Source organism: Pinus tabuliformis, chromosome 1_2, assembly GCF_031772625.1.
Source record: "Pinus tabuliformis cultivar Carrire ecotype Pingquan chromosome 1_2, CPIR1, whole genome shotgun sequence".
Classification (NCBI taxonomy): Eukaryota; Viridiplantae; Streptophyta; class Pinopsida; order Pinales; family Pinaceae; genus Pinus; species Pinus tabuliformis.
Genome location: NC_142298.1, coordinates 771,578,783 through 771,650,871, shown reverse-complemented (window position 1 = coordinate 771,650,871; position 72,089 = coordinate 771,578,783). Strand labels below are relative to the sequence as shown.

At 34.3% G+C, this 72,089-nt stretch overlaps 1 protein-coding gene and 1 pseudogene across 1 annotated transcript; one reads left to right on the top strand and one right to left on the bottom strand.

Annotated features, from left to right (window-relative positions):
* Nucleotides 1-31,754: 31,754 nt before the first annotated feature.
* Nucleotides 31,755-32,110, top strand: LOC149208127 (histone H4-like; annotated as a pseudogene).
* A 123-nt stretch (nucleotides 32,111-32,233) lies between these two features.
* On the bottom strand, nucleotides 32,234-32,788 carry LOC149208126 (uncharacterized). The gene is made up of 2 exons (XM_089398245.1): nucleotides 32,507-32,788; nucleotides 32,234-32,395 (listed from the first exon to the last, which is right to left on the bottom strand). The coding sequence occupies exons 1-2, from the start codon at nucleotides 32,786-32,788 to the stop codon at nucleotides 32,234-32,236; spliced, it is 444 nt and encodes a 147-aa protein (XP_089254371.1).
* Between the last annotated feature and the right edge of the window lie 39,301 nt (nucleotides 32,789-72,089).

Here is a 72,089-nt window from a genome sequence, read left to right as displayed (position 1 = left end):
CTGATCCATGACTGCTCTGTTCCCTGGTTTCCTGTGCGGCGGCGGCATATTGCTTGCCCACTGTAACCCTAGCCATCGTATCATCTTCCAAAGATCAGAACATAATATATTATGATTATTATTATTATACTATTATAACAATAATATAAAACAATAATAGTAATAATCACAATTATATTGAATTATTATAATAATAATAATATTAGCTCATAATAACAACCCTTATCCAATAATAATTAGAATTGTGATAAGTGAATTATTATGTGTAATTTTTTAAAGCCCAATTATTTATGATAATTAATAATTATATAAATAATAACAACGATATTCTTATATATTTATATATTTATGATTATTATATTAATATTATTATAATAATATAAACTCATAATAATAATAATTATTATTATTATTAGGCTTTATTAATTCATCTATGTTTATTTTAGTATTTTTAATATTTGTCTTAGGGTTTGTATACAATTGGTTTATAATATTACTCCTTTTTGTTTATTATTACCCAAGGGATTAATACTAAAATCCCAAGGAATTATGAACCAACGGGAATAATATTAAACAAAAGGGACCACTATTATAAACCCAAGGAACTAATAAACCCCACTATTTAATATCATAAACCCAAGGAATTAATGAACCCAACAGATAAATATTAAAAACCTAAGGGATCAAGAAGCCCAAGGAATTGATATTACAAACACAAGAGATTAATAACGATGACCATGATCGATATTATAAACCCAAAGGATTAATACTAAAACCCCAAGGAATTATGAACCCAAGGAAATAATATTAAACCCAAGGGACTAACATTATAAACCCAACATTGGTAAACCCTTATATAAATATTATAAAGACTAAAATGAACATGGTTTATTTTCATGGTGAGACAATCCTTCTCACAATGTGACATTCAACCATCGTTGACCATGGTTGTTTATGATTGACAATGGTTAACCATGATCGATATTATAAACCAAAGAGAATAATAAACCCAAGGAATAATAAAACTAAGGGATTAATACTAAAACCCTAAGGGAATAATGTTAAACCCATGGGACTAATATTATAATCCCGAGATTGTTAAACCCAAATATAAACACTACAAACACTAAAATAAACATGGTTTATTTTGATAATGAGACAATCGTTGTCACAATGCAACATTCAAACGGTTGACCATGGTTTGCTATGATTGACAATGGTTGACCATGATTGATATTTTAAACCCAAAGGACTAATAAAACGAAGGGATTAATACTAAAACCCCAAGGGATTATGAACCGACGGGAATAATATTAAACCCATGGGACTAATATTATAAACCCAACATTGGTAAACCCAAATATAAATACTACAAACACTAAAATAAACATAGTTTATTTTGATGGTGAGACAATCCTTGTCACAATGCGACATTCAAACATGGTTGACCATGTTTGGCTATGATTTATATTATAAACCTAAGGGAATAAAAAACCCAAAGGATTGATATTATAAACCCAAATGAATAATAAACCCAAGGGATTAATACTAAAACCCCAAGGGAATAATATTAAGCCCAAGGGACTAATATTATAAACCCAACATTAGTAAACCCTAATATAAATATTTGAAAGACTAAAATAAATATGGTTTAGTTTCATGGTGAGACAATCCTTGTCACAATGTGACATTCAACCATAGTTGACCATGGTTGTCTATGATTGACAATGGTTGACCATGATCGATATTATAAACCTAAGGGAATAATAAACCCAAGGGATTGATATTATAAACCTAAAGGAATAATAAAACTAAGGGATTAATACTAAAACCCCAAGGGATTATGAACCCAAGGGAATAATATTAAACCCATGGGACTAATATTATAAACCCAACATTGTTAAACCTAAATATAAACACTACAAACACTAAAATAAACATGGTTTATTTTGATGGTGAGACAATCGTTGTCACAATGCGACATTCAAACATGGTTGACCATGGTTTGCTATGATTGACAATGGTTGACCATGATTGATATTCTAAACCCAAAGGAATAATAAAACGAAGGGATTAATACTAAAACCCCAAGGGATTATGAACCGACGGGAATAATATTAAACCCATGAGACTAATATTATAAACCCAACATTGGTAAACCCAAATATAAATATTACAAGCACTAAAATAAACATAGTTTATTTTGATGGTGAGACAATCCTTGTCACAATGCGACATTCAAACATGGTTGACCATGTTTGGCTACAATTTATATTATAAACCTAAGGGAATAAAAAACCCAAAGGATTGATATTATAAACCCAAATGAATAATAAACCCAAGGGATTAATACTAAAACCCCAAGGGATTATGAACCCAAGGGAATAATATTAAACCCATGGGACTAATATTATAAACCCAACATTGTTAAACCCAAATATAAACACTACAAACACTAAAATAAACATGGTTTATTTTGATGGTGAGACAATCGTTGTCACAATGCGACATTCAAACATGGTTGACCATGGTTTGCTATGATTGACAATGGTTGACCATGATTGATATTCTAAACCCAAAGGAATAATAAAACGAAGGGATTAATACTAAAACCCCAAGGGATTATGAACCGATGAGAATAATATTAAACCCATGGGACTAATATTATAAACCCAACATTGGTAAACCAAAATATAAATACTACAAACACTAAAATAAACATAGTTTATTTTGATGGTGAGACAATTCTTGTCACGTGATTGATATTCTAAACCCAAAGGAATAATAAAACGAAGGGATTAATACTAAAACCCCAAGGATTATGAACCGAAGGGAATAATATTAAACCCATGGGACTAATATTATAAACCCAACATTGGTAAACCCAAATATAAATACTACAAACACTAAAATAAACATAGTTTATTTTGATGGTGAGACAATCCTTGTCACAATGCGACATTCAAACATGGTTGACCATGTTTGGCTACGATTTATATTATAAACCTAAGGGAATAAAAAACCCAAAGGATTGATATTATAAACCCAAATGAATAATAAACCCAAGAGATTAATACTAAAACCCCAAGGGAATAATATTAAGCCCGAGGGACTAATATTATAAACCCAACATTTGTAAACCCAAATATAAATATTACAAACACTAAAATAAATATGGTTTATTTTCATGGTGAGACAATCTTTGTCAAAATGAGACATTCAACCATGGGACTAATATTATAAACCCAACATTGGTAAACCCAAATGTAAATACTACAAACACTAAAATAAACATGGTTTATTTTGATGGTGAGACAATCCTTGTCACAATGCGACATTCAACCATGGTTGACCATGTTTGGCTATGATTGACAATGGTTTACCATGATTGATATTATAAACCTAAGGGGATAATAAACCCAAAGGATTGATATTATAAACCCAAGGGATTAATACTAAAACCCAAGGGATTATGAACCCAAGGGAATACTATTAAACCGAAGGGACTAATATTATAAACCCAACATTCGTAAACCCAAATATAAATATTACAAAGACTAAAATAAACATGATATATTTTCATGGTGAGACAATCCTTGTCACAATATGACATTCACCACGGTTGACCATGATTGATATTATAAACCTAAGGGAATAATAAACCAAAGGGATTGATATTAAAACCCAAATGAATAATAAACCCAAGGGATTAATACTAAAACTCCAAGGGAATAATATTAAACCCAAGGGACTAATATTATAGACTCAACATTCGTAAACCCAAATTTAAATATTAACAAAGACCAAAATAAACATTATTTATTTTCATGGTGAGACAATATTTGTCAAAATGGGACATTCAACCATGGGACTAATATGGTAAACTCAAATATAAATATTACAAACACTACAAAAACATGGTTTATTTTAATGGTGAGACAATCTTTGTCAAAATGTGACATTCAACCATGGGACTAATATTATAAACCCAACATTGGTAAACCCAAATATAAATACTACAAACACTAAAATAAACATGATTTATTTTTATGGTGAGACAATCCTTGTCAGAATGCGAAATTCAACGATGGTTGGCCATGATTGATATTATAAACCTAGGGGAATAATAAACCCAAGGGATTGATATTATAAACTCAAATGAATAATAAACCCAAGGGATTAATACTAAAACCCAAAAGGATTGTGAACCTAAGGGAATAATATCAAACCCAAGCGACTAATAGTATAAACCCAACATTCATAAACCCAAATATAAATATTACAAAGACTAAAGTAAACATGATTTATTTTCATGGTGAGACAATCATTGTCACAGTGTGACATTCAACCATGGTTGACCATGGTTGGCTATGATTGACAATGGTTGACCGTGATTGATATTATAAACCTAAGGGAATAGCAAACCCAAGGGATTGATATTATAAACCCAAAGGAATAATAAAACTAAAGGATTAATACTAAAACCCCAAGGGATTATGAACTGAAGGGAATAATATTAAACCCATGGGACTAATATTATAAACCCAACAATGATAAACCCAATATAAATACTACAAACACTAAAATAAACATGGCTTATTTTGATGCTGAGACAATCCTTGTCACAATGCGACATTCAAACATGGTTGACCATGGTTGGCTATGATTGACAATGGTTTACCATGATTGATATTATAAACCTAAGGGAATAATAAACCCAAGTTATTTACATTATAAACCCAAATGAATAATAAAACCAAGGGATTAATACTAAAACCCCAAGGGATTATGGACCCAAGGGAATAATATTAAGCCCATGGGACTAATATTATAAACCCAAAAATTGTAAACCCAAATATAAATATTACAAAGGCTAAAATAAACATGATTTATTCATGGTGAGACAATCCTTGTGACAATGTGACATTCAACCATGGTTGACCATGATTGATATTATAAACCTAAGGGAATAATAAACCCAAGGGGTTGATATTATAAACCCAAATGAATAATAAACCCAAGGGGTTGATATTATAAACCCAAATGAATAATAACCCCAAGGGAATAATATTAAACCCAAGGGACTAAAATTATAAACCCAAATATAAATATTACAAACACTAAAATAAACATGATTTATTTTCATGGTGAGACAATCCTTGTTACAATGTCACATTCAAGCATGGTTAACCATGGTTGGCTATGATTGACAATGGTTTACCATGATTGATATTATAAACCTAAGGGAATAATAAACCCAAGGGATTAATATGAGAAACCCAAAGGAATATTAAAACCAAGGGATTAATAATAAAACCCCAAGGGATTATGAACCCAAGGGAATAATATTAAACCCAAATGACTAATATTATAAACCCAATGTATATAAACCCTAAGACAAATATTATAAACATCAAAATAAACATCATCAACCATCATAGATTTTCATATTTGAGACAATCATTATCACAATTCCATGTTGGACCGTGGTTGACATCATAATAAACCATGTTTGACTCAGGAATAATAAACCCAAGCGATTGATATTATAAACCCAAGGGATTAATACTAAAATCCCAAGGGATTATGAACCAAAGGGAATACTATTATTTTTTTTTGGTAGATAAGCACCCACAGGGGATTTGAACCAGTGGCCTATCTCAAGGAGTGCCTTAACAGTGCACCCATTCACCGTCAATCCAAAGCCCCTTGGGCAACCAAAGGGAATACTATTAAACAAAAGGGACTAATAATATAAACCCAAGGAAATAATAAACCCAAGGGATTGATATAACAAACCCAAAGGAATAATAAACCCAAGGGATTATTATTTATTTGCATGGTGAGACAATCCTTGTCACAATGTGACATTCAAGCATGGTTGACCATGGTTGACTATTATTGACAATGGTTTACCATGATCGATATTGTAAGCCTAAGGGAATAATAAACCCAAGGGATTAATATGAGAAACCCAAAGGAATAATAAAACAAATAGATTAATACTAAAACCCCAAGGGAATAATATTAAATCGAAGGGACTAATATTGTAAACCCAACATATATAAACCCTAAGACAAATATTATAAACATTAAAATAAACATGATCGATCATCATTGATTTTCATATTGAGACAATCCTTATCATAATTCCATGTTGGACCATGGTTGACATCATAATAAACCATGTTTGACTCGGGAATAATAAACCCAAGCGATTGATATTATAAATCCAAGGTATTAATACTAAAACCCCAAGGGATTATGGACCCAAGGGAATACTATTAAACAAAAGGGAGGAATAATATAAACCCAAGGGATTGAAATAATAACCATAAGGGATTAACACTAAAACCTCAAGGGATTATGAACCCAAGGAATTATTAATATTAAAAATTTGAAGAACGAAGAAACCCAAGAATTTGATATTATAAACCTAAGGAATTAATAAACCTAATGGAAAAATATAAAAAACCCAAGGGATAAAAAAATGGCAAGGGATCAATATTAAATACAGAAGGGATTAATAGGAATTAATTTTTTAAACCCAATGGATTGATCAACCCATGTGACTATGAATATTATAAACCTAAGGGATCAATAAACCCTAGGGATTGTTAATATTATGAAAGCAACACGTTAATAAATTGAAGGGATAAACATTGTAAATGTAAGGGATTAATATTAAACCTTAGGACTATTATTTAAACCTTAATATTGGGGATTAATAAACGAAAGGGAATAAATGATAAACTGAAGGAATTATTAATATTACAAACTTAAAGAACAAATAAACCTAATCATTTAATATTATAAACCCAAGGAAATAGTAAACTGAACCTAAGCAAAATCAATAAAGACATGCACAAATAGATAAGCACACACATACACACACATACATAAAACATAACACCCCATTTGTATTTATGTTAAAAAACTTGATGTTATAGTGTTACATGAAAAAAATAATCTATTGTTACATGAACCAAATGATATAAAAATTTCTACAAATATAAGCCTCATTTCAAAATAGAATAGAAAAAACCGTGGAAATAGAATAAAACTGTGGCTAATATTCAAAAAATGAATATTGGCCATGGTGATGGCCAATATTCAAAACCTCCATTTTTGCATTTCATAATGTAATATGAATCCACAATATTAATATCAATATGAGCCAGTTATAAAAATGAGTTTGAATGATTGTTCATATAATTCATTATTTATGTTTGAATACTTTGTTGCAAAGAAAAAAGAAATAGGCACTTAAAAAAAAAAAGTAAATTGAACAACATGAAAAATGATGTAAATAACTTTCTCAAATATTACTATGAATATGATGAATTTATTAATCTAATAAATATATGAGAATGATTATTATATTAAAAGTAAATCAAGAGGACAATAAAATCAACTCAAAAAACATACTATAAAGAAGGTCACAATGTTATTAGTTGTATTTCATAGCGATATGGACTTCAATCGCTCCACTTCCTTCTTCCTAATTGTAACATATGTGCTATCTTTCATCTTGGGATAATGTTGAAAAGAAAAAGGCGGTGCAATAAGTAAACCATCTATTGATTTCACTCTTGATATGGTAGTGAAGGTAAGGCCTTGTTGCTCTTTATTCCCGATATCAACTGACGCTCATTCTAAAGTCAAAACCTGTGACTCGTGGATTGTAAGAGCCCATGCCATCTTCAAAGGAATTTGTTTTTGATTTCCTCTTTTCACTGGTGTGATAGGGACAATGTTTGGATTGCTTGTATCAAATGGAACACCAACATACTTATCAAAAACAACAGTTGTGAACGTTGGAAGTTGATGTGGCTTAGAGGTAGGCGGATAAAATATATCCTTAACATAACCAAGTGCACCATTCACCAAGCTAGCTTCAACCCATAAATTACATGTCAACATAACACATTGACCACAACACAAAAAAAATTCACAATCCAATTGATCATCATCAACACCACTGATTTCTAAACACCTTGAATGCTCAACAACACATTGTGCAATTGGAGAATTTAATGATTTTAACATATGCCTATTATGGAAGGAGACCAAATTATTTGTTGGAAACATGTGATCTGCTGCATTAAATAAGTCTCTTTCTCTAGGATGCAACCTCATATCAGCTTGCGACATAAGAAACTCCCAATCTTCAAGAACATGTTCTACATTTCTTATGTTATTGAGGACTCTATGAAAACAAGATTTTTTCTCATTATTCCCTTGTTGGCGAAAGATTGTGTCAAGAGTGACAACAATGTTGAATGTGTTCCACAAGACTTTCCCTATTGTATTACCTGCAGACAAAGGCTTATCTCTCACAGGAGGCAGTTGGCCAAGGTCATCCACAAGGATGATGGATCTTCCACCAAAAGGACAATTCTTTTTCTCTGGAAATGCTTCTTGTAATCGAGCATCTAATTTCATAAATAACCTTGATCCTAGAAAGCTCATTTCATCAATCAATATATATCTAACATGTCGCATTTCTTCTTGGAATGCTGCAAGTGACTGCCCCTGTAGTGGCTGCATACCTTTAATTGGAATTTTAGAGCTGAGTGTATTGTTTTGCATGTATATTAAAAGCAGCTAGTCCTATTTGGGGCAAGAAGAGACCATATATCTATATATATATATATATATATATATATATATATATATATATATATATATTCTTATTTTGAGATGCCATAACCAGGGTAGTTTTTGTTTAAAAAATAATGGAAATTTCACCATAATTTTGATAAACTTTGGTTAAAGTTTTTGGAAATCCAGGTTATTTTTGTCCATTTTGGATGCCCTATAAATTTTTATGGTACTCAATCCATTTTCACCATAAAAAAACACTCCTATTCTCATATTTTTTATTAAAAAAAAAAGAATTCAGCCCTATTTTTTCACTTTTGACAATCCTAGAATTGGTACACAACACCCTTCATGATATTGCATTGTGCTAATATTGATACTTATGGTCAAGAATATGTTCACTATACAATCAGTCTTCATCTTGAAAAGAATAAAAATTGAACTTCATAATTTCTCAATAATATTCATGATCTCACAATAAATACATAGAATAAATAAAATTTAAACTTCATGATCTCTCAATAAATATTCATAATATCACAATAAATATAGAGAAATTAATATTATGATCTCCCATACATTCATAGAATAAATAAAAATTAAAGTTCATCATCTCTCAATAAATATTCATAACCTTACAATATCATGATCTTCCAATAAATACAGAGAAAATAATTTGACTAGTTGAAATGCCAACTAAGAAAATGTTTTACTTGTATCTTATTTTTAAGTCTTTTTACTTTGAGACATGGTTACCAATTTCGAATATGAAAAAAATTCGATTACCTAAAATACAATACAAAAATAAATAAATAATCTATTACCTAAAATACAATACAAAAAAAAATGGATCACCTAAAATACAATACAAATTTTTTTTGAAAGTATTGATCTTCAGAAATAAAATTATTTTTAAATTAAAAATAAAAATCTATATTTACAATATATGTAAAAAAAAATCACATCCTCAAATCCTAAATTTTAATATAACCCTTAAAATTAAAAAATAACAACATTATTAATTAATAACTAAACCAACATAAATCTCTCATTGTAGATTTAGCCTTTGAGTAAAGCACACTTTCAAAGAGTTGTTTACAGTGTAGATTTTATTAGTCCAGTTGAAGGGTACACATTCTACTGAATTCAAAACAATGCTGAATTCAAAACACACAGGAAGGAAAAAACACACACAAACATTAATTCATGGTTTAGATTTCGTTACTAGTGAGAAAGAGGAGAATTATGAAATTGAAATAGAAAAAAATGGAGATTATATATTTTATAAATATTTATAAATAAGAATTTATTTTGCTTTGTTATAAGAATTTATTATTTTTAACAACTATAAACTTACTATTTTCTACTATATTTTAATATAAAATTTATTGTTTTTTACAACTGTAAATTTTTTAATATGCAATGTATTATTTATTATACTTTTTAATATAGAAATTTTTGTTTTTAATGTTTTAAAAAATATAGAAATATTTATTTTTAAATATTAAATTTTATACTAATAAAAAAACTTTACTAAATTTCATGATAATTATAATATTTTTAATCATATTTTATATTTTAATATAAAAAAATCTATTTCCCATTTTTTTATTGAAATAAAAAAACCGTGTCGAATTCCAGTTTCCAAATTTGCAGCCGAACCGTAATACGGCCGAACTTGGTAGCTATGCTTTGAGATGATGTGTGGGCAAAACCATACATTGATGATATCGCACTTGTGCTAATACATAAGGTCAAGAGTATGTTCACTGACACAATCAGTCTTATCTCGAGAAAAATAAAATTTAAACTTCATGATCTCTCAATAACATGCATGATCACACAATAACTACGGAAAAAAGAAATAATATGCATGATCACACAATAACTACAGAAAAAATAAATAAAATTTAAACTTCATGATCTCCCAATAAATACAGAGAAATCTCCCAATAAATGCGGAGAAATGCCAACTAACCAAATGTTTTATTTATATGTTATTTTTTTTAGTTGTTTACTGGGCAAAACCATACGTTAATGATATCTCATTGTGCTATTACGAATAGCGTATGGTTAAGTGTATGTTCAATGTATATGAGTGTTAAACCAAATATTCGACTAGCGGCTATCCTACCCGGAACCAAAAGTAGGCAACAGAAACATGTGGATGTGGATGTGTATGTGCAGGATATCCATACCCTTCAATTCCTGTCAGGGTAGAGCAAGTTCTACCCACCAGCCAAGCCTATAACCGAGAGGTCCAAAGATAGAAAGCTCAATGAGATGTAATATGCTAATAGTGAAGTAATTGGAGTAGATACACTCGGAATTTGATGAACCAATAAATCTAATCAAATAGAATATTTTTTAATTGTGATTTTTTTTAGTTTATGATGGATTTTTGTTTGGAATTAGGTAAAATATTTTTTGATTAAATCTTGATTTTTGTTGTTTAAGCTGATTTTTTGATTGTTAATATGGATTCAGCATTTTCAAAAATCCTTGAGGCACTTAGATTGTAAAAAATTCACCTGTCAAAATTGTAATTTTAATAAATCATTGCAGAATTCTAAAGAAATTAGATCAGAAAATAAACCAGAAAACCTTCTTAAAAATCCCACTTAAAAACGACTCTAATCAAACGTAATAACTTTTGGACAAATCAGTTTTCAAATTCATGTTGAGATTTGTTATTACATTAAAACCTTTATCGTTATTGTGAATGGATGGTTAGTCTATTTTTCTAGGGTACACATAGTTGATTTCCAGAAATGTTGGGTCTTGAGAATCAAACCTCGTCCAAAACTTAAATACTATGTATTTATTTATTTCAAACTTAACTAACTCAACACACTAAACCTGACCCTCAGACAAAAAAACCAAAAAACAACAAACGGCTTGAACCCATGCATCATGATAAAAGACCCAAAATCTTAGTGAGAGCTTCAATCAACTGGGGCAACCATCAAGGTTGATACCATGTGCTGTTAATTCAATTAAGGTAAAATCAACTATCAGTCAGAAAGTCAACTCTTCCCTGTCGCCAGATTTAAAAAATTATTGCAGGCTTGTCTCTCTCAAAGTATAAGGTGTTATCTAGTGGTGAAGTAAAAGAGAAGCGAACAAGGCACTGTAAATGAAGGAGATAGTGCATAGGAGAGCAACATTGGTACATGATTTAGATCCGTGATCGAAGCTTTGGAAGGAGTTCGATCTTTCCAAGAAAATTAAAATACAGATCTATCAGTCCTTCATCCATAGCTGTTGAGGTCTACTGTTGTGATAGATTTGTTGTCGGTAGGTTGCACTTTCATTTTCAAATGAGTATTCCAGTAGTTCTTCACCTCGTTATCTGTTCTTCTCGGAATGTAGCCAACTATCAGCCACCATTGATTTTGAAGCAGCTTATGGAGTCTCACAATCATCTTTTTCTTTTTTTCACTGGGTGAAATTGGTATCTGTATGGAGTGGGCACTGTTAGCCTCGCAACATTAACTATAATCAGTATAGATTCATCTTAAACAAGGATCTAACATGAGTCTAAGGGATCCAATTTATTCATGTGCAAATTTTTTTAAGAGTTTATATTATTTGAATGTTTATTTATTTTTACTTTTGATTTTAAAATTTTTTTTTGGTCTATAGGTTAAATTTTGATTATAGACAGACATCCTTACACATCATACTAAACTGTAAAATGAACTTCTCCACTCAATCAGATTACAGCTTGAATATAAAATCTTTTATATATTAGTGTATCTCAATACTACTATACCGAATCTTCTCCTGCATTTGCCTAGAATTATCAGAGGCTGTTGTGACCGAACATTGGGCTTGTGCATTTGCTCTATTCAAAGGATATTAGCTGCGGGGAGCGTTTTGGAGTCATTGGATATCAGTTGTAGGGAATAACTGACATTTGACTGTGGTATTGTTTCTTCTTTCCCGTCTAGATGTGAAATGGAACTTTTATGTGGTGGACACTAGCAATTGGCGTGGTGCACCTCTTTGTCAATGTAAGGAGATTTTAAGGATGTTTTTGAAAAGGATATTGACCAATTATAGGTTTGCAAATTTCACTCATCAAGTACCAAGTATCTACACATACTTTGACTAAGCCTTTAGTTTACATTCCATATAGAGACTCTGCAGATTTTTCAAGGTTACTTCTGTTCTTGTTATCACATATTTCAGGGATTCTCTTGCAGGAACGCCAAATGACTGTGCGCCTCTTATGTAAATGAAAAATATCATATTATAAACTACCTCTTATGACTTAGAAAGCTTGAGAGTCTCGGCTGTTGTTTTTGGGCATGTGGTTTTGACCCTTGGGGTTGCCATCGTGCACTATTTGATGTATAAACTACCTCTTATGACTTAGAAAATTTGAGAGTCTAGGCTGTTCTTTTTGGGCATGTGTTTTTGACCCTTGGGGTTGCCATCGTGCACTATTTGATGTATAAACTACCTCTTATGACTTAGAAAGTTTGAGAGTCTCGGCTGTTGTTTTTGGGCATGTGGTTTTGACCCTTGGGCTTGCCATCGTTCACTATTTGACGAAGAAAAGTGACAGATGAACCCAAAAAGAAACTCCAACCAGAATATTGTGCTATCAAAATAAAAATAAAATCTTCAGAACTGAGTGGACAACAATATATGTATTATATTTAATTTCATGAGAACGAATACATTTACAAGAAGAGACAAAGGTTGCTTCTTTACCCACAATAAAACCAACCAATATTAACAGAGTTGTACTATGACTCTATTTTACACAGTAAAAGTAATATTTTATGCTTATATTAAAACATGCATTGACCCTTTTTATATCGTGACAAGACCATACATTAAGATATTTCATAAATAGTTGCGCATTTCACATATTTACTTGGCAGTACCCTGATCGAGGGCAGAGTTCAATCATGTATTTAGTAATTATTCAAAGATCACATTAATATTTTTATGATTTTAATGATTTTAGTTTAAGAATGTTAATGGCCTATTATTGATATAAATTCAATTTTAAGGAAAAATCTATGAATCGATTTGTTTGTACTCCAGAAATGATTTGCTTATGAACATTAAATGGGGTAGTTGCGATTATTTTCAACACTTTTTTAATTAAAACTATTTATATTCATGATGCCAAAGTGTCTTTTAAATGAACAAAATTTTCTTTTGATAATGGTTTGGTGAAGATGTTAGTATATTGATAGTGAGACCTACAATGTAGACATGCAATGTTCAAAAACAATTTCTCCATTGTTGGTCAATTGCATGACGAAATGATACCTTGTGTCAATATGTTTACTTCTTTTGTGAAAGACTAAGTTTTTGGAAAAGGAAATCACAGATTTGTTGTCACAATAAATCTTTCTTGTTTCTTCTTGTTCATGCCTTAAACCTTTTAACATTCTTCTCATCCAAATTGTTTGACAAGCTACCCATGTTGCTACGACATATTCAGCTTTAGTTGTAGAAAGTGAAACAATTGGTTGCTTCTTGGAAACCAACAATGAAATGGCTCCTGAACCGAAATGAAAAACACAACCCGATGTGCTCTTTCTATCATCTACACTTCATGCCCAGTGATTGTCTGTATATCCAACTAGCCTAAATCCATTTGTTGTCTAGTATAAAAATATGCCATATTCAATTGGTTCCATTAAGATACTTATAATTTGTTTAGTTGCTAAACAATGTGTCTCCTTTGGTGTCTCCATGAATCTAGAGACCAAATGCGCTGCATACATTAAATTGGGTATAGTTGCAGTCAAATACATCAAACTACCAACCATGCTTTTGTATAGTGTTGGATTTACATTGTTGCTACAATCTTCTTTGTTCAATTTCAAACCCATGGTTGTTGGTGTTGACACTTGTTTTGCATTTTGAACCTCTTTAAGATGTTTGATGCATACTTTATTTGAGAAATAAAAATACCATCCTCATTTGCTTCACTTCTACGCCTAGAAAATACCTTTACAACCCAAAATATGACATTTCAACCTCATTTTTCATAACTACTTTCAAATCAACAATGAGAATATCATCAATCCTTATGATAATTAGATCACCTACATATAAAAGTACAACTAGAATCTTACCATCACTTTCTTTTATGTAGAGGGTAGGCTCACCATCACCTTTAGTAAAGGTGTTATTCAACAAATATGCGCCTGTTATGCTATACCATGTGTGTGATGCTTGTTTCAACCCATCAAAAACTTTCTTTATTCTATACACATTGTCATCTTGGCCTTGAACATCATAACCAGGTGGTTTCTCCACATAGACTTCCTCTTTTAATACTCCATTCAAAAAAATCGATTTCATGTTCATTTGATATATCTTCCATTTATGTAGTGTTCCTAATGCTAAAATTGTCCTCATGGTTTCCATTCTTGTGATTGGTGTAAATGTTTTAGCATGATCTCTTATGGGTTGCTATTTGTATCCCTTAACAACCAACCTTGCTTTATGTCTTTCTATCCTTCCTTCTACATTACTTTTGGTCTTATAGACCCACTTCACACCTATGACTTCTTTTCCTTGTGGAAGATTCACTGATTCCCATGTATGATTGAATCTTTTCTACAACATCTATTTTCACATTCGTTGTTGCTACTCATTTTTCTTCCTTAAATGTGTCTTCAAAATTAAGTGGATCACCTACATGTGAAAATAAAGCAAAAAGAGAATTAAGACCTATGCTACTTTCACCTTCATTTTGCTCATAAGCATCACTTGAACTCCTAATTTTTTGTCTTCTCAACCTTTCTAAAGTTGTATTTGATGTGTCACTTGAAGTTGAACTTGAAGAATGTGGTGTTGTTGTCCCTACATAAAACTTTCTTGTTGTTGATGATCTTTTCTATCCACTTGGAGGAGTATTTGCTTGAATGTGTGAGGTTGTCATATTTCTTGTTGAAGGTGTAATTTGAGGACTAGTTATTTTATCTCGAATAGGTGTAGGAGTTGTCAACATTGAAGGAGTATTTGTTGTCACTAATTCCTATTTGTCTTCTTGTGGTAGACTTGCTACTACATTAATTGTTTTCTCCAACCTTCCATCACATGCTTCCTCTTCTATGAATTGTACATGTTTGCTAATTATGACCTTTTGGTTATTGGATTGTATATCTTATATGCGATAGATTCATCACTATAACCCAAAAATATGCATTTCTCCCCCTTGTTATCTAATTTATTTCTTAATTCATCTGGGACATGCACATATGACACACATCCAAACACTGTCATTTGATTAACACAATGTTTTCCTCCACTCAATGCCGAATCTTTTGGAAACATGTTCCTTACACTTTGGGTTGGACATCTATTTATAATATAAGTCACACATGCTATAGCTCCGACCTAATATTCATTTGGAAAATACTTGGGTTCTAACATACTCCTTGTCATTTCCATAATTGTTCTATTTTTCCTTTCAATGACACCATTTTTTTCTAGTGTATACCTTGTGAATTGTTTGTGAATTCCATTCTCCTTGCACAAACATAGGATGCAGGGACCTTGGCCCAAGGTGCATGCATCATTAATCTAGAGTCAACACACATCCAAATATTAAAGCACTGGTCACACAATATCCCATTTCCTATATAAATAGACATGCCTAGCATGGTGAGTTTGGCTTCAATGTGAAGGGTATCTACAACTTTCATGAAACTCACATTTCTGGCTGAAATTGGAATAAAAAAATCAAATCTAAATGCAGAAACTTATAGAAAGCACTTTGATGTCATTGGTCTCACATTCCCATGATAAGATTCACGATCCAAATGTTCATTAATTAAAATAGTATTTTAAAAATTGAGTTGGTTAATCTCATAATAAATCATCATGCATGCTCTTATCAGTGCTCCAAGTTTTCTAAATTCTCTAATATGTATCTATAAGTAGAAATCCATTTTAGAATACCACAACCAAGTATACTTTAGTAGACACATATTCCATGGAAAGATTTAACCTGTGGCTAAATTGATGGGTCTAATTCCTCTTATCGGTATTATAATATTTTTCTCCCTGCAGATTAAGTTTGGGAGGATAGAACCTAGATTGGGAAAATTAAGGGTGTCATGTAAAGCTCAAATAATAATTTTGAATGATGAAAATTTTTATACATGGAAACATGTGATATAATGGAAAAGCATTTGAAGGAACTCAATATATGTCAAAAGTCCATTAATTTTTATCAACTAGTGCCTAAATCTGTTAGGCTATTCTATCTACTAAATGTAGGAAGCTACCCACTGGTGCCAAGCCATAAATAAATAACTCCATTAAAAACATTGATTGCTTTTATGAAAGGTCAACAATGATTATATTTAATTTCCTATCATGCTCCCAACATCGAATCCATTGTAAATGATATTTCTCTCTCATGGTATCTAACCAAAATACTACATCCACCATGCAAAACTTGAATCATGTACTTTGAGGTTTTTGCACTTTAAATTTTGCCAAAATAGAAGTTGCTTCATGGGATTTTGACTTATACTATTCGATATTTATTTCTAGAGGTATAAGAAAATCTTAGCAGCATGGAAAGAAGCCAAACCACCCCCTAGTAATGTTGAAGAAGCAACAATACTTATTGCAAAAACATTGCAAAGACATCGTAAGGTCGATGTAGAGGTATATATCCTAAAGTTTCAAGCCATGTAGTCCTCATTTTCTTCACATTCTCTTTCTCTAGTATAAATTAAGCACAATCTTAATGTTTTGTGGGGATTTTCTCATTTTATGGGATTCCATACCAACTGCAGTGCCAAGAAGGGTTGCATAGAAACGATCAAACAATGTACCAAAGTTTACCAAAGTTTAAGCTATACAATATTCAAGTGAGATATTAATACAATCATTTCAATTTAGTAATGTTACTCTTCCCTTCCCTAGTATTTCCTATACACTTATGGTGAATCTATATAGGTAAAAGTGGGAGATGTTGTAGATGGTAATGGTCTCAATGTATATGTGGATACAAAGAATGCTAGATCTCTACATGCAAAATATGTTTAGAGAAAGTTGGGATTTCCAGCAAGGAAATATACAGGTTGTTTGTTTGAATTGTCATCCCTTCTTTGGATGGTTGCCTTGAAGAAATATAAATTATTTAGTATATGTAAAAAAATAACCCTAGGAGTAGTAAGACTAAGTGTGAAACAAAGTAATTTAGAGAAATAATAAACAAAAAACATTTTTTTAAATGTAATTTTCATAAACCTAACCATAATTTATGTGAAAATATTTAATGTGAGAATACCCACATATTGCACTAAAATCAATAAAATTGTTGGGCCTATTTCTTGAATTTAAAGATTTAATTAACACACTAACATGGAACATGCCTTAATTATTCACACTGTTTGTTTTTCCAAAGTCTCTTTTGAGTTTATGTTTCATTATGATTGATTTTAGAGAGGATTCACATACTAAACTAATTCTCATTTCTATTTCTATAATCATTTAAATAGACATTCAAATAGCTTTTTTATTTTTAACTCCAAAATTTAAATCTACAAAAACAAATGATATCATAATTACTATCAAGTACAATACAAGAAAGAAGATATTGAGAAGAGCTTTAGTGTACATTAAGAATTATTGCTCCATTTGTGGTCACTCCTCCCTTTACAGTAGTCCTCACTTTGCCCTTTGCAGTTAATCCTATATCCTCTCTATGCTAACAAAGATGCTGGAAGCAAAAATGACTAAACAAAAAAAGTACTATTAAACCATAAAAATCTAGAAATAAATAATTAATAAATGACTTGAAAATTGCAATTCCTCTTAATTTAAAGAACAAATCAAATTAGAATTACACCACAAATAAGCACAATAAGGAAGGTGTTGGAAATAATTTACAATGTACCTTGTAAAATATATTATTCTATTATTTGCGCTTAGCACTATGCAATTTCTACATAGTCAAAGAAAAACTATCAAAAAAAAAAAAACAAAACGAAACAAGAAAATACAAACTAACACCATTAACCCATAAAGCCTATAAATAGTTAAGTTTACTGAAATGAAAACTAGAAAATAAGATTTTGGAATAACTAACGATATAAAGAAACAAATCTCCCTCACCTCATCCATCCATCCATTCTGAAGAGCAATGGACATTGCTTTGGATGATTTGTTTTAGCTATCTAATGACCTAGACATACATCTTCTTCAGAAATTTTCATGCTTTGCTCGTCTTGATTTATTACTTTTCCCTCTTTTCTCTTAGCTTTCACTTCAGCTCTCAGCCGTTAAATTCACATAGTACTGACAATAGCTTTTGCATACAAGTTAAAAAAATATGGGAAAGATTTTGCACACAAGTTAAAAAATTGATTCTGAAGAATTTCCAAATGAAGTGAGAGAGAAAAGTTATGAAAAACATGGATACTAAGTGGAAATTCCACTTTGTCAAATGAATCAACGAGTCAAATCAATGTATTAAACTAATTCTCTAACCAATACTTCTTTGGTCACAATACTTGCCTACAATTAACGATACCAATTAGAGTATATACTTGGATGGTAGTTTTGTGTTCAATGTCAAACTCGTGTCAAACGACTAGGTTAATATCTTTTAGCAAGGGGGGGCACTTTTTTTACAAATATTGCGAACCCTAGAAGTAAATTTAAACCCTGAATACTTATTGATAACCCAAGAATGCTTACACGTGGCTCTAGTAAACCATAAGACATTGTTATTATAAATCCTTACCCCAATAAGAAGTGTCATACCCACGGCTAGTCTCCAGGCCAGACCTGTAGGTACATTTCTCTCTTTGACACTACTTCTTGGAACCCACAAAGAGATTCTAGACAAAGACCCTTACACCAGAACCTTGAGAAGGATTCAACAAGAAAAAAGAGAAGGGGTTGTTCGAAATTTTTACAGGGGCAGAGGAGAAGAGTTCACTTCAACAAATCAGTTGTGGCAAGAAAATATTCAGTTGTGGCAAGCAAATCACAAGTGGACATAGGCTTAAGTAAAACACAAAAATTTACTCATGGCATAACAAAGTAAAAACAAAATGGTTGCAGTAAAGCATGTTTTGAAAGTAAAAAACCATATCGCTTTGGATTATATTTCAAAACAAAGGAAAATACATTCACATGATAATGGAGGCTACTACTCCATGTAAAAAAACATAACTTACTGTGATAGCGTGTTGTGAAAGTAAAAAACCATATCACAACGGAACATACTTTGGATTATATTTCAAAACAAAGGAAAACACTAGGTTGCAGAGTAACTCTCCAAAGTAAGAACTTGTTTTCATGAGCCCACCACAAATTGGTCCACGATTTTCTCCTCACTACCTCAAAGACTTACACCCTCTCTCTCTCTCAACCATGCAAATGAATTTTACATTCATATTTAACCAAAAATACAACTTTCACTCATTAATTTATGACAGAGATAATATTTAAGACACGAGATGGGCGATTATACAAAATGAGGGATTTTTTGAACTTCCAGGTGTTGTGGAGTGTAGATAACAATGGTGGAGTGAATGTTTTCCCATACATATTTACCAACTCTTCATTAAGTGCTTTAACTATCTGATGTGTTGCGGAATGGTCAGCATTGTACTTCTACTCAGAACTTTAGTCCTTCCGCCTGCAAACAAAATCACAACCTGCAGAACTTGATTGACCAAGTATGGTGGTTGTCATTGTGTTTAAGGAAGTGGTTCAGATTAATATTTCCAACACTCCCCCTTAATCACAACTCCCACCATTAGAAATTCCCAAACAGTCTTTGAGATAAACAAAACTTTCACGTGCCAATGACTTTGTGAAAATGTCAACAATTTGTTCCTGTGACCTGTAGTGCTGCAACACAATTTCACCACTGTTAATCAACTCTCTAATAAAATGACATTTAGCATCAATGTGCTTGGTCCTCTTGTGAAAGACAAAATTATTTGACAATGTAATTGCAGAAGTGTTGTCACATAAAATAGTTGTCGTTCCCTCTTGGTCATGGAAAAGATCCCTCAACATTCTTATCATCCAAACTTCCTGACACACTGTTGTTGTTGCGGTGACATATTCAACTTCTGTTGTTGACAATGACACTATTGGCTGCTCCTTGGAGGCCCATGATATGAATCCAGTGCCAAAATGAAAAACATATCCTAATGTGCTCTTTCTATCATCGACACTTCCCGCCCAATCATTATCAATGTTACCAACCAGCCTAAAATCATTTGTTGCGGCATATTGAATACCATACTCCTTTGTCCCATTGACATACCTTAGAGTTATTTTGGTTGCTTGCCAATGCGTCTCCTTTGGTGTCTCCATGAACCTCGACACCAAACTCACTGTATACAATATATCTGACCTAATGGCGGTCAAATACATCAAGTTGCCTATCATGCTTTTGTATAATGTCAGATTGACATTGTTGCTGCAATCTTCTTTGCTTAAATTCATCCCCATGATAGTTGGAGTTGGTGCAGGCTTGCTATTCTACATATTAAACCTCTCCACAATGTTTGCTACATAACTTTTTTTGGGAAATAAAAATACCATTTCTGTTTGCTTCACTTCTATGCCAAAAAAATACCTTAACAACCCCAAGTCAGTCCTTTCAAATTCACTCTTCAAGACTTCTTTGAAATCAACAATGAGAAAATCATCACTGCTTGTAAAAATCAAATCATCTACATATAAGACAACAATAAGAATCTTACCATCACTCTCTTTGATGTAGAGAGTAGGCTCACTGTCACATTTGTCAAAACCATGGTCCAACAAGTAAGAATCTATCCTATTATACCATGCACGTGGTGCTTGCTTCAGCCCATAAAGAGTTTTCCTTAACCGATACACTTTGTGTTCTTGGCCTTCTACCTCATAACCAGGTGGTTGCGCAACATACACATCATCTTTCAGCACTCCATTCAATATTGCTGATTTTACATCCATTTGATACACTTTCCATTTATGTTACGTGGCAATCACCACCACTGTATGCATTGTCTCCATCCTCACGACTGGCACAAACATCTTTGCATAGTCTCTTCAATGTCGCTGCTTGTATCCTTTGACAACTAGCCTTTCTTTATTCCTTTCAATATTTCCGTCGACATTGCTCTTGGTCTTATAGACCCACTTCACACCAATGACTTCTTTTCCATGCGGAAGGTTCACTAATTCCCATGTGTCGTTCTTTTCTATTGCTTCTATTTCTTCCTCCATTGCCACAACCCATTTTTCTTCTTTGACTGCATCCTCAAAGTGGATTGGGTCATCTACATGACAAAATAATACAAATAAGGAAGTTAGACCAGCGCTACTATCAACTTTATCTTGCTCATAAATCTCATTTAAATTTCTGAATTTTGGTCTTCTTGTGCTTGTTGAAGATGGGCTTGACATGTCACTTGGTGTTGGTCTTTGCGGCGTGCTTGGAGAAACAATTGCTTGAATGCGTGACCTTGTCCTATTATTTGTTGATGGTGTTACTTGCTCCCTGCTTTGTTGCGCTTGGATAGGAGTAGAGGGAGTCACTATTGAGGAATTGCTTGCTGCTATCAAATCCTCTTTGTCCTCATGTGGTAGAAATGCTTTCACATTGACTATCTTCTTTAAAATTCCATCCCATGCTTCCTCTTCTATGAACTGCACATCTCTGTTGATTATGACCTTCTTGGTTGATGAGTTGTAGAGCTTGTATGCCTTGGCTTCATCACTATATCCAACAAATATGCATTTATCCCCCTTGCTGTCCAACTTCTTCCTCAACTCATCCGAGACATGTGCATATGCCACACAACCAAAGACTCTCATGTGAGTGACACTATGCTCTCTTCCACTCCATGCCTCTTCAGGAACTACATTCATGACACTTTTGGTTGGACACCTATTCATGATATATGCTGCACAAGTGATAGCTTCAACCCAATAATAATTTGGCAATTTTTTTGCCTTCAACATACTCCTTGCCATTTCCATAATGGTCTTATTCTTCCTTTCCATGACACCATTTTGCTAAGGTGTATACCTTGTTGTAAATTTCTTGTGAATTCCATGCTCCCTACAAATACGAACGAAATCCTTTGAGATGTATTCGCCACCTCTGTCAGTCCTCAATACTTTGATATAGTGTCCACTTTGCTTCTCAACAAGAGCCTTGTATTGGCAAAAGCGCTCAAACACTTCACTTTTATATTTTAGGAAGTATACCCATGTCTTCCTTGTGTATTCATCTATGAAGGTCAATAAATAGTAGCTACCACCAATTGATGGTGTCTACATTGGTCCACATAAATTTGAATGGAAAATCTCCAAAGGTTCCTTTACCCTTACTGACTTTCCTTCTGGAAATATCTCTCTATGTTGCTTGCCCAAGATACATCCTTCACATTGGTTGTCCAATTTTTCTATGAGTAGCAAGCCCTTCACCCACTACAACAAAACCAGCGATTAGCGTCCCTTTTTACTTCTTTTTTTGCATCTAGAGCCCATTTTTGGTGCTATTTGCATCCATTTGTCAAATATGGTGCAAAACTTGACACAAAATTTGCATCAAGTTTTGCACCAAATCTTACACCAAGTTTAGCACCAGGTATTGCAATAGGTTTTGCACCACGTTTTGCACCAAATTTTATGCCAAGTTTTGTGTCATCCTTTACACCAGGTTTTGTTCCAGGTTTTGCATCAAGTTTGGCACCTAATTTTGTTTGACATACTTTTGCATCCTCATTTGCATCCACTTTTTGCACCTACACTTGCATCAACTTTTGCATCGACTTTTGCATCCTTTTTTGCATCCATTTTTTCATCCATTTGTGCATCCCTTTTGCGCCAAGTTTTACATCGAGTTTTGTGTCTAGTTTTGCATATAATTTTGCATCTACTTTTGTTGCATCCACTTTTCCATCTTGTTTGGCATCCATATTTACATCCTCTTTTGCATCTATTATTGTACCCACTATTGCATCTAATATTTTTGTGCCACAATTAGCGCCTAGTTTGGCACCTCCTTTTGCACCCACTTTTGATTATAATTTTGCATCCACGTTTGCATCCTCATTTGCGTCTAGGTTTTCATCAACTACTACATCTATTTTTGCATCCCTTTTTGTAAGCAATTTTGGACCAGGATTTGCATCGGGTTTTGTGTCTCGTTTTGCGTCTACTTTTGCATCGACTTCTATTGCATCCACTTTTGCACACAATTTTGCATCCACTGTTGCACCCATTTTAAATTTCACTTTTTGCATCCCTTTTTACATCTTCATTTGCATCATACTTTGATTCTTTTTTTGCATCTATCATTACATCCACTTTTGTTATGCCAAAATTTGCACCATGTTTTGCACTCACTGTTGTATCCACGTTTGCTTCCAATTTTGCATCCATGTTCACATCCTAATTTGCATCAAATATTGCATCTATTTTTGCATCCACTTTTGTGTCAGGTTTATGCATTGGGTTTTGCATCTCGTTTTGTATCTACTTTTGCATCTACTTACATTGTATCCATTTTTTGCATCCAATTTTGTTTTGCCTGTTGCATCAATGTTTGCTTCCAGTTTTACATCCATTTTTGCATCTTATTTTGCATATTTTTTGTCTATTGTTACATCCATTTTTGTTGCACCATATCTTGCGCCTACCATTGCAACCACATTTTCTTCCACGTTTGCATCCCCTATTGCATCCACTTTTGTTTCATCCATTTTTGCATCTGCTTTTGTGTCCGTCGTTGCATCCACATTTGTTTCACCACAATTTGTGCCAAGTTTTACACCTACCATTGGACCCATGTTTTCTTCCACTTTTGCCTTCATGTTTGCATCCAAGTTTGCATTGACAACTGCATCTACTTTTGCATCCACTGTTGTGTCAGGTTTTTCATGTTGTTGTGCATCTACTTATGTTGTATCCACTTTTCATCCAATTTTACTTCTATTGTTGCCCCCATTTCTATGTTCGCTTTTGCATCCCTTTTCCAACACTCATCATATTTTCTGCATTGATGATATTCCTTATGGCATTGACAATTATGAACAATTGATGACAATGTCAATAATATTGACAATGATGAAAATGAAGATGATGGCGATGACATGAATTGTGATTATGATGATAAAGACGATAGTGGTTACAATGACAATGATGATGATGGCAATGATTATGATGATGGCGATGCTAATGACGTTGGCGAATCTTCCCAATTTTAGATGTTGTCATTGTCATAATCATAAGCATTATCTTTGGTGTCACCATCATCATTTTCATCTAGGTCATCATCAAAAACAATAATGGCATGAATGATGATGATGATTACAACAATGTCGATAGAAATTACATTAATGATGATGATGGGGATGATAAAAATGACAATGACGATGATAATGGTGGTGATGATGATCATCATCGATCATCTCTCAAAAATAGAGTTGTTATTTCTCTTACGTATATCAGTGTGTCCTAAACAACCCTTTTCTAGCACTGATCACATTTTTTGGGTTGATGATATTTCTTACAACATCTACAATTATGAACAATTGCAAACAATGTCCATAATGATGATGATTATGGCATGAATGGTGATTATGATGATAATGTAATGATGGCAATAACAATGACAAGGATGATGGTGATGATGATGACAATGATTATGATAATGAGAGTGACCTTACAATCTTATGGATTCGTGAACAATTACTAGTTTCAATACCATCTTCTGGATACGTATTACTATCATACTTTTTAGATTTTCTGTCTCTCTTGAGGTATCTTACTATAATGGTGTTGTCAACACTAGAAAGATATCTTGTTGTAATGGTGGTTCTAATGTTAGCACTAGCAAAGCTTTTGTTAAATTTTGGTTAAAAAAAACCAATTTATGCAATTATTTTGACAATCTATGTAAAAAAGTAATAACATCCAATTATTTTGACTGTAGTCCCGTTGATTATCATGAATTCACCAGTCTGAAGATCATCTTCTACATACATATTATTATTAAACTTTTTGCATTATATCCCTCTTATATCTTGTTGTAATGGCAGTATTAGCACTAGAAAATATCTTGTTGTAATGGTGATGTTAGTATTAGCACCAAAAAAATCACTAAATTTTGGTAAAAAAAAGTTTATCATTTATTTATTTTTAATTTGGGAAATTTTTGTTTTTATATTTTTTGTTTTTAATTCTATTTTTATGCAGTAATATTTTTTTTGGTTGAATTTTGGTAGTAACTAGTTTTTGGTCTAATCATATGTATTAAACATGTTCTTTATGCTACAAGTCTAATTGTTGGGACAAAATTGCTCTTTAAAATAAGTTGCAAAAAGCATATAAATGGCACACTCCATCCATTGCAAGTCCTAACCTAATACTGCGAGGTTCATCCTTGAATTTTCTTGGCCATTTTTCCTCTATATGTTTCATTGCTTTGGAGTCCATAGGAATTCACATGAATCCATCTTTACTCCTATTCTTTGCATGCCAATCCATCAATTGTGCAAGAGATTTACAACGAAACATCCGTTGTAGTCTAGGAATAATTGGCATGTGTCGTAAAACCTTATTTGGAACTGTAGAATCTTGTACATCCGTACGATATCTTTTCTCTTTGCAAACAGGGCATTCTTCATTGTCTTTATATTCATCTCTATATAAGATGCAATCATTTTTACATGCATGAATCTGCTTATATTCAATCCCCAACTTGACTAACAATTGACGCGCTTCTCTACAAGTTGATGGCAACACATTATCTTCAGGGAATATTTTATCCTTTAGAGCCCTGCAAGTTTTTTTTTTCAAACCTACACGTTAGAAATGTCATTTATAACGTTGTTTATATACCATAATGTAAAATCCACCTCAAATTAAATTAAATGAAGTTAGTACTTATATTCTAATTGAGGACACAAATTGACAGTGCAAAACTAGAAAAATAATTCAAATAATTACTAGAGTAAGGTAGTGAAGCTCTTGTCTGACCAACCAAATAATGACTTGATTTCCAATAATATTAATGTGCATGAAAGCTTGGATATTCTACTTGCAACCGATTTGAACACCACTGTCTTTGCTGCTTGCTTAATTGATGCATTGATGTTGATATCATCATAATTATGTTGGCGGTAGTTTCCCTCTATATCAGCATCATCATTATTATGCATAGGATCATCACCCTCATCATTGTTTCCATCCCCAAAGAAACTTGTGAGCATTTCGTTCAATCCTTCTTCATGCATTACATTTTCATCGACATCTCTACTCTGAGTAGTGGATGGCATGTCATCAATGTATGCTAATTTCATCAATTCCTCAAATTTTTCACGTGGTAGTGCTCTCTTCAATGCTTCTCTTCTTCTCCTATTATGGTTTAAAGGATGAATTGGATCATCTCGTTGAATTCTTAATGGTCTAGTTGGATCTTGATCATTAATAGGTGTATCATCAACATCGTTTACCTATAATTAAATGCAACCATTATTTAATGTTAGATAGCAATTACTGTATAGAACATGGATCCATTTCAAAGATATACGCAATAAATTACTCAACAAAACAACATTATACATATATACAATAAATTAAAAATATTATTTTATCCTAGGGCAGAGGAATTGTAGACATTCTATTAGCTAGCCACTTCTAACAGAAGAAATTTGTGATTATCTGAGACAGTTATTGTATCCTTTAACATTGGAAAATACCTTGGAACATTTTGCCTCCCATTAGACATAGTTACTGGTTGGTTCTTTAGGCTTTGTCTCTAGAAAATCTGTCACAGCTGGCATCATATAGTGAAGGTCAAGCACCTAGGGAATGCAGTGAGGAGAAGCTTAGTTCTAAATGATGTTTAGCAAAGTCACATCTCACTAGTTAATGGTGAAGCTCAAGAAGATGAATTAAGTGATCCCAAAACTAGCGAAGGATTTCATGACTCTGTATATCAAAGAAAGGATCATTATGAACTTGCTTCAATGGCTGAAACTCAGGATGTTGAAGAAACTATATTTCAAAAGCAAAATGATGGCTCTCCTGATGCAGTTTGCATGAAAGTGAGAAATCCTGAATAGGTAGATATGTCCAACGAACTTCAAGGAACATATGAGAACATTCAAGCTTCAGAGGATGAAGTGCATCAAGACAACTTTTCAGACAATGGAAATGAGTTTTATAACCTCAATGAGTTGTATGGTTCAACTCCTCAAAAGGAGGAAGATATAATTGAGCAGATCACCAAGAATGTTCAAATTCCCTTAACAGATGGTGATCAAGTAGAACGTGAATCTTACAATGTAGCTCTGGAAAAGAATGCAGTTGAAGATGAAGCATATCAAGAAAGCATTAGTATTGTTGATGGCATAATTGATGCAAGTCCAATTAAAAAAAATTGTTTGATATGGAAAACCATGGAAAACATGAGGGATTCATTGCCCCTCACAAAATTGAGGGAAAAGAGGATGACGAGGAAGAACAATCTATACAGAACGGAGCTGAAGAGACACAACCCAGCTACTAATGATTTGCTGCAATAATTCTAGAACAAATTAAATGAGCGAAGCTTCCAGATAATAATGATATGTTCCCTTGTTCAGGTATAACTAATTCTATTCTTGAAACAGAAGCAGACATTTCAATCGATTTTGTAGACTGCAAAAAAGTGTTCTCTCATCAAGATATGTATGATTTTGTTCCAGATAAAAGATGGATTGTCTCAGTAATGATAGTACTGATGTGTTGTTCCCTCTGATGTAATGACTGGTTACAAATTTTGTAGGTTTTTTTACATGACTCTCGCCACAGGAAGTCTCTCGCTCTAAATCTTTATTGTTCTTAAGGGACCTTGTTATTGCTCTCAGTTACAGTCTCCCATCTCTTGTATACTACATTGTACACTGTTCATCCATTCATCAATGATCACATTGAGATAGAGACATTGTTCCTCTGCGACATAGTAGGCTTCACTGCACATATGTGTCTCACTATCCTCTGTATATATATAGATGTGTCTTTGGCTCTACACAGTTCATATGGCTCACGATGTATAAGACTTTGTTCCTCTGCATTATGTATAAAATTAACACACAGGTTGACTAACACGTTCCTCTATAACAAAGTCAGTTTGAATGAATCTACATTGCTTCTCTGCGACATATGTTGGCACTGATGCATAGTTAATATTGAATCGATACTCCATATATATGTAATCTAACCAATAGCATCAAATGGTATCATCTTATATGACCATGGAAATAACTCCTAATGAAGACTGTAATCTTACAGAGACCAGCATAAATAAACATGTTGAATTTAAGATCCATAAGGCACTGTTCAGTATTTTTTAAGTGACAAGACACCATTGTTGAGAATTCGATGTTTATATGTAATCTAACCAATAGCATCAAATGGCATCATCTTATATGACCATGGAAAGAACTCCTAATGAAGATTGTAATCTTACAGAGACCAGCATAAATAAACTCGTTGAATTTAAGATCCACAAGGCACTGTTGAGTTTCTTTTTAAGTGACATAGAGATCAGTGGTAATATCGAGTCTGACACCAACGACGCATTTGTGAGAGGTTCCTAGCCATGTAGTGAATAAAAACTCCTTGCTACCTCGTGTTGTATGCCCAAATCTGATGGCTTTCATACAAATCCATAAAGAAATCAATTAGTTATTTTGCCATAGTGAAGGATATATATACACGCACACACACATGCTGACTGGGAATGTGAAGAAGGCATGCCATTAATCAATGAGGAGAATGATCCATCAAAAGAAGCTGGAAAATTGAATCCGTCCTAAGAGTATAGAGGACCCCATAAGCACTGTGTGAACCCACAAACTGAGCACTACTTCCTCGCCAAAGGCATCTGCATTTTTGGAGAATCTCTTGACCCCCCATTTTTGTCTCTTAGAGCAAGAGGATTAATGGGTTTTCTTGTTTGATAAGACTTTTCACTTCTACAATCCTTTTTTAGTCTAATTCCTTATAGTTCTAGGAGATTATCTTCATTATTTACTATGAGATTTGACCCCCCATGAACAAGGGGAGGGCTGCTTCATTTTCAAGTTGTTTTTGTCCCTTTGGAGAAGGAAACATCCATTCTTTGTTGAATCCCTAATTATACGTCCTTGTCTACTCAATCCTTCATCAAATATTTGTTTGATTCCCTTCCAGCTTTCTTAGAAACACAACTTTTTCCTTTCTCTTGTTCACATTCCTCTTCATATCTTTCATCCATAAAACTTGCTAGAAAGGGTCCCTGGTTTGTTTGCTGAGTTTTGGGAGAGATAAATACTTCTTCCTCTTCTGATTCAAGTTCTTCCTCATTTCATTCCTAGGTTGGAATATTGTCTAATAGTGGCATCTCCTCATTTTCTTTTCCATGGTTTTTTTTTAATGAATTCATATAAGTTATCTTGGATGATGACATCTTGAATTTCTCCTTCTTTAACATGCTCTAGAGTCTCATATCGGTTACCAAGTTGGGATGGATTCTTACTTTTACTTGAGGAAGAAGATTGAGCTCCTTTAGGGGAAATGGTCTTTTTGGGGGATTGGGGGGGGGGTGTGGGTGGCAGAATTTTATTCCCCCACTATTTTTCTCTTGGCCTCTAGCTGCTACATTTTGATCACTTGCTCTTCTTCTCTGGTTTTTGCCATTGATCTCCCTCTTTTTCCTAGTTCTGTTGCTCCTCAAATTGTTTACACTTCCTCACAAAATGCCCATATTCATGGTAGAGTTTGTTTTCACAAGGCAATAGGTCATAATCCATCTCTTGGATGAAGGGATAATTATCTAAGGATAAAAGAACAATGGAAGGAAAACCTTTATTGAGAGCCACTTCAACGCAAATTGAGCATAGGCAAGCATTCCTTTACATTGTTTAACTTGATATATATAGTTTCCCAACACATTCCCAATAGATTTGAAGGTTCCATTGTTCCAACAATGATGAGGGAGATAAAGAAACTTAACCCAATCTGAAACAATTGAGGGAACGCCATTCTATGAATTAAAGTTTGGAATCTAACGATCCAAGTATAAACCTCGAGTGCCCAAGAAGTATGGACAATTGTAGACTATTAGATCTACCTTATTTTCAAAGAGGAAGATGAAAAATCCATAGCCACAAAATGAGACAGAGAGTTGGCCTTTAATGAGAGGCTTCCAATTTTTGTCGATCCATGAATTTAGTGATTTGGGGGAGGGCCAAATGCCCTTAAACTAGCCAACCAGCCCCTATTTGCCAGTTTGAGATTCACCAAATGCGATTGAGCAATGTGCACTAATATCTTGGGAATTTCTTCAAGCTTTTTGACAAATTGATTGAGCTTAGCCCAATAATCTTGTGAATTGCCCAAAGCTAACACATTGAAAGTTGCAATGTCAAGATGCCCTACCTGGCAAGCTTGAAGCCAAAAAAAAGTCATATTTGCAACAAATATTTAACAAAGCAACAAACCTTAACACTGAAAGTGCAAATAAATTCCAAAATTAAAATAATTAAAATTTAAACATCACACTTCTTTTGCTCAATCATTCATATTCAACGTTAGGATTGCATAATCCTAAAGCATATATATATATATAACATTTATACACTTTGAGTGGGCCTAATAGTTAAGAGCATGTATTTCCTCCTAAAAAATCACAAGCTCAAAACCAGAAAAAAATAGAATATGTATGTCTTTATAAATTTTTAACTGTGATGTTAAAATTAGATAATAATAATAATAATATATTTAAGGTTATATGATTTTTTCACTACTATTAATTAGTAGTAACCAGTAGTAATTAGTAATAAGTATAAGAAAGAAACTTTGCCCAGCAATCGGTCGTTGAGCTAGATTTTACCTTTCTTCATAATAAAGAAAGTCCGCCGAGTAATGGTGTCTTTTCATTGATCCTTGCCCTGGTTGGGTTGATCCGCGTGTGGGTGTGTTTGTGATGTCGATGGGCTCTTGCGAATCTGACGGCTGAGATTCATTTGGCGCCAAAGTCATAGGAATTTGAATTTTCAGGTGGATGCGTGACCATAAAAGGGGTGAACCGGAAGATTTCAAAGCATTACATTGAATTGAATCTGTTGTTGAAGAAGAGGTAAAGAAGAAAAGCAGGAAAGATGTCTGGTCGCGGAAAAGGAGGGAAGGGTTTGGGAAAGGGAGGAGCAAAGAGGCACCGTAAGGTGTTGAGGGATAACATTCAGGGTATCACAAAGCCTGCCATCAGACGGTTGGCTAGGAGAGGCGGAGTCAAGCGCATAAGCGGTCTCATCTATGAAGAGACGAGGGGAGTTCTCAAGATCTTTCTCGAGAATGTTATCAGGGATGTCGTACCTACACTGAACACGCCCGGAGGAAGACAGTGACCGCCATGGATGTCGTTTACTCCTTGAAGAGGCAGGGCAGGACCCTCTACGGCTTCGGCATATGCTACCCTGTGAACAAAAACTCGGGTGTGATTGGATGCTTCGCGTAGAAGAAACATTCAATTCCGACTGCAGACTTCTTGTAGATCCGTTGCTGTATTCAGAGTGTCCGCTACCCTGCGAAATGAGAAAACTCTCGTGCGATTTAGTTTCCGTCTCTATAGTATTGAGTTTCATACCTGAAGAATCACTGGTGTTCCGTGACAATAAGGCGCTTGCTCTAAAGGAGGAGGACATATTGTCAAATTGAAATTGAAACCCCCTTGCTGGGAGCCGGAGATAAGAAGGTGATCAGAGTTGAGTAATCCTGTTGTTGCCGGACACATTGCCTTTCCCTTTAAGTTTCTCAGCGAAACTTAGTATTAATGTTTTAGACGTTGGACCACGGATGGTGACATTATTTAATATTATCAAGGTTGGAATATTCTCATTTTCATATAAGGCACCGTAAGGTGTTGAGGGATAACATTCAGGGTATCACAAAGCCTGCCATCAGACGGCTGGCTAGGAGAGGCGGAGTCAAGCGCATAAGCGGTCTCATCTATGAAGAGACGAGGGGAGTTCTCAAGATCTTTCTCGAGAATGTTATCAGGGATGTCGTCACCTACACTGAACACACCCGGAGGAAGACAGTGATCGCCATGGATGTCGTTTACTCCGTGAAGAGGCAGGGCAGGACCCTCTACGGCTTCGACGGTTGATTGAATCAATTCTTCAAATGGATTCATCAACTAAGTCTATTGAATTTTAGTTGTTTTGAGAAACAAAATAATACTGATTTTATTAGTATTATGTTGTTATTTTATACATGTTTTGAAAATTGTTAATGACACATTGTTATTTTTTTGGATGGATGTTGTCAGTTTCTCTTAAATTTCTTTACAAATGATTTTGAATTGTGATATCTGCTTTAATGATATTTAGAAACTATCATATATCTCACTATGAATCTATAAAGGGGGTCATATGTGTAAAGAAAAATATACTCTATATAAGAAGTCAAATGCGGATGTAACCATGGATGCAAAATTGAAAGTAAAATTGGATGTTAAACTAGGAATTAATACAAAATGAAAACAATTGACATACAAAGTGTTTTAAATTAGAAGTGAAAAATTGTGCAATAGTTGACACAAAGAAGGGAACAAAACATGGCATACAAAAGGATATCAAATTGGGCAAAAACAAGGACACATAAATGGGCACCAAATTAGATGCAAAAAAAGACAACAACTAGATGTAAAATAAGATGCAAAGTTGATCGTTAAAAAGAAGCAAAAAACGTTACAAATTAATATGCCAAATGATGATGCAAATAATGGTGTAAATTTGGGATGCAAACTTGGGCGCAAAAAAGGGAAAAAAAAAGATGTAAGAAAAGACATAAAATAAGATGCAAAATGGGGCTGAAAAAAGGTGAAACCAAGGATGCCATATTGGATGTAAAAAATGATTCCTAATCAAATGCAAATTTAGGCTCAAACTCAGACACAAAATTATATGCAAATGTGGACACAAAATGAGGCAAAAAAAGATGCAAATTTGGATGGTGAAAATGATGTAAAACTAGACACCAAAAAAATGAAAAATTGGATGAAAAAGTGGGTGTAAATAATGGTGCAACATTGGACACAAGTAGACACAAAAAATGGTGCAAAAAAGGGCATAAAATAGCTTAAAATTGGATGCAAAACTTGGTGCAAAAACAAATACAAAAGTAGACGTAAAAAATGGCTCTAAATTGAATGTACCGTTAGACACAAAATAAGATGCAAAGGTGGACACAACACATGACTCAACATAAGATGCAAATATAAATGCAAATTTGGATGCTCAAAATGATGTAACATTAGATGCAAGAGATGGTGTTAAAAATGATGCAAAATTGGATGAAACAAATGACGCAAAATATGGTGCAAAATGAGATGGGAAAAATGGAGACAAATCAAACGTAAATGTGGATGTAAAAAATGGTCCAAAAAAAGATGCAAAAATGGGCACAAAAATGGATGCAAAATTTGGTGCTAAATCAAATTCAACAGATGGTGCAAAGATAGGCACCAAAGCTGGTGCAAAAATAGAAGCAAAAACTAGTGTAAGCCTAGATACAAAATCTGGCGTAAGACTAGATGCAAAAACTGACACAAAATGGATGCATAAAAAGACGTTAAATTGGATTCAAAATACAGTGTAAACTTGATGCAAATGATGGCGCAAAAATGGAAGCAAAGAATGACACAAAATAGGAAGCAAAAGAGAATGAAAAATAGATGCAAAAAATGACACAAAACTAGAAGCAAAACCTGTCATAAAATAAGATGCAAATATTGGTTCAAAATTTGACGCAAAAAATGATGCATAGTTTGGTGTAAAAAATGATGCAAAATCTAGCGTGAAAAAGGATGCAAAATCAGGTGCAAAAAAGGACGCTTTAAAAATTGTACAATAGAGCCAGATTTAGCGCCAGGTTGCTCATCACAATTACAAAAAAATTGCACTAAAATCTGGTGCAAATCGCTGGTTTTGTTGTAGTGACCATGCCTTTCCTATGCAGCAAATTCAAAACTCCAAAGTTGATCAAATGTGATAACAAATTTTCATCTTTGACCTCTGCTTGATAGTTCACTTGTGTAACAACTGCAACTTTTCTTTCATCCTCTTGTGAGTTCATTGATAGTTGTGCTTGTGCACCTTATTCCTCAAATATTATCTTATCCTTAGGGGAAACAGTCTATTGTTTGTTATCTGAACCTTTGCAATCAATTGTCTGCTTGGAGGCCTATCCAAAAATTTGCACTCATCATCTTTGAAAAAGACATTGTAGCCCTTTTGCATGAGTTGTCCAATGCTTATGAGGTTATGTTTCAAACCAAGGATAAAGTAAACATCTGAGATGTATTTCTTCTCCCTCTTCTTTGTTAGGATATTAACTCTTCCTTTTCCCATGACAAAGAATTTTCTATCAGTCCCTAATGTCACTTTAGATTTCACACTTTCATCTAGATTGGAAAACATTTCTATGTTCCCTGACATGTGGTTGCTACACCCTGAATCTAGATACCATACATCACTTTGTTTTTCTTGTGCTACATTACAAGCTAAAAACATGTTATCATGGTTCTAACTTTCTTTTGTGAAATTTAAACTTGGTTTGTTACTAATGTCATATTTCTTCTTTCAACATTCATTTTCATAATGACCATACTTCTTACAGTAATGACATTGAGCTTGAGATTTATCATACCTCTAACCTTGTGCTTGATTTTGGCTTGGGCCTTGACTTGGATTTTGATTGTTTCCCCTTCCACTTGAGCTTGAAGGGCTGCTTCTTCCACCTATGTGTTGGCTTCTTCCTCTTGCTCTAGCATATGATCTCCCTCTGCCTCTAAATTTACCAAATGAAACTTGTGTCTTGAAGGCATGCTACAATGAGGATTTTGTTGCTCTATTCAATCTATGTTCATGAGAAACTAGTGATACATGTACCTCATCCACTGAGAACTGTGAGAGATTCTTTATCTCTTCTATGGCCACAAAAATGGTATCAAACCTTGTTGGCAGAGTTCTCAAAACTTTCTCGACTATTCTCCTTTCCTCAAGTGTCTCACCATGAGACTTGATTTGAGTAACCAGTGCAATTACATGTGTAAAAAACGAGTCTACATTCTTAGAATATTTCATACAAATTGTTTCAAAGTCTCTTCTCAACATTTGCAGTTTTGTTGTCTTGACTTTTTCCATGCCTTGGTAGGCTGTCTGGAGGTTGTCCCATGTTTTCTTGGACTTTGTTGTTGCTACAATCCTTAGGAAAATACTTTCATGGACTTCTTGAAAGATGTAGAAGTGGGCTTTTGCATCCTTCTTCCTGTTTTCGATCAACAAATCCCTTTCTACTTGAGACAAGGCATTGTATGCTGTTGCATCCACTTGTTCTTGAAAACCATTCTCCACCAAATCCCAAATGTTTTGAGAAGAAAATATGGCCTTCATTGTAATAGCCCAATAATCATAAATTTTCCCCTTAAATTGAGGTATTTGAGAATTAGTCAAGATTTTGCTTGATGGTGCCATTTCTGAGTGTAAAAAAATCTTTCTACCTACTGGTAAATACTCTTCAAAAATTTGCCCTCAAATTGATTTTTAATTGCTAGTAAAAGCACATGTTTTTACACTAACAAAGTTTAACCTGCTCTGATACCATGTTAGAAAATTTTACAAGGGAAGAGAAGTTCAGAGTTCACTTCAAAAAATCAGTTGCGGCAAGCAAATCGCAACTAGACAAGGGCTTAATAAAACACAGAAATTTACTCGTGGGAGAACAGAGTAAAAGCAAAATGGTTGCGTAAAGATAGTCGTGAAAGTTAAAAACCATATCACAACAGAAAATACTTTGGATTAGATTTCAAAACATAGGAAAATACATTCGCATGATAAATTGGAGGTTGTTTCTCCAAGTAAAACAAAAAATATCTTACTATGATTTACGCTTCACTAGGGTTGCAGAGTAACTCTCTATAAAACTCCATAAGAACTTGTTTTCACGAGGCCACCACAAATTGCTCTACGATTTTCTCCTCACTACCTCAAAGACTTCTCTCTCACTCTCAACCATGAAAATGAATTTTACATTCATATTTAACTAAACATACAACTTTGATTCATTAATTTATGACAGAGAAAATATTTAAGACACGAGATGGGCGATTATACAAAATGATGAATTTTTTGAACTTGCAGGTGTTGTGGAGTGTAGATAACAGTCATGGAGTGACTGTTTTCCCATACATATTTACCAACTCTTCATTAAGTGCTTTAACTATCTGATGTGTTGCGGAATGTTCAACGTTGTACTTCTTCTTAGAAATTTAGTCCTTCCACCTGCAAACAAAACCACAACTTACATAAGTTGACTGGGCAAGTATGGTGGTTGTCAGTGTGTTTAAGGCAGTGGTTGGGATTAATATTTCCAACAGGGGTTAATAATAATACTTAGTAAGGAAAATGATGAGTATACCTATCACAAACAACTCGAGGGGATGACCAAAGGATGAAAGAGAAGCCATACTTGGACTTATCATAACCATTTTTTACCATGGAAGAAAACTATGTGAACCCTAGTCCAAGACTCTAGAAATTTTGAGAGGAAAAAATTCCAAATCGATGATAAAATGAAAATATGGGTGTACCTAGTCATGCCTCTTCAATCTAAAATGAATGAATATCAGTAGAGAAAATCCACCCTTTCCTCTTTAGTGCATGGACAACATCCATGGTTTTAATAGTCTTAATCCTGGCTTGTTTTGTGTAGCTTCATCCCAACAAAAGCAAGCCAGTTGTCCTCCTCTCATGAGCTTGTTGTCATTCTTTAAAGCTCAGTTTTTGAGTAAAGGAGCGAAGTAGGAATACACAAAAATGTCCATCTATGGAAGAAATATACGATCAAGTTGTTATAAGGCACCAGTACACACTTCAAAGGGCTTTCATTCTCAAATTTAATGCATCTCTCGCCGAGACAGGGTTTCAAGTTCGAATTCTATAGAGAGGGTCGAGGAAAAGGATGAGCAGTATATCACAACGTTGAGCATAATTTATTGGGAGAAGCGCACAACGAGAATTAGGAGTGTAATTTCATATCCATTCCGCTCATAGAAAAACCCTATTATGTTGCTAGAGAGATAAAAAGAACAAAGAGTAAATATTAATTAAAATAAATAAGAAGTAAAAAAGAAAAGTTGAGACGATATTGTTATTCCATCTTAAGCTAATGTCTTAAAAAACCTTTCCATGTAGTAGTGTAATGTATTTGGAAAGGGGCAAGTTGATTATTTCCCATGTATTTAAAACTAGATTTGAAACAGATTTCTTTATGGGTGGTGCTCTTATTGACATGCACACCAAATGTGGGAGCATATAGGAAGCACAAAATGTATTTTGTGAAATTCCTGAGCATAACATGGTCTCATGGACAACAATGATTGTGGGATATTAATGGCACGCTTCAAGTTGAATGACATTAAAGTCCCATTGTAAAAGGAAATTAAAATTCTTTCCATTCCCCTCTAAATCAATCTATTGACAATGATATTGCTTTTTTACCAAGAGGTAGTCTATCATTATACAAAATATTTGTAAGCAACAACAACTAGGCCTCCTTTGTTTTTTTTGTCTCCCTATCACTATTTTTCTATGTAATTTCTCATCCTTTTTTATAGCCACCACCAATGGAGAGAAGGAAGGGGGCACCAAGTTTGGTGATAAAGAAAATATTTTTGATAGTGAAAATTCCAATAAAATGTTAGAGTTGGTAAAGGGTGAATACTCGATAGAAATGTTCACTAGAGCATTAGCTCACAAAGGAGTAGCTAGGATCATGCAATTGTGTGTAGGTTACTATGATTTTTCATGGAAGGAAGTTCCATATTATATAGTGAGGGGTGCTCTAGAATTTAAATATGCACTTGGAATCTATGAAACAACTAATTGCAAGCTTAAGCAAATAAAGTCACGTATGGCTACTTGACAAAGGTTATAATTACTTCAATTATAAAAGTAGAGATTATGGTATCACACCAAGAACGGAACATTATGGCTACATGGTGGATATCCCTGGTCATTGATCCAGGTGGCTCTAGACACATGCAGAAGTCCTAGAGGACTAAAAAATGTCAAAATTCAAAGTGGTCAAATCGCTCCCAAACTAGCACCAAATCAAAGTTCCCGTCACCCTGATTCCAACGGTGTGAACGAAACTCAAATCCGAGATCGTATGAGGGAGAAAGAGCCAGTCAAAGTTTTGGTCAAAGTTGGGCAATGGGCTGCATTTAAGTGTCCTACAAGTTCACCGTCAACCGGCGTGGGAACCTAGCTCTCAAGAACGAGAAAATTTGTTGTATATTTAATTTGTCTTATATCCCTTATATTAGACAAAAATAAAAATGACTATTATTGATTATAAAATCAAAAAAATATTATAAAATAAGTGGCGGGCCATGACCCCCGCCACCTCCATCGGACCCTCCAAAAACCATATATTAAAGTTAATTAAAAAAAAATGGCCGACAGGCCATGATTCCCGCCGGCCCCCAACCAACATTATATAAATATACATGGGGTGGACGGACCAACTCCGGTGGACCCGGCCCACACCCCGCAACACACCACACATAAATAGTTATGGGCCGGCGAAATCGAACCCACCCGGCCACGTGGCCGGCCCGCTCCATGGGCGGCCCAACTGACCCACACATCAATACAACACAAAATGTAATGGTTCCATATTACATGCCACATCAACCCAAAACTGCACGGTTATCACTCCAACCGCCCATTCAACACAGTTACAACAAAACTTTAATGTTGGTTGTAAACAAAACAACCGCGCCCAAAATTAAAACAAATGATGTGTATTTTTGGCGAAGGCAGGATTTGAACCCCCGAACTTCTTGCCTCCACCACTCCGCCCTAACCAACACACCAGCTGTACCTGTTGGTTAATCCACCTACCCATTTCATATTTAAACATGTCTTTCAGTGCGACCAAGAGGGAGAACAGAGGCAGATTTGAACGGGGAATGGTGGAACCGCGAGCAGACGCAGTTCCAGGAGGCAAAATGATGGCATGATTCTCAAGACATGTTATTTTAATTAATTTGCAGGTGGAACCATGAGCGTGGAAAAAAGAGGCAGGCAAAACCATGATTGAGCCCAATTTTCAGGAGGGCAAAATTTTGCCAGTCTCCAAATTGGACAAAATTTATGTCGATCCTACACCTATTAGTGACACGAACCTGATGGCATAGACAGAATTTTGATTTGAGAAGCAATTCTGCAGATGACCCAGAGGAGGGAATCGTTGAAGAATCTAGGGGGAATCTAAAAGATTCTTGTAGACTTAGATTTTCACTTTGTCAAAATTCAGAAATTTGATAGTCGATTTTACACTATTCGACGCCACAAATCTGATGGTGCAATCATATTTTCCATTTGATCATTCCATTTTTCGACCACTTTTCAAGGTGGAGTGCAAGTGTTAGCATTCAATGTGTGAGCAGTGATTTCCATGAGATTCGATGCCACGAGATTGATGGTACAACTAGATCCAGTAATTTATCATCCTCTTCTTCAAACAACTCCTTGATGTGAGGTATATGCAATGTGATCATGTACTTCTTTGTCTCTTTGCTTGAGATGCATTACGCTGTAAAGATCCTTGTATGATGTTTGATGTGGGATCTTGTTTTGTTCTTGATGTGAGATGTACTTATTGCCATGTTTTGATTGAGATCCCTTTTTTGCCATGTTGACGGGATACTCATGTGTCGCCATGTATGTTTGAGTTGAGATCCCTTTGATGCCATGTTGGCGGGATGCTCATTATTAACATACGTGAAATTATGTCATGCTGATAGGAGTCCTTTTTTTTTTAATGAGAGTTCCTACAGCGAAAAATCTCTTGGAGCCACTCTTGTATGATAGAGAAAACACATGCATGTACATCATCACTCTTTCCAGCACTTAATGCAACAGCCTACACCATCTTGACACTGGGGCCCGGAGACGTAGTCCCTCCTGGACAAACTCCATTATCAACGTCTTGTGTTTTATGTTGCTGATTCTTGTCATGTTCCTTCTTCTTTACAACATTTATATATAACATAGTTACCAATCAAACAAGAAAGTGAACTGGTACCCATTTTTTTGATGTACCAAAAAATCACTCGATTTTGAAAAGTGGTAATGTGAGAATACACTTTTTATTTGTTTGAGCATATTTTTGGCACTTTAAATTTTCTTATGTATCAAGTATGAACATTTTTTTTTGATGTTAGTGATTTTCATGTTGATTTTGAAAAGTGTTGATGCAGCATCAACACATCTTTTTAGAGGGCTTATTTTTGACACTTCAATTTTTATTTTTTTGTCTCAAGTGTGAACATTTTTTTTTTTGTTAGTGATTTTCATCTTGATTTTGAAAAGCGCTGATGAGCATCAACCCTTTTTGTTGAAAGAACTTAGTTTTTACACTTTAAATTTTCTAATCAACTGAGTGTGGATAATTTTTTTTAAATGTTGGTGATTTTCATGTTAGTTTAAAAAAAAAAAAAAATCAAATACAAAAAAAAAACCTATAAAAATGTAAAAAGGAAACAAAAATTAACTCGTAAAAATAAAATAATTGAATAAAAAATTAACGGAAAAAAACAATAAATAAATAAATAAAATAAAAAATAAAAAATGAATTTTTTTCAATATATATATATATATATAAAGAAAAACAAATTAAACCAAAAAAAAAAATCAAAACAAACTAAAAAAAATCAATTTTAAATAAAATTTTAAAAATTAAAAATAAAATAAAAATAAAAAGCATTAAAAATATTTATGTAAAAACAATTAAAAAACCAATTAAATATAATTAAATAAACTAAAAAATTAAATTATATATATATAAAATAATAATAATAAAATAAAAAATAAAAAACTTATTTAAAATATATATATATATATATATATATATATATATATATATAAATTTAAAAAAATATAAAAAAACAATTAAAAATAAATAAATACCGCCAACCCCATCCCCTCCTCCTACCCCTCACCTCGTGCCCTCACCCCCTCTCCCATCACCCCTCCCTCACCCCTCTCCCCTCTGTTCCCTCCGCTCCTACCCCTCACCCCATCCCCTCAACCTCTCCGCCACCACCCCTCCCTCATCCCCGTCTCCTCCCTCACTCTTCTCCCCTATGCCTCCCTCACCACCCATCCCCTCACCCTCTTCCCTTCTTCCCTCCCCTTGTTCCTCCCCATTACCCCTCCCTCACCTCTCCCCATTCCTCACCCCCGCCCCCCTCCTCGCCCCTAGCCAGCTCGAACCCCCTCCCCTTACTCAGCCCCCTCTCCTCTCCCCTCACCCCCCTCAACCCCCTACCCTCACCCCTCTCTGCCTCCCCGCCTCCGTGCTTTGTCACCCCCTCCCCTCCAGGGCGCTAGCTGGGGGTTGGGAGGGGAGGGAGGTGAGGGAGTGCGGAAGCGGGGAGGCGAAGAGGGGTGAGGGTAGGGGGTTGAGGGGGTGAGCGGAGAGGGGAGGGGGTCGGGGCGAGGGGAGGGGAGAGGGGTGAGTGAGGTGGGGCAGGGAGAGGAGAGGGGAGGGGGGTGAGGGGCAATGGGTCGAGGGGGGGGAGAGGGGGTGAGTGAGGGTGAGGTGAGGGTGGGGGATAGGGGAGACAGGGTTAGTTTTTAATTATTTTTTTTTTATTAATTTTTGTTTAATGATTTTTTTAATGTTTTTTTACTTATTTTTTTAAATTTTAAATTTATTTTTTTAAATTTTAATTTTTTTTTATTGCCATGAATTTTTTTTTTTCAAATATATATATATATATATATATATATATATATATATATATATATATATATATATATATATATTTATTTTTTTAATTTTAAATTTATTTTTTTTAATAGTTTTGATTTTTTTTTAATGTTTTTATTTTATTTTATTTAAATTTATTTTTTGGTAATTATTTAACTCTTTTTCAAGTCATGTTTTTACTTTTTATTTTTTATTCTAAACTTAAAAAATGTTTTTTTTTTTTTTTTTTTCATATATACTTTTAGATTTTTCTTTCTTTCTTTTTTTATTTTTTATTTTTATTTAAATTTTTCATTTTTACAAGTTAACTCTGTTTTTTTTTTTACATTTTTACATTATTTATTTTTTTTATTTTTATTTTTTGTCATGAATCGTCCCCTTGCCACCCCTGGCCAGTTGGGCCTCAGGCTGGCCGGGGAATTTCTTTTTTCTTTAGGTTTTTAATTTTTTTTTTTTTGGTCATATTTTTTTTTTTGTTTTTTTATTTGGTTTTTATTTTATTTTACTCTTCTTCTTCTATAATTACTTTTTTATTTTTATTTATTTATTTTAATTTTTTTAGATTTTTTTTGTAAATTTTAAATTTATTATTTTTAAATGTTTTATTTTGATTATTTTTTTAATATTTTTTTATTTTTTTTAGTTTTATTTTAATTGTTATATATATATTCTTTTTTCCTTTTTAATTTTTTTTTGAGTTATGTATTTTTTTATTTAAAAAATGTTTTTTTTTCTTTTAATTATTTTATGATATTTTTGTATTTTATTTTTATTTTTTGTCTAATTTTTTTATATTTATAAGTTAATTTTCTTCTTCTTCTTCTTCTTTTTTTTTTTTTTTTTGTTCAGTTGATATTGTTGTCATGTTTTTAAGTTCTTTTTTAATTTTTTATTTCGATGTTATTATTTTTAAAAAATAATTATGTTATTATTATTTGTTTCTATATTTGAATTTTTGGTGTCTTTTGCATTATTTATTCTGTTTTTCTACTATTTTATTTATTTTTATTTTTTTATTTGATTTTTAATTTTTTTGTGTTGTTTTATTGGTTTTTTTTTAATATTTGAATTTCTTTTTCTTTTTTTTTGTGTGCTTTTTTCATTGTTTTTTCTTTTTATCAATATTAAAATTTTTGTTTTCTTTTGTATTATTATTATTTTTCAATATTTGAATTTTTGTTTTCTTTTGTATTTTTCATTTTTATTTCTTTATACATTTATTTTTTATTTTGGTTTTTATTTTTATTTTTTTCTAGAGGGTCTGTGTCGATGCTCGTCTAGCAACCCGATCCCATTATGGGCAATTTGATAGTTGATTTTAAAATTTTCGTTATAATGAATCGAGTCTGCCCCCACAATATATCAATTTCATGGTTGGTCTTTATGTTTTCATTAAAACGGGTCGAGTTCACATACACGTGTGTCAATTTGATGGTTGATTTTTAAATTTTTGTTGCAATGTATCGAGTTGTCTTAGGCTAAGATTTTAAAATTGTTATATATTTAGCATTTAAAGAATAAATTATTCTTGGGTGTTCATTTTTAAAGTTTTTTGTCATAAAATTTTTCCATAATGTCATGCTTGAAATATTTTGAATACTTTTTGCAATCATAATCCTTGGTTTTAATTGCATGGCTGAAAATTTGTCAATATTTTGATGTTTTTCTAAGTCATGATATTTTGTCTTTAATGCTATGATTGAAAACAATTACAATTTCAAGGTTTTTTAGAGTCAAGATATTTTATCTTTAACAACATGGATGAAAATTGTTGGAATTATCAGGATTTGAGATATGATATTTTATCTTTAACATCATGTTCGAGAATTGTTGGAATTTTACAGTTTTTCAAAGTCTAGATATTTTATCTTTAATTCCATTGCTAAAAAATGTCAAAATTGTAACTCAATTTTTTTTTTGTTATTCCAGAATCAACACTTATTTTTTTAAGGGTGTTTTTTTCATCCATTTTGCAAAAAAAAAATGGTTTTTACTTCCATTTAAAAAAATTGTTGAAAATTTATCCTAAAAAAAAACATCGTTCTCGAATACACAATTTTCATTTTTGGGTTGTTTTTTCATGTTTTTTGGGGGTTTTTGGGCTAGAGTACCCGTTTTGAGGTAATAGTTCTCGTTTGATCAGTAACTATGTTATATGTTCCCTTTTGCTCTTTTAAATGCAATTTTAACAACATCACGAAAGTAAAAGATCTTGGTTAGCTCCAGGAGTTCAGTCAACTAGGATCAAGTTTGGTATCGAAGCGGTCTTTGCGTGGATGTGAATTGCGAGTGTGAAGAATGGAACATGTAACGATGGAGGATGACAAAGTGATGTACGAGACCATCCTCAGAATTTCCAGAAAGGTGGAAATAGTGTATGAATCTCTACAAAAAGAGACAGAGGAAAAGGAGCGATTGCAACTTCAGTTGCGAGCCACAGAAGAGGCCCTGGAAAAACTGAAGCACAACAACTAGAATCTTCAAACAGAGAATGCTAAATTGAAAATGCTTCTACATGAAGAGAAAGAGGAGAAACAAAGTTTGCTACAATAGCTACAAGTTAAGGACGAGGCCTTGGAAAAGTTGCAACGTGACCCATGTGAGGTAAAAAGTAGTTTTCCATCTTCGTGTATGTTTCTTGATGATGATTTCGCTGTTTCTGAAAATCATACCACAGGAATTGGCTTCAAACTGGTGAAGAAAATGGGGTATGAAGGAAAAGGCTTGGGCATTAATGGCCAAGGCATTGTCAACCCCATCAAAGTAGATGAATTACCTCATCAAGCAGGACTTGGGTATGTTGGAAAGGAAGTTGGGGAATGCGCCAAGATAGCGAACGAACCACCAACAACAGATGATGAGAAGCCCTCATCATTTCTTTCCAAATCGATAGTGGAGGTAAAATATGTTGAATTCCCTTTAATTTCATCTTCACATAGTATGATTTCTGTTGGAGATGTGGAGATACCAATTACATGGACAAACATGAGGCTCCTTACCGGGATGAGGTACAAGGAGGAAGAAGAACTTGGCGTTAATAACCAAGGCATAACTCAACCATTGGAGGTTGTGTAGAGACCTCGATTTGCAGGCTTGGGATACACCGAAGGAGAGTGCTTGAAGGTGTCAGATTGTTTCAAGGCATCGTCGAAATCGTCAAGGGAAGAGAATGATGGGAACACATCACCATCATCATATGGCAGTGCCCATTGTAGGTAAAGAGTTGAGGCAAGCTCTCATCTCCATAATGACACAAGAGACGGGAAGGAAAGGTATAGCAAGTCTCGATATTCGAATGTTCATTTCGATTACGATCATGTTTTTAATGATGAACGTAAAACATGGCATCGAAAAACATGTATTTTTTGTGGATTACATAACCATACATTTTCTGAGTGTTGGAAAAGAATAGCAGCACACAAAAGGATGAGGCGTGAAAGGCCTTCTCCACCACAGAAGAAGAAAGTAAAGCAGATCTGGAGGAAGAAGACTTATTGCAGTCACTGCGACAGAAGTGGTCATCAAAGAGCCACGTGTTGAAGACTCCATCTAGAGCAGTGCCTTAAAAACAAAGCATCCGTGCATGAACCAGGTGAAACAATGTTCGATAAGAAAAACCACCACAGGGAGATGACCCATTCACATCGATAAGTGAAAAATGGTTTCTAGGTATGTTAGCTTGTCATGGTTGTGCTTTTGTAAATCATTTGTTGCATTTTAAAATGTAAAAGTGATGATGTGTTTTCCATCACCTCTTAAGCAACAATGATGTCTAGTCTTATTTTGTGTTGCATTTTAAACTGTGAAAGTGATGATGTCTTTCCATCACTTGTCAAAGCAACAATATTGTTTGGCCTTATTTTTGTAAATCATGTGTTGCAATGATGAGGTGTTTTACATCACTTGTTGAAGCAACAATGATATGTTGGCCTTGTTTCCATAGCTCGGGTATTGTTTCCATTTTGATGTATACTTGACCACCGAGTATGTGTTATAAACTCATGGCACGTATGGGATGCTTGGGTCTTTAGTTGGTCATGTAAATCAAGCATGTAATTTGCATAATTGTACTACAGGTTTGCAGAGGTTACAAGTGTCGGCTCATTGCTTATGGCTCCGAAGGACAATGGTGAAGGAGAAGGAAGGGTGACATATAAGATACTTGTAATTGCAGACATGGTACAAATAAGTTGTAGATTATTTTTCATGCTTTTGGAGGACCAAAAGCTCCTCAATGGGGAGGATTGATCTAGGTGGCTCCAGACACATGCAGAAGTCCCAGAGGACTCAGAAAGGGTCAAAATTCAAAGTGGTCAGATCGCTCCCAAACCAGCACCAGATCGAAGTGCTCGTCACCTTGATTCCAACGGTGTGAATGGCACTCAAATCTGAGCTTGTATGAGGGAGAAAGAGCTAGTCAAAGTTTTGGTCAAAGTTGGGCAATGGGCCAGGTTTAAGTGTCCTACAAATTCACCGTCAACCGGCATGGGAACCTAGCTCCCAAGAACGAATGAATTTGTTGGATACTTAATTTGTCTAATATCCCTTATATTAGACAAAATTAAAAATGACTATTATTGATTATAAAATCAAAAAAATATTATAAAATAGGTGGCGGGCCATGATCCCCGCCACCTCCATCAGACCCTCCAAAAACCATTTATTAAAGTTAATTAAAAAAAATGGCCGACGGGCAATGACCCCCGCCGACCCCCAACTAACGTTATATAAATATATATGGGGTGGGCATGCCAACTCCGATGGACCCGACCCACACCCCCGCAACACACAACACATAAATAGTTATGGGTTGAAGGAATCAAACCCGCCCGGCCACGTGGCCAACTCGCTCCACAGGCAACCCAACCAACCCACACATCAATACAACGCAAAATGTAACGGTTTCGTATTACATGCCACATTAACCAAAAACCGCACGGTTATCACTCCAATCGCCCATTCAACACAGTTACAACAAAACTTTAATGTTGGTTGCAAACAAAACAACCGCGCCCAAAATTAAAACAAACGACATGTATTTTTGGTGGAGGCGGGTTTTGATCCCCCGACCTCCTCGCCTCCACCACTACACCCTAACCAACATGCCAATTGTACTTGTTGGTTAATCCGCCCGCCCATTTCATATTTAAACTCGTCTTTCAGTTCGACTAGGAGGGAGAACGGAGGCGGATTTGAACGGGGAACGGTGGAACCGTGAGAAAACGCAGTTCCAAGAGGCAGAATGATGGAATGGTTCTCAAGACATTTTTTTTAATTAATTTGCAGGTGGAACCATGAGCATGGAAAAAAGAGGCAGGGGAAACCATGATTGTGCCCATTTTTCAGGAGGGCGAAATTTTTCCAGTGTCCAAATTGGACAAACTTTATGTTGATCCTACACCTCTCGATGACACGAACCTGATGGCACAGACATAATTTTGATTTTAGCAGCAGATCTTCAGATGACCCAAAGGGGGGAATCTTTGAGGAATCTAAAAGATTCTTATAGCCCAAGATTTTCACTTTATTGGAATTCAGAAATTTGACAGTCAATTTTACACTATTCGGCGCCACAAATCTAATGGTGCAATTAGATTTTCCATTTGATCATTCCATTTTTTGGCCACTTTTCAAGGTGGAGTTCAGGTGTCAACATTCAATGTGAGAGCAATCATTTCCATGAGATTCGACGCCACGAGATTGATGGTACAGCCAGATCCAACAGTTTATCATCCTCTTCTTCAGATAACTCCTTGATGTGAAATATATGCAATGTGATCATGTACCTCTTTGTCTCTTTACTTGAGATGCATTGTGTTGTATAGATCCCTGTATGATGTTTGATGTGGGATCTTGTTTTGTTCTTGATGTGAGATGTACTTATTGTCATGTTTTGATTGAGATCCCTTTGTCTTGATGTTGACGAAATACTCATGTGTCACCTTGTATGTTTGAGTTGAGATCCCTTTGATGCCATGTTAGCGGGATGCTCATTATTAACATATGTGAAATTATGTCATGCTGATAGGAGTCCTTTTTTTTAATGAGAGTTCCTGCAGCGAAAAATCTCTTGGAGCCACTCCTGCGTGAGGGAATATTCCTTGTATGATAGAGAAAACACATGCATGTACATCATCACTCTTTCTAGCACTTAATGCAGTGGCCTACACCATCTTGACACCGGGGCCCGGAGATGTAGTCCCTCCTCGACGAACTCCATTATCAACGTCTTGTGTTTTATGTTGTTGATTCTTGTCATGTTCCTTCTTCTTTACAGCATGCATATATGTTCCCTTATGCTCCTTTAAATGCAATTTTAACAACATCACGGAAGTAAAATATCTTGGTTAAATTCGGGAATTGAGCCAACTCAAATCAATCATGTTGGATAGTTGGAAGAGGTAATGAATCTTATCAATGAAATGTCATTTTAACATTGTGCTTGGGGGCTGAATCTTTCTTGCTACTTCTGGAGTCCAAGGTGATGTAAAACATGGAAAGAATATGAAAAAAAAATATTTTTGATTTGGTGCCACATGATGGACCAACATATTTTTTCTTTCAAATGCCTATGTAGTAGCTGGAAAATGGAATGACACAACACAAATGAGGAGAAAAGTGAAAAAAAGGTCCATGAAGAAGGAACCCACATGCATTTGGATTGAAGTTAAGTATAAGGTGGATGCATTTTTTGTAGGAGATAGGTCACATCCATAAAAAAATGAGTTATACTAAAAGCTAAAAGAATGGACCGAGCAATTGAAGGAATCGGAATATGTGGTTGAAACCAATTCTATGTGAGATTTAGAAGAGAAGAATGATGAACAACCTCTTCGTTACTATAGCGAAAGATGGGAATAACTTGTGCAATTCATCATTCCACAACAAACATCCATTCATGTTGTCAAAACTTATCATGCGCTTGATGATTGTAATGCTTCTATAAGGTTTGTTAACAGGAATTGTTGTTCAACGAGTTATTGTGAGAGAGACAAATGCATTCTATTATTTTGGGAAAGGGTTCACATGAAAATTATTGGTGATAACGATGACATCCAAAATCAAATGAGATATACTCAAAACTAGAGGAATTCATTGGGAAAATGAAGGAAGGAAACATTAAAACATTCAATCGATTGAGAGCATTAAGTCATCAGTTACAAAGTCTATGATGGGTAGGTCTGACATCTGAACTAACAGCTACAAGAACAATTACATGCTATGTTTAAATAAAAGTAGGAATTAGGATGCAACACTTAGCTCTTAAACCTATCAATTGCTATTAAAATGAGTAGAAAAGGGTGAATTTATGAGCAGTGGCTACATCCTATCTCAAGTGGGATTTACACATTACTCTTGTCATCAACTATGGCGCTAACATCTTATCACATTTCATAGAGGTATAATAGTTGATCTACTAGGATGAGGGCACAACATAATAACGACATTTTAATAATTAATTTGTACTAAAAACAAAAAAAATGTGAAGTCAATGGTTTCAAAATCAGTTGATTTCCTCGTTCTTGAATCTGAAGCACTTTATGTGATAAAATCAAGGGAAGAGATAACATAATAGAAAGGAAGGCACAAAAACTTGAAGTACTAGTCCTTGGTATCATCATGAACATAATTTACCTTTTAAAGAAGTGCCCATACCCGAAGAAAATTTGTTACATCATTTGTTACTCAAACATTTACATTATCCTAAGATTCTTAACTAATGGTCTTTGGCAATATTTTTGGACCCAATATACAGGATGATTTTCCTCATATTTTAGGACTATCTAAGAGTGTTTCAGGTGTAGGATTTTGAGGGACATTTGATATCCATTTACACATTCACTTTTGGAACTTCACATAAGATTAAACATATAAAGGATTGGAAATGGTGGAGCATTTTTTATGTTTTGGTACATGATAGGTTGAGAAGAGAAAAGTTTCTTCCCATTGGTTATATCATAGGCGCATTTAATTTTTAGATTAAAAATCATGTATAAACCTCCCAATGTGTGGTTTTAAGAAATAATGATCTAGGTGAGGTTGACTTGCAATTGCTAGAAATATGATTAGTAATAAGGATAGTGGAAGCAAGTATGAATTGTTTTCGGTTATTTTTGGTGCTCACAATCACCTACACTTATTATGTAAAAATAAATAAAATTGAGGTGACTTGGTGACCTTTCTTCGCTGCAAACCTTAATTCTTGAAGATTCCCACCTGCAGCACATTTCCTTTTGAATCAATACTTCAAGCTCTCATTGTTTTACTGTTCATGTTTCTTCTCATCTCTAGTAAAAATTTTGAAGTTTGATTTTAGCCTTCTTTATGGTAAGAGGGTGATTTCATGAGATTTAAATCTATTGCAAATGATAATAATGTAACCTACATGATTTTACTTTGATGTGGAGCCCCTAGCTTGATAACAAGGTTTCCTTTCAAATTCGAACTATGGAAATATTACAAAAGACAATAATATATTCTATATTATTTCATTGAAATTGCTACTTCAAAACATAATCAATGGTAACAATATTACATTCATGTTTGAGTGAGCCTCCGCCAAAGTATAAGTTGGTCTACCTATCAAATGTATATTTGTTGAACTCCATAAATTTAGTTATTATAAAATTCAATATTGGAAATCAAATGCTATGTGAAAGTAAAGTACCCCTTTTTACTAGGAAAACATAACCACATAAACCAAACCCTCAACCAATGTCATAGAAATTTTAAAGAGAATAACCCTAAACCCTATGCACCTTTGACCCTTGCCACCCGGGTTCTCTTCCTTGGTACCACATCGTATTATAATAAAATAGATCAATATGACTTATGTATCTCTAAGGAATGGCTCATCGGTCATGGTACAATGGTGAGTTAATAGGGTTCAATTCTGCCAGTACCTTCTTTGTCATCTTCTTCATGGTGCAGGGTGTCTCCCACACACTAAAGTCAATATGTCCTTGTTTCCTTCGTAGTTGTAATTTGAGTTTGATTCCCAGAGTGAAATAAGGGAGAGAAAAAGGGGAGACTCGCTCCACGGAGCCAATATTGTTGGTTGGATTGTATCTTCTGCATAATGATGATATCTAACGAAAAGGTAGGTTTTTTATTGAGGGTGTGTTTCTTTATTTTTGCTTGCATATTTCGCCTAGCCAGAGCTTCCATGAAACTCCTGCCTGATAAATACGCGGGAACATAACATTCTATCCTCCACAAGCCCTAGGAAATGAATCTCCACCCTGCATTGATTGAGTATTATAGGAAGCTCTTGATATGGATCTTTGTGTATTGGTTCGTGTCCTTGGGTGGTCTAGGTAATCTCCTAAAGTATATTGTGCTTGAAAATGTTGAAAAGATGAGGTAGGTATTTAAGACAAAAGAAAATGGTGAAAAGAGGGTGATGCAATAGATATTTAAAACAGAATAAAATGGTAAAAAGAGAGTGGTAGATATTTAAGAAGAAATTTTAATTTTGCCCAAAAAAAAGTCTTAAAATTCAAATTCCCTCGTGTAGTAGTGAGTAAACATAATAATTTCTCAACAATCAAGATTTTCAAATTCCTGTACTAGATACCCACCCTAATTCAGTCTGCTTTGGTAATTATGATTAAAAGGACTTCGTCAAAACATGTATTATGAAGCTCGCATCCAAGCGTCTATAATTTAAAAACATGTGTAATGTTATTGACACCTCTATTGTGAAGCCCAAATTCAAGCATGTTTATAGGCAATGCTTAACAATGTTCCATTTTGAAACATAAAAAGGAGAAATTATAAATTACAATTTGTTATATATAACTTATTAATATATTTGGAAGATTAATCATACTAGTGCTCTTCAGTTATGAATTCTATTATAGACTTCGAAAGAATTAAAAAAAAATGTAATAAAATAAAAATTCATCGTTTTGTACTCGTAATAGAAACCATCATCCACCAGGCATGAGCGATAACAGTGTGCATTAGAAAGTAGTAGAAAAAGATGAAAGTAAATCTGCTATGCTACTTACTAAAGGAAATAAACAAGATTAAGTTAGTGAAAATGTGATCATTATCGCCATTAAATTAAAAAAATAGAAACATAAAGTAAAGATTGAAAAGGAATCAACACAAAGAGTAAAAGCAGCGCAAAATAGACGCTCCCCACTTAGTGATAATTTTCAAGGTGATTCTTCATTAATAGTATGTTAGCATGACATTCAAAAAGATTTATTTTAAATATTTATTGATTTGTATACTAGGACATTAATATCAATTTTAAGAAGAAGTAATTAATTATAATTAAATATATTATTAATAGGATTTTAATTTTGTAAACGTGATATAGTTATATTTTTGACTAAGTGTACTCTGAATTTCTATCTTAGAAAATAGTTTTGATAATATTTTTGTATCTTAGACATATATCTTTGAATAATAGAATGCTAGCACCATGTCTTCAAAATGATACAGATTTCATTCCACATAATATAGAAATTTGAAGAAAAATTTCGTCGTAGTTCTTTAGCATTGATGTGTTCCGCACAATCAAAGGTCGGTTTAATTATGCATATGCATATTAATTAATTAGCTATGTTTCTCACACATACCCAACGGAATAATTCTCATTATCCATAGTTTTGATTCTGTTGAGCAAGTTTGTTTTTTCTTCCTAAGTTTTGAATATAATCTAGTGCGTTAAATCTGTGCTATTTGAGTGTGACAGAAACTTTAATTGGATAAACAAATTTTGATTTTTTTGCTATTTACAGATTGAGCTACATTAATTATTTTCCATTTAAAACTATCTAATTCTGTATCGATTTTATGATAACGTCTTTTTATAGGTTTTTGAACACGTGCTTTACAACTTTGTTTTATATCTAATCTTGCGTTATTGATTAAAATGAAAATGAACGTTTGACAACAGTTTTGGATATGACGTATAGATCTTTGAAGAATAGAATTTCTAATGGCAGGTCTTTGGGTTGGAATAAATTTCGTTCTGCAGAATACAGAAGGATGAATAAATCTTTTATTGTGTTTCTCTCGCACTCACACATTTCGCATAATAAAAAACTACTATCTTGTATATGATGCTAATTTGAAATATTGTGAAAGGTAAGAATGGAGTGAAAATAATATAACGTGGTATTGAACCAGTTAACTAAGAAAAATTGTTTCAATTAAGCCAGTGATATATTTGTTGAGATGTGTTTTCTATGTATTCTCTCATATGTAATATTGTATAAAGTAAACGCAAAAAATACACTTCACAACCTAAAATAAATGTTGCACAATATGTACAACCGTAACATAGGCATTAGCTCTTTGATTCCCTTCATTTTCAGACTCGAAAATAGTGTTCACCAAGCTTTTGTTACATTGAAACCTGCTTCGAAGTTGTGCTATATATTCATCTCCTTTTCTTCACTCACTTCATATGCTTTCACCCACAGATCCAGCACTCCGCATTGCTCCCATCCTTCGGATATGATATATCGAGTTCCGTTGCATATATGAAATGAAATAGGTAAGTGTACTAAAAATCCATACAATCCTTAAGCACTTCGCACAATGTACCAACATTCCTTGTTTCACACCTTAATATAAGAAAATTTATATAAGTCATAATATGATATAGATGTGAAATTATCTCTATGTGAAACACGCAAAAAGAAAGCTTCACTTGATAAGTGAATATCGTGATTAAGGATTTTACACATTGCTTTAATGTATAACCTTATAATATTCAATAATTCACGGTTTAGAATGTTACTACGTGTTGATGGGTAATGTATACGAAAGTGTAAAAAAAAAAAATCAAGAAAGTTATGTCATACAAATTTCGTTTAGCACATCCTTTTACATCGGCACAATGATATCTTGAAAGATTTATCCGCACAATTGATTGTTGAAAGTTTTGCTGACTAAGAAATTGCTTCTTACATTCGATTTCTTGAACGACATGCAAATCATGCAGTGCCACCTAAGATAAGATTTGATTCTGCCAAGTTTTCTCCACACTCCACACAAATTTTAATAAATTAATTAGCTTCGTTGGTTAATTTTGTGTAATGCAAAGATATTTCACCATGCAAAGAGATTTGTGCTGAGAGCTTTCATTATGCCCAAATTTTTGTGCGAAAAGCTTTCATTGTGCAAAGAAATTTCATAAACAATGAACTAAGATTCTGTCACACTTATTACTCTCCACACATCCCTTTACTCTGCCATAGTGGAGATATGCATTACTTAGTATTAAAATATTACCAATGCTACAGAAAGTGTGCAAGCTTATTGTAGCAGCTGCAACACCCTCCAAAATTTTGGCCTACATCCAAATTTCAGAGCCTTCTTTGTTTTTTGACTTGATCGTCGCAAACACTAGAGCTCATCCCATGAGCTCTTGTTGAGCTTTCACATCCTCTTTGCTTGATCAATCACCAGTCGTCTTTTGGCATCTTAATCGCTATGTCATGCTTGCAAGTTAGTTTGGAATTTTGAAGGCATGTCTTTGTGTGTATGAGTTGTTTTGATCTGTCGACATCAATGGCACTCACACACTAAGTTGTAAACACTGTCGCACAAGTGTCGTCACGGTCATTCGAAAACATATTTCAACTATCGCACTTGTCACTCTCAACCTTTGAGTCAGTCTCACTGAGCATATTTTGTCTTGTTGGTTTGAGGTGTTTTTTCGTCGAGTCGTGAGGAGTGTGTGATCACATTTTCATGTCTGTAAGAATACTCTTGCTTTCACACTTAACGAATTTTCTTGAAAATATGTTGATTGGACAACCCTTCGTCAACTGGGACTGATCTTAGTGACCTTGCATTGCTACCCAGAACTGCACAAAGCTTGAGGTTGTCCTTTGGGCAACCTTCTCTACACAATTCTAAAAATGAGCCAGCTGACTCACTCCTAGAACTACGCAGAAGTTGTTCTAGAAGGCGACCCACTTTACGCTTCCCGCAAGATCTCCCGTCAAGCCTACTGCTAGTCAACCAGAGAAAGAACTTGAACTGTGACCCCATGCTGTACTGAGCTCCAAAATTGTGTAGAGCTGTCCTATCCTTCCTATCCTTCCTGCTCTGTAAACAACTTAGAAAATGCGCAGAGCTACCCAACTAGCCCTTCTTTCCCACTCTTCTAACAGCTCAGGGAATTGTGCAGAGCTGTCCTAATAACCTTACCTTCTTACCCACTCTGTAAATAGCTCAGGAATTGTTGAGAGATTTCCTAACAACCAGCCCTTCTTTCCTGCTCTATAAACAGCTCAGGAATTATGTAAAGTTGTCCTGTTCGACCCTTCTTCCTCACTCTACAATCAGCCCACACACTGCGCAGAATTGTCCAAGCCTGGACTATCTCTTAAGATTGTGTAGTTTTGAGCAGCATCTCTCGCAACCCGAATTTGTGCTCCTCTGGAAAACTATGTAGATTTTTCTGCTAGTGTCTCTTGTTGCCTGCATTCTCCTCCCCGGAGAAATTGTGTAGATCCTAGTTGGGTGACCTACCCAGTGCTCCCCTGAAAAACTACATAGATTAGCCCAGCAACTCTCTGACACCTCACCTAGCCTTCCTCCTGGAAATTACACAATTCTGTCTCCTGGCTAGGATTTGCCCCATAGTTTTCACTGTTGTCTCGGATCATGAAAATCTATCTCACAGTGACATCTGCACAATTTTTCCCGACAGTGCACTGAAGCCTTGCATCCCGGCCTATACTGTGCTCCCACAGTCTTAGTGCCTTGTCCCTCTCTCGGTCACCTGCACCGAAATGTAAAACAATGCATCATGGTAAGCTAGGATATTTTTTAATTTGCATCGTCTCGTCATGAGTGATTATAGGAACAGGTACATCGATGAAACATGACACGACGACAAACAGGATGGAAAAGAGGCACATGATAGAAGACTTTCTCGTGGTCAAATAAACACATCAAGCAAGCGAGTGAAAGGGACACATGCACATGCACCACCAAGCAAGTCCAAGACCATCGAAGATCCTACACACTTTTCCATGTAGAGGTGAAGACATGTTACACCAAGATCATATCATCATTCAGCAACACAACAGCGCAACACAGACACCACAGTCAGCTAGTACATGTCAGCAGTGTCATGTCGAGTTGTCTCATGAGTTGTCTCGACACATCACTACTATGGGCCATACCTGTTGTAATCAATGTAATGTAAAGTGGAAGTCCAAGAGACCCACATATGAAATTGAAGAGTCATGTAAAGTCAAAAAGTCATAGGAAGTCAAATAGTCAAGAGGGAAGTCGAAGAGTCACAAGGGTCAGTTATACCCCCTTGGTTATAAATACCCCCTCATTGTATGAGGAAAGGACTTTTCACCTTGGCTCCTCCCACATAGCCTTGAGAGTCTGTAGTCTTTTCTTTGAGGAGTGAGCAGTGGCTCCAATGCCCCACTATTGGGGTTAGTGATGTATGGTGTATGAATGTGTCTTGGAACTTTCGCTTAATTCAGAACCATGTTAACAAGCCATCACATTTTCACATATGTATTGTATTCATTTGTAAGACTATTCTTTGGACGCTTGTAATACATGTTGCTTTAACTTATTCCAAGATAGATGAACTATTTCAATTGTTTTAGTGCATACACTGTTGGAAATGTGTTGTATCAGTTGTTATCGTTGTCTCACCCATGTGGACTACTTTGTCAGACACTAGATAGACTCATTCTTGTAAACTTGTTATAACGATTGTCACACTCATGTGAACTACTCCAATGGGTGTTGTACGTGTTATCTGTTCACTTTGTGCTTGTGACTTCTGCATCCATGTGGACTACTCTACTGGAAGATGCGCAGAACCTGCTATGTTCTATGTCTCTACTTGAGTTGTGACTATTCCCTTTGGACTTAAGACTCACTCTCACCCTCTCTATGTGTAGTGAAATAACATGGACACAAGTTACACTAAGCACTCACCAGGCACACGAACCTTGCTTTTTGAAGACTAAGTGAACCACTCTCATGTGCTAACAAGCAAAATCTAAGGCATATCTTTAAGATAATGGCAATCGGGACATCATACCAGATGGGACTCCTACACCAAACGGTGTGAGGTCTAGTTGGGACTTCATACCGGGGAGACCCCCTGAATGTTGGTGGTTCCATCACCGTCAACAAAGCTATATGGAATTATCTCTCCTTCGTATTTGTATTTCCATTTCACATGAAGTTCATTGTGAAATATTTACACTAGGAAGCAATGAGAAATTATCATTTAGCAAGTTAATTGATTAAAGTTTGTGCTCTCATATTGAAATATTTGGATACAAAGCTCTTCGCACAGTGAAATTTATCAGCACAAACATAATCCATATATTTGTATTGTGAATACCATTATCTCTATCATTATTCACAATAACAGCCAAACATGCAATGGATCCACATGTTATTATTGGTATTATTTTAATAATAAATAATCATATCTTTGTATTCTGAATACCATTAAGCAATTGAGTAAACGTTGTGTGGAGTGTAGAAAAAACATTTTACAATGAAATATCTCTGCACAATGAAATCTCTTTGTACAAAACTCTCCACATAAACACAAATGTCAGAGAACACCTCTCGGAGATCGAGTCCAAAAGTGCAGAGAATCGTGATTTTTCCGCACTCCAGCAGAATCAACTTCTTCGATGCTCAAGTATTTTTTAATCAATTGATTAACGGTTGTAATAAAATCTCTCCGTACAAAGCATTGTAGAGTGATGGCTAACTATGTCTTAGAAAATTCCACGTGGAATATTGTGAATGGGTGCATCTCTAGCTAAAGACATGGAATTGATTGTTAAAATTTCTTCACATATCTAATTTCTTCAATGACATGCAAATCAATTAATTAGCTTCTTTGATTATTTCTTTCATTATGTGGAAAGTTTTATGTGAATATATTTCATTACATAAAGAGTTTTCACTATACAAAAAACTTTCATTAGCTTTCACTGTGCAAAGTACACAAGCTTTAATCGATTAAATAGTGCTAAAGCTTTATGCACTTTGCACTTTTCCATCACAGAGATATGATAAATTTAGTATTAAAATATTACTAATACTACATAGAGTGTATAATCAATGCAGAAATAACTCTCCTCTGCATCCACATTGCGAGGGAAATGGGCAATCATCATTTAGAAAGTTGGAAAATCATTATCGAAAAAATGTTTAAACAAGATTTGATGGATAACTATCATTTAATAAATTCTGCATGGAAAATTGTGAATGGATGCAGTTCTACCTACAGAAATAGAATTGATGGTTGAAATTGCTTCACGTATTTGATTTCTCAAATGAAAGGCAAATCAATTTATTATCTTCATTGACTATTCCCTTCATCGTGCATAAAGTTTTTTGCTTCACAATTTTTCATTTAAAAATTTGGCAGATTTAGTTGTGTGGGTGAATCTGTGTAAGAAAATTCAAAAGATATTTTATTGTATGAAGTATTTGGTGCGAAGAACGTAATGTTTAATCAATTAATTAACGTATATATTTGTGTGGAGAGCTTTCATTGTGCAGACAACTCTATGCGAATATTTCAATTACAGATTTAGTTGTGCGGGTGAATATGTTGGAAGAAATTTAAAAAAACTTTTATTATGTGGAGTTTCTGCCACAAATATTACTTTCCACACATCAATTTACTCCGCCATAAAGGAAATTGGTTTCGGAACAATGTTTATGCACTCATTTTCTAAATAAACAACGAAAACAATATTTTATTAGCGATAGAGCTTTGTGTTGAGAGATTTCATTGTGCGGAGAGCTCTATGTGAAGATATTTTATTGTGTTGAGATTTACGCAGAGAAACTTCATTGTGTTGACCTTTGTGTGGAGAATTTTGTGTGAAAATATTACATTGTATGGAGAGTTTTGCGCAAAGAGATTTCATTGTGCGGACTATGCCAAAAGCTTTCACTATGCCAAGAGAATTCATTTTGTGGAGTCTCTAGTGTGGAGAGATTTCATTATGTAGAGTACATAACCTTTAATTAATTAATTAGTGATAGATCCTTCTACGGAGAGCTATGTTAAAAAATATTTCATTATGTGGAGCTTTGTGTGGGACTTTTGTGCACAGAGATTTCATATTTCATTATACTGAATTTAGCGTTGTGGGTGAATCTGTGTGGCAAAATTTAAAAGAGCTTTTATTGTACGGAGTGTCTAGTCCAGAGAACAAAACCTTTAATTAATTAATTAGCAGTATATATTTGTGTGGAGAGATTTTATAATGCAGAGAGATTTCATTTACAAATTTAGTTGTGCAAGTGGACCTAAGCGACAAAATTCAAAAGATATTTTACTATGTAGGGTGTCTGCCACAAATATTGCTTTCCGCACATCCGTTTACTCTGCCATAACGGGAGCTAGTTGTGGAACAATGTTTATGCATGCATGTGTTGAATAAATACCGAAAAGAGTATTTGATTAGCGGTAGAGCTTAGTGCAAAGAGATTTCATTGTGCAGAGATATTTCATTGTGTTGAGATTTGTGCGAAAAGTTTTGTATAAAAAGATTTCATTGTACTTCTTTCCACACTGTGCACAATCTTTGATCTATTAATTAGTGGTAGATGTAGTGACTATGCTGCATTGCAGCTTTTCTCCTTATTTAATAGTAAATTAGTGTGAAATTCTTAAAGGCTTTTAAGATTTGTTAATGATAATAATAATAAGAAGCAAATTTTAATATTAAATTCAAAAGATATTTTAAAATGCATTAATTAATAAAAATATGAAATATATATTAGTATAATTACATCATTGGTTGGTGTGGTTAATATATGTGGATCCACATTATTTTTCCACTTTTAAAATGAATGGTCTAAGCATAACAGTTTGTTTTATTTTATAAACCATGGATAATTGTATTGTAGAAATTTTGAATAATATAACACTTATTCACAGAGATTATCCTAATTATACACTTTTTTGGGAATGCCTGCATAATACATAACCTCCTCTATGTTGATCATCAATTTTGTGGAATTAAAAACAATGAAACATCAATCGCATGTGAACATTAACACAATATGTACTGGGGAAAGCATACAGCTGAAGACCCCCAACTATCTGTATATTATAATGATAGAGAACATGTAACAATACATAGTACAATACTCCTCACAAGTACTCAGTACTATCTCCACCTGCTACACATAAACTAGCTCAGATCTGAATCAAGTCACAGGTTCAAATCTCCTCCGCTATCTGCCTGCCTCTACTGCGCAATCCAAAGTGAGAATAGGAGTGATCCAAGTTCGAATTCCCTTTTGTTGTACTACACAATCCTCATTGGCAATCTCCATCATTGATTGTGCAAATCTCATGCACAACTATAATCACAACTGATAGTAGTCTCCACCTATAACACCTGTCTCCACTGAACTGTCCATGCACTGAGTTAACTGAAGTATTCTTTAGTTTCTTTATGAGTTAATAATTAGTGAATCAATTAAAAATTAACTCACATCACTCATCAGTAGTGTATTTGCAGTTAGACTAAATACAACTAGTTCAACCAAGTCAAACTGAACACAACTCCATCAACTCCTCAATCAACTCCACCAAACTCAATCACTTGAGTTCTAACTGAAGTCCATCATGCAATAGCTCAACTAACCCATAAGAAAAGCGTATTTCCTTCTGGCAGTTGCATGTGCCACATCCGTAGCTCGAACTGAAGTGCTCCAAGAGGATAAGATAATGTTTATAGTCCAAATTTTTTTTAGAGCTAATAATATTCGACTGTTCTATTTTTAGCCTGACAGTCTAAAAATAGACTCCACCCATATGTTTAAAAATAGAAGTCCATCTATTTTTACCAACATGACCAATCATTCACAAATAGCATCCTGCAACTCATAGACCATGATCCATATGTCTAAAAATAGACTTTGCGCCAAAAATAGCATGTGGGCCCACTTAGTGAAGGCGAGTCCTTTCCACTAAGCTCCATCATCTTGTTGCATTTTCAACATGTATTAGGTAAATGTAAAAAGGTAAATATGCATCTCTATAATGTTGTTTTTTATTTGATAATTTGTATTATAATTTCATAATTGTATAAGGGTAATGTGAAAAGTAAACATGTATTTATATGATGCCATCTGTGGTTTGATAATTTAATAATTGTTTTTGGTATATGTGAAAATGTCAGCATAGATTTAGAGATGGAAGCTAATTTCAGCCATAATCATGTATATTTTAGAATTGCAAGGGAACTTCCAATTTGAGCGATGACACTTGCATTTAATCATCATCCTCCTTTTTAATCATCACTATGTAATTTAAAGTAGCCGAAAAATTTTAAAACAAGGTTTGTAGAATTTTAGATAGCTGGTAAGGATTTAACCTCCATTAAATATTTTGAAATATTCTTAATAGTATACACAACCAAAGATTTAGATATATCTTCTAATTAGTTATACTCTTTTTGTTCTTTTAATTAAATTGATTAATTAAAAAATTGTCATATGAAGGAGTATCATGTTAAGTGAGATATAATTTTTTGGGCATATGGTATTGATAACCATGATATTAATCTATGTTATTGTAACAAAGTCTATTTACTACTTAAGAATTTCCATGGTAAAACTGGACTAAATGTCCATGGTAAAAATCTTGTTACATGCCTTTTCAAATGTATATATGTTCAACTTATATATTAATTCTTTTTATAAGTATTAATAATAATAATTTAAAATAAAGTTATAATTTAGTTTATTTTTAAGTTTTTTTATAATTTTAACAATGCCACATGTAATATAAAGGGTTTCAGGTGTTTATCAACCATTTAATTTATATCATGATAGTTAAATAGTTAAATAGATGGACTTTGAAATTAAATGGAATATAATCAAACAAAATTATTTGTAGATGAATATATTTTCAAGCATTTGTACTAAATACCGACCTTGATTCTATCTAATTTAGTAATTATATAGATAGATGTGATATATTTAGACAGAATTTTGAGAATTTACTTTTTTTAAAAACCAGCCTAGATCTGTCTTAACTCCGGATCTATCAAGTGCCGAGAGGGATCAAATCTCTTGAGGTGAAAACCTCTTTTTTGAATGAAAAACTTGAGGAAAGGTTTGCACCTCAAGAGATTTGATCCCTCAGCGCTTGATAGATCCGAGTTAAGATGGATCTAGGCTGGTTGCAGTGGTGTGTGGCCAAAGAAAATCTAACGAATAGATGATTGATTTTATCAATAATATATAAAATCATCTAATATTAAATATAATCATTTTAAATATACTAAATATGTCTCAGATTAATTTGGTCATTTTAATTTTAAATTTTCTTAGTTACCTGAGTTTTTTGAGATGATAAATATTGTGAATAACTTTAATGATGAAATAAAAATTTTGAATATAAAGTGACAATGTAATAGTGTTGAATGATAGAAAATGTGAATAATAAGAATATAGTAAATTACAAAGTCTTTCATTGTGATTAATCTTAGACTATTTTCTTCTACTATTTTATTATCACCTTTGTTATGTTTGTCGTCTTTTCATTTTGATTATAGGTTAAATCGTAAACCATTTAAATCTTTAGCTCCAGATATTGTAGTAAACATCATACCTTGTCTCTCTTTCTCTCCAATATTATTAGGTTGAATTACTATAACACAAAAATCAATGTACACTGTCAATATTTTTTTATGCTTACACTGAAATCAATGCACAATATTAATCCAATCACTTTAAAATTAATGTACCATCATACATCAAATCAGAAATCAACATCTACGTTGAAATCAATGCATCTAATGCAAGAAATCAAATAATATTAGAAGACAACATTTACAATGAAATCAATGCATCTAATGCAAGCAATCAAATATGAATAGAAATCAACATTTACGCTCAAATCAATGCCTCTAGTGCAAGTAAGAAAATAGGTTTATAAACCAGCATCTAAATTGAATTCAATGCATCTAAATTGAAATCAATGCATCTAGTGCAATAAATATTCTTCCCTCTCCCCCCTCCATCGATATATATATATATATATATATATATATATATATATATATATATATATCCCTCCATCTCTCCATCTTTTTCTCTCTATCTCAACCCCCCAAACATACATGCTCTCTCACTCCATATCTATCAATCTCTTTGTCCCTCCCTCTCTCTTCTTCCCAATCTTCACTTTCCATCTACATATCTATCTCCCTTTGTCTCTCTATACCACCCCCAAAACATACACTCTCTTTGTCCAATCTATCTATCTATCCCTCTCTCTTCCCCTCCTCTCCCTCCCTCCCTCTCTCTTCCCCTCCTCTCCCTCCCTCCCTCTCTCTTCCCCTTCTCTCCCTCTCCCCCGCTTCTATATCTCTTCCCTCTTGTTATCCTCTCTCCCTCTCTCTCCATATTTCTTATCACTCCCTCTCTCTCTCTCTATTTATTTATTCTTACCTCCCTCTCTCCCCCTCCAACTCCATCTCTCTTTCCCTCCCTCTCCACACTCTCGCTCTCTCTCCCCAATTCTATTACTATATCCTTCCATCTCTCCTCTCTCCTTCTCTCCCCCATTCTCTCCATCTCTCCTTCTTTGTCTCTTTATCTCACCCCCAAACATACACACTCTCTCTCCATCTCTCCCTTGTCACTCCCTCTCTCTCTCCACTTCTCACTCTCTGTATTTTTTCTTCCATCCCTCTCTCCTCCTCTCTCTCAAGTCCACTCTCTCGTACTTCCTCTCCCTCCTTTTCTCTCATACCTCCCTCTTTTTCCCCATAACTCTCTCTCTTTGTCCTCCAATCCTCTCTCTTCCCCCATCACTCTCCTCCTCTCTCCCAAGCCTTGTCTCTCATTCTTCCTCCCTATCTCTCTCTCTCTCTCCAATCCTCTCCCTTCCCTCATCACTCTCACTCTCTCTCTGTCTCTCTCTCTCCAACTATGTTATTGTATCTCTCCCTCTCTCCTTCTTGCCCCCCCCCTTCTCTCTATCTCTCTTTCTTTCTCTCTTTATCTCACCCCTAAACATACTCTCTCTCCCTCCATTTCTCCCTTGTCACTCCCTCCCTCTCCACTTCTCACTCTCTATGTATTTCTTCTTCCCTTCCTCTCTCCTCTCTTGTAATTCCGCTCTCTCATCCTTCCTCTCCTACCTTCCTCTCTCTTCCCCCATCTCTCTCTCTGTCTTCGCCTTCCAATCCTCTCACTATCTCCCTTCCTGTCTGTTTCTCTCTCTCCCCCTCCATCTTTGTGTCTCCCTATCCTTCTCTTACCCTTCTCTACATCTCTCACTCTCTCTCTCTCTCTCCTCTCCCTTGTCCTTAAGTTTATCTCGATCTCTCCCCTGTCACTTCCCCTATCTCTCCACCTCTATCACTCTATGTATTTGTTCTTCCCTCCCATATATATCTAGAGTTAATATATATCATGATATATTAATATATATTATAATATAACAAATTTAATATTGTATTAATACAAAGTTATGAAATTTAATAATATTAATATTATAATATATTACTATGAATATTATATGTAATAATTATAATAATATTAATATTTTAATATTAATACTAATATTAAGGTTAATAATGGTTTTTTTGTATGGTATCAATAATAATTTGGTCCATGGTATTTGCTCTATAAGCGTCACCTAAAGAACATCTATTTTTTTTAGTGTTATAAGTATAAAGAGGTTTATGGAGTAAATATAAAAAGAGGTTTTATTTGTTTACCCCTATTTACAACTACATTTACGTTTACATTTTTATGTGAGATTTACCTCCATACTAAATTGTAGAGCACTTAATACCTATTTTTTTAGTGTTATAAGTATGAAGAAGTTTATAGAGTAAATATAAAAAGAGATTTTATTTATTTAATCATATTTACAATTACATTTACGTTTAAATTTTTATGTGAAATTTACCTCCATACTAAATTGTAGAACGCTTATTTGCGCAATAAAAAAAATATAAATAATCTGTATTTAACCGTACAAAAATATTTATGTATTCTATATGAAATTAAAAATTTCGGAAAATTTTTTTGGGTTTACTATCTCCACTTATCTTCGCTTATCTTGACATGAAAAAACTTCATAAACACATGTATATTATTATGAACCTCCCATCCAAGCGTGTATAATTTAAAAACACGTATGACTTCATTGACACCTGTATCGTGAACCGCAGATTTCAAGCATGTATAATTTAAAAAGCATGTTTATAGCCAAAGCATGACAATGCTCCATTTTGAAACATAGCTCGAGAAATTGTAAAATGCGTTTTTCCATTTATAAGATCATTTTGCAATATTAAAACATTAATCATAACAATAATGTTTTTCTGGTTCTGAATTGTGTTATAGAAAGAATTAAGAAAGGTAATAGATAAAAATCCATTTTAAGGTACATAATTGTAGGTGTATTAGAAAACAGTAGAAAAGATGAGTGAATGTAAATATAGTATGCCATTTTTACAAGTAAACAAGACTTGGTTGGTTAGTTTAACCATTATTATATTAATATGTTTAATTGTTATTATAGTAATATTTAAAGATATTGAGAAGATTTTTTAAGTGAAAATCACATCATAATTTATTTGTCCAAGCATTTTGAATCAACAAGTGCGGTTCATTGTAACTTGTTGAACCACATTTGTTGATTTGGAAAAATTTCTCAATACTTAGATATAAATTACAAAAGTCTAAATTCAACAATGAAAAAAAATTGTTAGGAAACCAATTGTTAGGAAACCAGCTCACAAAAAGATAGAAAAGATAGATCAATCCCTTAAAAATAAGCCTTTTGGAGGAGGCAACCTCCTTTACATTACACAAATGAATAATTATTGGATGATACAAATGACAAGATCTCCTGTCTATATATAAAAATCTAAGAAATCATAATCAGCGCTGATATAACAATAATAATGTAAAGACAAAATAATAACAATAGTAGGCTTCTATGGGCACAATAATAACAATATGACGACTAAATAAACACAACAATATAATAACAATAAAAAATTACACTAAGAGTATAAGGACTTAAAATGCCACTCTCCTTCAAAATCTCCTTCAAAAAAGTATTGTGGTCGTATTGTGGTCTGCGCTTGAGTACAACACTTTTTTGTACTTTAATCAGTATACAACACTTCTGTAATTTAATCAGTATTTTTCTTGAAGCCCGGTGATCCAATGCACGCTTCAGCCACAAATCCAATCTGCGAATATTTCCCCTGATTCCCGTCGGGATTTAGTATGCACGCGACATTTAAAAGCAAAACGGGCAGTTTCACTGAAAACCTTTCAAAACAAAATAGATAATTCCATTGAAAACTTGTAATGAAGGAAGATCTTCCTGCACTGGCAACCATAACTCTAATGAAAAGATACGTCAGCAGCTTCTGCGCGCGATTCGAACACCGCCCTTGCAATGATGCACTGAGGAGGGTGGGAGCATATATGTAGGGTTGTTTATTCGTTCAATCCGACACATGACGCCAGTTGAGAAGGATTCACGATCCCGGGAAGGTGGACGTCGCCCGCTCGGAGAAAATCTGTGAGCGTATGATACTTATCAAGAGCGGCAGCCTTAGGCTTCGATTTATACTTATTTTCATGGCCGCATTTGGGGTTCGAATCTTGCGGCGGCCATGGCCTTCCCAGCAATGTCCCGTGGGTTAGATACTCGTTAGCCATAAAACAGGCCAGCCGCCAATTGACCGCCTTCTTTTTGTCAACCGGCCGCTGGGGCGGCAATCTGGGGCTTGTTGCGGAGGTTTTGTATAGACTGTCATTGATTTGGGAATGGAGTCCTGTTGGGAGCAATCGGCTTCTGGATCCTTCTCCTATTTTTCCATAGGGTTGCGGTTGTTTGCGCAGAGAGAAGGATGTGTAGTTTGAGTTTCTGCCGCTGCTGTCGTCATTGTTGCTCTTTGTGAATTCATTTAGCTTCCTTACCTTTCTTCTTTTTCTGCCCTCGTCAACGGGCCTTCCCCTCATGAAATCTGATTCGCGCTGCTGCGGCTGCTTGTATTTATCCATGAATGTATCCACAAGGAAATCTTCAAATCAAGGTTGGGCCTGCAGGATTCGAACACGCTACGCTGTGATCCTTACGTTTCGAGTTTGAATACAGTGAACAATCCTCCCACCATCATTTCCGCTCATTGCTTGAAGATACAGCAAAAGCAAAAGCTCCAATTCTGCCGCTGTGATCCTTACGTTTCGAGTTTGAATACAGTGAACAATCCTCCCACCATCATTTCCGCTCATTGCTTGAAGATACGGCAAAGCAAAAGCTCCAATTCTGCCGTCTTTCTTGTGGAGGAGGGGAAATGAATCGAAGAACCGCCCTGTTACGCCATTTAAGATAATAATGGGCGGTGTTCCCAAGCCGACTTTTTTCGACCACGTGGAAAGCAGAATAAGGGGAATCAAATTCAAAGTAATAATGTTTGGTTGACGGTGGCCGTTTTTATTTTCGAAAGATGCTGCTATAAAGTTAAAGGTTTTGGAGAATGGTAACCTTTCTTTACACGTAATGAAATGAATACAAGTAGTTGGCTAAGGTGTGCTTTTAAGGTTAAGCCATTAATTAGCGAGAGTTTTAGTTTATGATAGATTTTGTTTTAAATTATGAAAATGAGATGGAAAAGAAGTCTCCAGCTTCAACCTAAACAATTATTGCCATTAATTTAAAAAAAAAAAAGCATTGAAACATAAAATAAAACCCGAAAAGGAATCATCACAAAGAGTAAAGGCATAGCGCAAGAGAATAAGCTTGCCACCTTACTCATAATTTACAATGTGATACTTTAATACTATTTTAGCATGACATTCAAAAAGATTTATTTTCAAGATTAATGGATTGTTATAATAGGGAAAAACACTAATATCAATATCAAGAAGTAACTGCCCGGATGCGGGTGGCAGCTTGATGATCGCTTGAGCTTGTTGCGTTGGGCAGCTGGCGTCATGAGGTGGCTTGCCAGGACGGCTACACTCGGTGGCTCTGCGAAGAATTAATACCTTTAAATGCTGAGGAGACGGCATTGCAGGTGGGAGATGGGTTCAAGCGAGGCGACTTTAAGCGCCCTGTACCCTGATTCGATGGGGATTGTTCAGTATGTATCCAGATTGTTCCAAGCAAAGGTCTATTTAATGGCGCATTTGATCCAGGTTTGGTATGAGCGGTATTTTGTTATGTTGTTTGATGTTAAGGGTGGAAAGGGGCCGATCTCTGGCTTTGTGAGGAGCTGCAGAGGCTTCACCTCTGTCCAGCCTGCGCTCTCTCGGCTCTCGACTGTGAAGGGGATCGGGAGGGCCCATAATTCTGTTCAGGCTTCTATTAAGGTCGTTCTGTGTGGAAGAGTTAAGGCTTTGCGTCCTGACACTCTGCCTTTTACTGTAAAGAGCTCGAGATTTCCCCTGCTCATGGCACCGAGACAAAGAGGAGTCCCGAGAAGAGGAGGTGTATGGGGGATAAGTAGACGGCAGGAGGCTCAAGCCAGAGCAATTCCGCCGCTGGCCATAGTTGAGCCTCCGTCTTCTCCCTCAGAGGAGTCGGAACCTTTAGAGAGCCAAGTCCATACCTCCCGCTTCACCTTCAGGTGCCGGAGAAATCATTCTCTTGTCTCTCTCCTGATTACTGTAATTGCTACGGAGGAAGAGGAAGATTCTGCCAGCCAGGAGGAGGACGTTGGGGAGCAGGTTCAAACTAGTAATGCCCGGGAGACTGCGGAGGTTGGTAATATTGAAGAGCCTCCTCCAGACGACGTCAATCCTGTGGAGCCGGTTCTTGGTCTGGACTCGCATCTGCAGCCGGTTCATCCACCGGATTTTCGCCTGGAAGTGACCGAAGATGCTACCATGTCTGACTGGCTTCCTCTCTCGCCAGAAGTAGACAACAATGCGCAAGGTGAGCCTCCGAAGGCTTAATTCTAGTTTCTTCTGCTGTTCAATGGTCATGTTTTGGAGTTTTGGTGGGGTTTCATCTCTTTCCGCGGCGCCCAGTTTTTTGTTATTGGGTAGGGGACCTTTCAGAGTTCGTGGGGTATCCAGAACTCTGGAAACAATGGTCCCGCTACTCTCCTATGCCACAATGCTACCAGCAGCAAGCCACAAAATACATGCAATGAATCATTGGATAGTCAATTATGCTTACTGCTGTTCTTTTGAAGGGATCTCTTTTGTAAGTCAGGGGGCCACCTGCCACTGCTTCGCCCATGTTCACTTCTATGGACTCTATCTTTGTAATTCAGGTGGCCTTGTGCACCTGCTGCGTTCTTCTGACAGGGGGTGGCTTTATGCATCCTCAGAGGCTAGAGCCTCTTTGTAAATATTTTTTCATCTTTTTAATACAATAGCTTAGTCTTTACACAGAAAAAAAATATCAAGAAGTAACTAATTATAATGAAATAGATATTATTAATATAATTTTAATTTTGTGAACGTAACGTTATTATATTTTTGTCTGAGTGTACTCTAAATTTGTACTTGTTTTAATCTTATAATATTTGAAATAATAAAAAATATAATTTTTATTTTTATAAAAAAATTGGGATTGTTGCAAAAATATGGAGTAGCAATATATATATATAGAAATTATTAAATTAGTAATTATTTTTAAAAGTGCAAAGATACATCGAGAGAATAGAAAGGACATGTAGATGTACTCTAATACCATATAGGTGTACAAAAGGGCACCCATGGATTATCCTATATAATCAACATTTCTACTAAGAAAGAAAATTGGAGAAATGAAAGAAGTTTCTTAGTTGCTTGAAAAATGGATGATACATCGTTTTTATTTATAGTAGCAAAAGAAACTTCTTATTTATAATAGCAAAAGAGGCTTCTAGCAATAGCAAGAAGAGAAAATTCACAATCTAGCGAATAAGATTTCTACATAATCAACATTTCTACTAAGAAGGAAAATTGGAGAAATGAAAGAAGTTTCTTAGTTGCTTGAAAAATGGATGATACATCGTTTCTATTTATAATAGCAAAAAAAACTTCTTATTTATAATAGCAAAAGAAGCTTTTAGCAATAGAAAGAAGAGAAACTTCACAATCTAGCGAATAAGATATCTACATAAGCTTACAAGTTTCAATGTTAATTTATTAGAACTCTCAAAAAATTTCTCATCATTTCACATGTTTAGTCAAACTAAAATGCACATAATATATACTTTGATTTTCATTAGCTATTCATGAAAACCATTTGTATTTATTTACTTTTTTTTATAACTTTTTAATGTTAATGTGCAAATATGTTTTACTACAAATATTAATTCTAAAAAGTTTCCAAATAAATGAATATTATTTGAAAAAAAACATTTATAAAGCAACTGATTCTTACCAAATTTAATAGAAAAAATAAAAAAATACAAAGATAAGCATTAACCAAATTAATATCATTCAAATAATTGTGACAAATAAATTACCCAAGAAATAGATCCGAGTCAAGAGTCAAAGAAATACTTGACTCAAAGAAATAGATCTGAGTCAAAGAAAGATTATGCTATGTAGTGCAAACCTCAACTTCTAGGTGTATTTCTTCAAGCAACTTCCAAAACAAATAAATAATAGAGATAGATCTGAGTCAAAGAAAGATTATGCTATGTAGTGCAAACCTCAACTTCTAGGTTTATTTCTTCAAGCAACTTCCAAAATAAATAAATAATAGAGATGGTTCTTATTTTCATAACATGGTTCTTTAGAAACAAAATAATTAACTTAGAATTGTTCATGCATTTATTTCTATAACCATATAGTGAGGAGCGCAGTTGATAAATTAAATATCAAATTATGTTCTCATATATTTTAAAAATATATACAAATTCCAGGACAAAGAATCATACATGTAGGGACGATGGTTATCACAAACATAAGATCATTAGGAACAAGTTTGTAAAAATAAAAGAAATGGTACAAACAATTGTATAGTGGAATTCAAACTGTACATAGAAATACTAAGGCTGAGGCCAAGACATATTGATGAATAGCTAAATGAAAATACTACAGCTACTATAGAAAGCCACTAGAGTTGGTCGAAGTCTGGAATTTGAGCTAGGATAAGGAAGAATGTTGGATGGATGACATGGATGTTGCTTTCCTTTATTATGGAAACAATCGGAGTGACTAATTTTCCTGTGATTTTTCACCATCGTCTCCAAATTAGTAGATAAATATTGATTCTATTTATCAAATACATTGACAAACCATTTCTAGCCTTGATTGAAATTTGTTTAGTTCATTCATAGCTATCAATCTAAAAAATTATTTGGGATGGAAACTTACGCCATGGTGGTAGATGCAGTATTCATGTATCCAATTGCAGTTTCGTATAAATTGCTATATTTCTTAAGACAACAAAACGATGTATGTACAGCTCCTGGTGGACATACATTTTTTTGAATGATGAGAATCCTTACATACCCTTCATTACTTTTACTTTACTAAATTTTCTAAATATACAAATCATATTAAATAGTGATGGATACATCTATTTCTATATGTAGCATAAATATATCTTATCCACAAAACTATCAACATCATTGTAAGCAACCCCACCGACTAGATTCAACAAAAAAAGCACCATATATCGATCACATCAAACAGTTTCTCACTGAGAA

Coding starts and splice junctions, on each gene's coding strand:
- LOC149208126 (XM_089398245.1), bottom strand. CDS start 32,788: ATGAATCCATTTGAAGAATTGATTCAATCAACCGTCGAAGCCGTAGAG. Junction 32,396..32,506: donor TTATCCCTCAACACCTTACG/GTGCCTTATATG, acceptor AGAAACTTAAAG/GGAAAGGCAATGTGTCCGGC.